This window comes from Drosophila erecta, unplaced genomic scaffold, assembly GCF_003286155.1.
Source record: "Drosophila erecta strain 14021-0224.00,06,07 unplaced genomic scaffold, DereRS2 tig00000975-arrow-arrow-pilon, whole genome shotgun sequence".
Taxonomy (NCBI): Eukaryota; Metazoa; Arthropoda; class Insecta; order Diptera; family Drosophilidae; genus Drosophila; species Drosophila erecta.
In genome coordinates, this window is record NW_020825285.1 from 173,608 (window position 1) to 234,555 (window position 60,948).

A 60,948-nucleotide genomic window follows, 5' to 3' on the forward strand; every position below is an offset into this window, starting at 1 on the left:
CCTTAATCGTCCGCCGGATTTGGTGTCCGACTTTTTGCACACACTGACCCTCCAGAACTTTGCAGCGATCCTTTATCCCGCCGAGACCGTGGGTCCCTCTTGTAGAGTTCCATATGTGAACTGCAGTGCCTGTGAGGATTTTATGAGAATTTTCGATACTCATGGGAACGTTAGGAGCCGCTTCAGCGAAGACTCCCTGCAGCTACTAATGCGCGCCGTGCAAACTGTTTTGAAGCAATCTGCACCCAGGGAGCTCAGTCCAATGGACGCAGGCTTCAGCAGCCCACGTGGGTCAATTAAAAGGGATTCCAGAGCGCGTAGAGCTGGCATCGATCGCGACTCCGTCGCTTTTCAAAACGGCAGGAGGCGATTGAGGAACTCGGAAGCGAAGGCCTCAGAGAAGAGAAGCCATCTTAACACCGGCCTGGAACGTCGCTCGACCGAAGATCCTGGATACGTTTTCGGGGCAAGTCTGGAATCCGCTGGCCTAGATGCCATGTACACGCCCGGAAATTGGGCGCTTGAGGATTCATTACCCTTAGAACGCACCAGGCGGCTCGCCAAAATGCTTTTCCAGGTAAATGATAAGACTTATCTGACGCGCGATACCGAGAAACTAATAACTGCCATCAAAGAGCTCAAATTGGATGGCACGGTCACCAATCCAAAACAGGCCCCAAGTCGTACCAGCATCGCCACCGAAATTGCCGATTCGTACTATGAAAGGGTGAAGGCTTCTGCATCGAAAGCCGTGCTCAAGAGCCGCTCGGCTCGCGGCTCGAGGAAGCGAAAGAAAGCAAGTGATGGTGAGGCAGTTCCTAGGCGGACCACGAAGCGAATGTACTATGGCGATCCGCTCCCGGTGCTCTTGCACGAACCGTTTAATCGGGAAAAGCCATGGACCTGGCTGCGCCGCCATCCCCAACAGATGCGCATGGATGGAAAGGGTCAGGTGACACAGGGAACTATCCGTCGCTACCGGCGCGACACCATAGAGCAGCTGATGCAGTCTGCCAAGGAGCGGTCATCGGTGATCACTGTGATTACCATGGGTGACGATAGCGCAGCTGCAAAGGCGCAGCCCATGTTTGGTCAGAAGGCATCCAGGAACTAGTCAGTGGCCCAGTGGCCCAGTGGCCATCCCCGACCGTGGATTCTTCAAATTGCTTGCTAACGAAAATAGTAGAACAAATTATGTGTGGATGTCAGCGGTCCATAAACTCTCATAGTCTATAAGTAATTAAATAATACAGATTTATAAAACTGCAATACTAAATAAGCATAAAACACATTTTTTCATTGCAACTTGGAAATGTCCATCAAGAATATCGAAATGATAATGATAATGGAGCATAGGTAATGAAATACGAACTAGGTGATGTTTAGATCGCAGTTCATCTTCAGTTAAGATCCCAAGTCTGACGTTAAAGCTTACCCATGCGATCGGTACGACCTTTACGATGGCGAACTTGAAAAGTTGTCGATAGTTTCTCTAGTTCATTTAATGCGCCATCAAATGGCACTGGAAATCTGCCTAAAGCTAATGCCACCGCAACTGTGCTGTTAAATCATTTTGATAATGTCACCCGAGGGGCAGAGGCCCCAAATAAAGAAGTCTCCTGCCTTTCGGGAGCTACGAGTATTATTTTTAGACCGCCCAGCCGTAGCGCTTCGTGGTATATTTTCGTGATTTGAGTTTTATGACGTGTAGTAATTTGTTGGCTCGTTAAGTTTCTTTAAAGGGCGGGGGCAGGGGAGAGAAGATTTGACGCGGAGCAAGCCGTTCGCTGCGTATCCAAATGATCTTGCATTGCGCCTGGCTCTCTGGCCAATAAAATTCCAAATTTTTACGACCAGCAAAGGGAAATCCAACCGAAATGCTTTTATTGCACCAGAAACACTCAATAAAAGCGAATTATTAGTGTTGGATTGCTGCTCTTTGTTTTTGTGTGCTGGCGCGCCTTCCCAATCTATTCCATATTTTTGGCTCGCTTTTTAAGCTTTTGTTGCTTCTTCGTTCCTTTTTTGGTTGAGGTGTAAATGCATTTTTATTACACTTTTAAAGCCGATAGCCGTTTTTAGTTGGGCTTTCTGTTCCCTCGTATTTGTCTGCATACTTACATACTCGTGCACATCTACTTGTGTGGTCCGTGTGGAGTCCTAAACTTGTGTTAAATGGTGGCGATCTGCTGTTTGTTTGCAGTTCTATTTACAATGGCACTTTTGTTGGGAGAATTAGTGCCTAGTTGGATTGTAATCACCAAAAAGTGGGGCCATCAAAAACATGCTTGAATGTTTGAAGAATAAATGTAGCAAATAAACTCTTGGGATGCTTTATTCAAATCAACTGGATACCCTATACGTACACACATACTGCTAAATACTTGGCGAGCTGCACCTATAAGTAACAAGTCTTTATTTGGGCGAAAACAAGGCCATGCTCGTACAATAAGCCATACTCCACTCCGCGGCCCAGAATGCGAACGAGTGTGTCGCCTGTCAGCCAGTGACATCATAATAGTATCATTGCCATCAACCGATTGCAGCGAGAAGCTGGCTCCACTCAAAAACTGTAGAAAAGGACGTCGAAAACAAGCCGAAAAGAGCGCCATAAATCAAAATGCGCCGCATGACGAGCGAGCAAGAAAAACAATTAGAAATAAGCGCAAAAACTAAACGGCCCCCACAGGCGGAGGATGGGGATGTGGGGCTGGATGTGCGCTATGAGCTCCATATGAGCCATATGCCGGGCATAAATAAACAATGCAGGACCAAACAAGGACAGCACCGACAACGACAACGACAACGACAACGACAACATTTCATCAACGCAAACGAGCGAAACGTTTATCAACTGCTCAAATGGCCATTAAACGTGTGTGTGTCCCGACATCAACGCCCCAAAACCGTAGGGCTGAGTGGGGGGAGCGGAGTAGCAGGACTATCTGCCAGGACATTCATCAAACGATAAATTGAGTGAATGACTTCATGATGGCGATGCAAAAGGGGCGCACTTCCTCACTTCCGGCCTCACGCACACCCCCAGCCCGGACAATTGGCCAGGACATGCTGCAGTTGCTGGCCCGGAGGCGGTGCGCTTGCCACGCCCCCTCGCACCATGGCGAAGGCCAGATGGGGCCCGGAGAAACTCCATTTTGAGCGACTGTCTGCTGTCTGCCGTCTGCCGTCTGCCTTAAATTGCCATCACATCCTGTTCGCTGGCCGGAGGACGACGGCTTGCCAATTGTTTCTCTGATTGGTATTCATCCAAGTACTATCCAGTAGCCGTCAGGACCTGTTATCCTTTCGGCTCCCGTTTTTGGACGTTTGGACGTTCTTGCTGCACTCTCGTCTTCGTCCTTGGGTCACATCCATCACTCGGCGCCTGACGTGACGTTAGTGTTTTAATGGACTCCACTTGTCTGCCTTGATCGCAGGACTCTGAAGTCCTCTGAAGTCCGCACTCCGCAGTCCAGTCACTCTCCCACATCCTTTGGCTGCATTGTTTGTCTACGTGTTGGCATTCGAGTCAGTCATTCGGTGTGAGGGTTTTTTATTGCAGTCCAGCTCGGATTCATTTGCATCTTTATTTGAGTCCGTTGCTTGCCTAGCATTCGTCTTTGAAGTTGATTTGATACACTTCGGAAATATTTTCTAGTATACTCGTACAAGTGCGAAGGCGTTCCTAAAAACTACGATAAATTAAATAAAAATTCAGAGACTCCCAGAATAGATCACAATAATAATACCGATCGACCCAGCTATATATGAAATAGATGCATATATTTTAGAGCGTAGAAATAGGTGACAAAAGTCCTGTAAATACTCTTCTAGTCAAATATTTCCTAATTAAAATTTTGGACTACAAAAAAACCATCTGTCAGGCGATATGAAATAAATAGATTTTCGGTTTGAGCTCCTTACCGGACAGGTCCTTACCCCACCTTCCAAACTTTGTTATATAACTATTTATAATTTATAATTTATATATTAAAATATTAAATATTAAAAATATTTATTGTATTTATACTTTAATATTTTTGTAGTGAAATAGGTGAAATATTAAATGCACACGTGATTATCCAGTGCTTACAAATTATGAATGTACGAACTTGCAAACCGGGATGTAGATTAAAATTCATTAATTCAAATTAATTATTTAAAATCACTAAGTAAAAATTAAAAACATTCAGAGCACTGATCTAATGCTTAGCTGGAGTGACTGTTCAAACAGATATCCCTCGTAAACACCTAATGACGAAATTCCTTGATAGAAACTAAATGAAATTTTGCAGTAAGGTACATATCCTAGTTTTTGCATCCACAGTTAGTCTACAAACTTAAAGATTCCAAATTTAATGATACGACAGTGGGACCATTCTGCGACTTAACTTTAAAATAATAAATCATAACGCAATGTACTTCGCTGCCGAAGCTGAGGATGACAAAGTGATTGATTCCGCTATAGAACTTGTTAAAATTCTCAAAGTTCCGTCCTCAAAATATAAAATGTTGTTCAGATAAAATTCTGTACGGGCTTGGTCCTTTTTAATAAATGTTTTTGTATTTATTTTCTTATTTTTATGTCTGATCCATTATTTTGTTGCTGACTGCTGGCTCAGCTATTTAATTTATTTAAGCCTTCAAATCATTTTACTTGTGAAAAAGCGAAAAAAATAATGTTTTTGTAATTATAGGTAGCCTAGTTTCACTGACAAGTGCTTAATTATCATTAAACTCCAATTTCACGATCTAAATGCCATACTTATCAAAAGTTTGTGAATTTCATGGACTTAGAGATTTTCAGACTAGAGCAGCGCTGTTTCTATATGATGTTAATGTATTAACACAAGAAAGTATTAATATCCATTAAAATATTTGCGAATCGAGGTACCATTAAGTAGTATTACTTCCAGCATTTGCTTTTTATACCCGTTACACGTAGAGTAAAAGGGTATACTGGATTCGTTGAAAAGTATGTAACAGGCAGAAGGAAATCTTTCCGACCACATAAAGTATATCTTTTTTTGCTTAGGAAGCATGCAGCTTCCAGAGAAATAGACGCAGCGGATGTTTTCTTCTAAATGTTGTCACTTCTACGCCCACAAAGTGCCAAAACTGTCACGCTCACAATTTTGAAAAATGTGATATTTTTTCGTTTTTGAATACATCTTGTAAATTTCTACAGATTTGCAAACTGTAACGCTCACTGTAACGCCCACAAACCGCACAAAACTCTCTTGCCCTCACTTTTATAAAAATTGTAATTTTATTATTTTTTCCCCAATTTCTACCGATATTCCAGACAATGCTGAAATTTCTCGTTCGCACTTCCACTAGCTGAGTAACGGGTATCTGATAGTCGGGGACCTCGACTATGGCATTCTCTTGTTTTAATTTGGGAATAGTATTAATGTCTTTACGCGTAAATGTAAATTCAATCTTTTCAATCTATTGTGGCTTTAATTGTTCTTCTTAGCATTTCTGTACAGGATAGTATCCTTTCCTAATTCGAGTTTATCCAAAATATTCCAATATGGCACTTATAATTTTTCTATAAACATACTAATGCACCAGGGTATGTCGTTCAATCCTCTTTGATTCTATCTTGTTTGGATTACGCTCCCAATTCTATGGACATTGCCGACAGAAGTTACCGTAGTAAGCGAGTGGACTAGGTGCTAGGAAGAAAACCCGATCGAGTGGCGGCTTGGAGCAGAACAAAAAGTCTTCCCAGCTTCATCAGCCGGAATCGCCTCTGAACGGCGCAGGAACGGAAGTACTGACAACAGTGTTGCACACTTAATGAGCTTACCAGCGATTGGAGGCGACTCCATCATCCAATATCGGCGACTTACGTCAGGCGACTTCCTGACATTAGCGAGACGAGGCGACGGGCTCCCAGCCGATTTTAATCGCTGCTAATATTAACTAATTGGCATACTTAGCCGCAGATAAGTGCGATGGGAGAGTGTGCGGCAGTGCGCCTGACAAGCTCTCCATCAAGATGCGACACGGCCTGAAATTATCTAATGAATTTTCTCATAATCCGAATCACAAGTGGCGATCGGGACGGGGCATCCGTTGCATCTGTTGGCATCGTCAGCCAAAAGAAAACTCTTGCTTGTGCTGTGTCGTTGGCTGTCATAATCCGATCATCAGGCAAATCCGTGGCCCAAGAGGCCCAAGGCCCAAGGCCCAGAGTATCGCAGAGTATCCCCAGAGGCAGGCGGTCCCGGAGAGAGGTTGGCACCCAAGATATGATCTGTGGGGTCGTCAGCACGATCTCCCCTCTTTTCCTCCATGCTGATCCGGTGATTCCGCGCGTTGATTTTCATTTCATTCTCGCTAATAATTCGCCTGACAGATATTCAGGCATAATTAGAGATTAATTGTTCTACTCATAATTGGTCTTGGCTTGATATTTTTGGACATTTGGCAGGAAGAAGACGAAAATTGCATCAACGTGGGGCTCTTGCCGTCACAAATACTAATGGATGGCAAAAGGGCTCAGAGTGACAGCGGCAGTTGTCCGTGCGGAATCGTTTTTGCATGTTTGCAAGTGGCAAGTGTTCTTTCTTGAAACACATTTATGAATATTGATTAATAGTGTCGTTTAGTCTGCAAAGAAAATCAATTTCACATGACAAAAGTAAAATTCTTTGCATTAAATTGAGCTTAACTTTAGTTAGTTTTATTTGCAAGCATTAATTGCATACTTTCAATTTCATGCAGGGACATTATCATATTGATTGTATTTGAACGTTTTCCTAAATTATTTAATTGCCTTACCAGCCTTAAAAAACAGGACATAACGCCATAGTCGACTTCCTCGACTATCAGATATTTCAAAATATTGTTGGCATGGCGATAGAAATTGTCAAGACCATTAATAAAACAAAACAAATCATAGCATTTTTTAAAGTTATGGGCGTTACGGTTTTAACCGGTTTGTGAAAATGTATCAAGACAAATAATTATACAACAAAATATACGCTAATTTTTTAAAAATGTGGGAATGGAAGTTTTAAGCGGTTTGTGGGCGTTACAATTTTTGAACGATAGAAATTTGCTTGACAAATGGTGAAACTGAAAAAAAAATTTCCAAAAGTGTTTTCGGCGGTATGTCGTTAAAATAGGGTTGTCAACGTTCTAAAAAAACTTTCACACCGCAGTCGTCACTAGAATCCGCATCTCATCTTTTATAGTCGCCGAGGAAATAATGGCTAATGAAGCTGGTGACCGGACAAAACCCGGACAAAAAAAACCTTAAAAAAGTGTTTAAAAAATCATCGACTTACATCTCATTTGTTTAAATCCAATGCTCCGTTCAAAGATATTCAAGATTTTGGTGATATTCTTTAATTAACATTTTTGAAGGTTTATTTGTCTGTCTGCAAAACAACACTTCATTTTAAAGTCCTCACACTTTTGATCCTCCTTTTTTGGGAAAATCGCTCTAATTTCCCCAATTTGCTACGCACGTAACTTTTGAACACCTGAGGCTATAGATTTGTGCTCTATGTATTACATTGTGTATGACCTTCTCTTCGTGTGCTTTTCTTGTTTCGGCTATTATTTTCCATAAAGTTGATGGCTGCCTCGTTTGTTTGACATTTCGCAGGACATGACCAATACGCAGGTCCCGCCAAGTGAAAGTAGTAGCATATTTTATTCCCCCTAATGACAGCGCGTAAAATGTCTCGAAGGAGCAAGGGCCGGTCAAACAGAAGCTAGAGCCATGACAAAATGGCCAGGCCAGGCAAAAGAAGGAGCACATAAAAAGTGAAATTTATGTTCTGGCTTTTCTTTGTTTTTACTCAAGTCGTTCATAGATTATACGGAATTATGACGAGCGCGTGTCTATCCATCGAGCAGGACAATGGACGAATGTCGCCATCAGTTGGGTGGACCCAAGACGACTTTCTTGTCCTGCTGAAATAGTTTTCATAAATTAAGTTTATTTCATTTGCGGAGCTCAGAACAAAACTCCTGCATTCGATTCTAGACAGTTACATATTTCTTTCCTAATTGTGCGACAGTTTTCCTTTGCCTGCTCGGCGAAATTTACGTAGATTAGAGCACTTTGCGTCGATTTGTAACGATTTGGCGTACAAAATGGTATTGCGAATCCATAAATATTTATATTTATGGCTTGGCGAATATTATGAATGGCTGCAAAACTTTTCTATACGCGCAAAATTGGGAATGGCCGGTCTGCATAGCAATCACGTTACGTATATCTGGATCGTCAGCAATTTCCGGTTTACTTACACCAAATTGGTATGATTGCGGACTTCTAGTTGGACTCAAGCAAAATATCGATATGGAGTAAAGATAAATTGTATAGCCTGACTATCAAGATTATAAACAGTTCTTATACTCGTTCGTTCAGTAAAAGGGTATGTAACAGGTAGAAAGAAGCCCTTCCTACCCTATTAAGCACAGGGTATCTACAGGGAATCTATTCGAGTCTATAGTTAAAGCTACATTGTTCAGATCAAGAATGCCCACTCTAAAGAGCACAAGCCGCCAAAAACTGTTAATCCTAAAAATGTTTTGAGCCTTTTTCATTTTACTATTGGTCTGCCAATTTATATCGATATGCCAAAAAGATATGCCACACGTTTGGATTTTATCTTATTTCACTATCTTAGCCGATTTCCATCAATATGTTAAAAGAATTTTGAAATTTCCTCCTCGCACTCCCACTAGCTGGGTAAGGGGTATCTAATAGCCGGGGAACTCGACTATAGCATTCCCTCTTGTTTTTCTAATGCAATGTTCAAAACTGGACTTGAGTAAGATATTTATTCATATACTGTATTGTTGTAATGTTAGATGGTCGTGGACAGGTTAAAAACAAATTTTCACAAACACGTAGAATAACGAAAATCCGAATTTATTATTACTTTCATAATTTTTTCTTCCATAGCTAGTTGGATTAGGCGACAGTCAACATCCTTGCTTTGTTACCAATCCCGTTCGCTTTTTTTAATAAAAACTGTTTCGCTTAAATCCCAAGACTGAAATCGTAAAAATGAATTTTTAATGCCTGGCATGGTTGGGTGGACCGAGGCGATAGATAGGAAAAGAACAGATTCACTCGGAAATGTTCACACAGATAGTGGAAGGTCGAAGGAGACAGATATTTGGCTTGGACAGGCCAACCATCATTTCAAAATAACGTATCGTAAATTTTCAAGTTAACATCAAAATTGTGAAAATTATGTACAATTCCCAGAAAGAGAAACGGGTGCAGACCGAAAACATTCATAACCAAATTTATTGCAAATAAGAAAAATGTCCGCCGTCCGATAGACGGAGACGGAATGAGAGTGAGACTGGGAAAGCTGGGAAAACTGGGAAAACCAACAGATAGACAGGAATGTGAGAGAGTTGAGTGGAAAACTTCAGAGCCAGGAGGACATGGCAGTCGAGCTGTGAACGTAGTAAAAGTGGCCACAGGACAACAAAAACAACGGCTCCTGTGCTCTGTAGTTTTCCCACTGGGTCCCTCCCTCTGTGGTCAGCAGAAAATGTGGAAAAATAGATGAAAAGGAAGGCATAAAAAACATAAATTCACTAAAAAAAACAACAAGAGCAAGAATGAGGAAAGACAAACATGCGCCGCAAGGATAATGGACAGTGGCATCGAAGGGGGTATAATTTAGCGAGACTGGAGTCGGCGTTTCAGGACATCGGGGGCTTCCATCCAAGCAAACATGTGCCGACCGTCCGAAGTCCAAAAGATCCACTCCAGAGTAACCGGGTTGGAATGTTTCAGAATCAACGGCGGTGGCTAGCTGGAATTGGCAAAAGAAATCGGGCGGGATACAGGTATACTTTTTGCACAGAAAGTTAAGGTAAAATGCATACCGCTATTTAATGGATCTCTTGTTTTTACACATAGATTCGGTTTGATTATTATACTCACATCGATTCTTGGCACTTAGTGCTAGGTGGCTGAATAGCTTGGATCAACTGGTTTTCTTGGCTTTTATTGATAACAGTTTTCAGGGCTTTAGTAAGTTCGGGGAGACGCAGATTTACCATTAGGACAGCTTTTGTTTTCGAGATTACTTTCGAGCGCCAATATGTAGGCGTAAGGGAGGGCTTGACCAGAATGCTTTTCTTATATTGACATTTGAATATCAAACTAATATTTATTAATAATATTTTATAAATAATATATATTATATATATATATTAGTATATATGTTATATATTATATATATTTAAACACTCTAATATTTTATATAAAGACAGATTATCGGACGGACACAGCTGGATCGACTGTTGAAATTATTTATGCTTTATGGGGACAGAAAAGCTTTGAGCTGCCAGTTGGATGGTGAGCAACAAATATAACATACCCTTTTACTTTGCGAGTGGGAAATACAAAACCCAAAATGAAATGTCAAATTATAGACCGTCAAGTTAATGAGCGTAGTTGGCATGTAAGGGGTAAGTAATGAAGTGTCGTGAAAGGCTCTCGATGTGACAAACAACGAATTGTTTTAGAACGAAAAAAATATGTTTGCAGACTTTCCAGCTGCGTCAAAAATTGTCAGCACTAAATAAATGACAGGCCTAACTGTCCTTCCAAACACCACAGTCCCAGTCCCAAATTGAGTCGCACATACCCCCTTTCGAGCCTCAGGCTACACATTCGAATAAGTCGTGGTAAATATGAGTTACATTCTGCTGCAGAAATTTGACACATGATATTTTGAAAATTGTCTGCCAGCAAGCAAACAAAAAGAAGAATTACCCGAGTGGAAATGGCTTTTGAATTGTGGATTTCTCGATCCATTTCTAATTAGAGACAGCTTTTTGGTAGACTTTGTGGTCCGATTTCGATTGTTTTATGCTGCAGTTATTTGGCAGTTGTCATTTTGACAGATTTTGTGACAAACTCAAATGTCGATGTAGATGCATATGTCGCGTTTATAAAAATAATATTTTCATATGCACTGGGCATCTTACTTACGACTCATTCCCTTCCGATTTTTCTTCCTTAGCTGTATTTTCATCTTTTTGACGAGCCAATTTGAGAGGAGTGCCGAGAATCCCATTTAACATGTTGTACCCCATTAAGAGAATTCATTTAGCCAAATTAATTAGCTTGTTGTTCTTAGCGTCAGCAATTACGAATGAGAGAAAAGAACGCTTCCATCATCATAAAATATTTGCCGCTGAGGCGTGAAAATTTATAAAAATTATACAAATATATTTGCGAATTTCGTTTAGCTACTTACTGCGTTTTTTTCGTCCGCGCTGCTATTAAATCATAATAAAAAATGATAATTGCGATTCTCACCCGACAAGCCGTAAATTAATGAAACGCATGCGAGTGAGACAAGTGTAAGTCGTGATTCAAATTGACGCGCCAACAATTAACATAACTCTTGGCCGAGAAGAAATGCCCAAGGAGTACGCCCACGTCACCGAATTTCCGCATTTTGGTCCGGGTTCGGGTTCGAGTTCGAGTTCGGGACCCGGGATCCGGGATCCGGGACCAACGGCATTCGTCAATATCTCTGTCCGCGCCTTCATAAATTGCACCCCAGTCTCCCAGTCCCCCAGTCAGTGGCATCCAGCAGCTGCATCATCATCACATTCCGGCCAAACGGTTCGAAGACATTTTCCGTTGACACCGCGGATTTGCTGCGCCGCAGGCCCCTCGCCGACCTGCGTGCGGTGCGTGGGTTGGTTCTTCTCTGTTGTGAAAGATCTCCGCTAAGGAGGAAAATATTTGGAAGATAAATAAACTAATAAATCATTATGTTAAATTGGCATGATATTTATTTTAGTGCCTTGGTTTTCGGCGCGCTTTCCGAAATTCAAATAGAATGGTAACATGTGTTATGTGGGAAGTGCTCTTGGCGTGTTCGACTGTCAGTGCGTTTTAAGTTTACATGAGCTTCGTTGGATGGACAGCTGATGGATGTGTAGATAGCTGACTGTAGATCGCGAACAACGTGGTGTTAACTGTATAAATGTCGACTTTGAAGCGAACCCAAGTACTTAGGTATCGCTATTTGGAACTATATTCTAATCTGGAACTATTTAAAAATAAATATACAAATTAATCAACAATCTTGCGATAACTGCACTGAAAATTAGGTTCAGGGGCTCATGAGGATAACTACGAGTTCATTTGTGTAGGCATGAGGTCAAGTTTAATAGTAAAATGCCGTGTGGCTGGTTCCACAGGATTTTTCGTTTCTACTTCAGTGATTTTCCCAAACGAGGCACATTCAAATAGACCGGCCATCGTCTGAAAATTGCGGTTTTTATGTGCTGAATTCTGGAGTTCATGTGGAAATGCCAAATTTAATGTTATACTTCAATAAAAACTTCGTGAAGCAGACGCCACTCAGCTTACCCAGCGGCAACATGTTGCAGGCATCGCAGCATGTGTATGGGGGCGCTTATATTTGAGCAACGTCCGCATTCCTGCATCGAACATAAATTTACAAAATATTAACAACGTGCAACAGCAACGAGATGCAACAACAGGAGCCATTTTTTTAATAATTGCAGCCAAGCGGCAAAAAAGATTTGCTACAAATGAAGAAATGAGGAATTGAAGAAATGAAGCCCATGAAATGAGGCATCATCACCGAGCCGGAATAAGGGAGCCTATAATAATTCAACCTCAGCCAGAGACAAGTGCTTGTCTTCTGGAAAGATCGGGGGAAACCCGACAAGGAGGCTTCCACGTCGCCGCCGTGGACTGGACCAATAAATAACAAGTGAAAAACAAATGGAAAATATTGAAAAGTGATCGATGCCTCCTATGCCGATGGTCTGTGTCTGCAGTGGGGTGGTGGGGGGTGGGGCCATGGGCGGTGGGGGCTGGGGGCTGGCAAGGGCGAGGCGTGAACAAAAGCGAACGGCCAGGCCCAGAGAAAACAAACGAAAGCAAGCTGTGCACTGCGATGCAAGCACAGTGGTGCCGAAACATCCTATAACCCACCACAAAATTGTGCCCACTGTCGTAGAAGAGCGATAGATACTTTTATTTTATGAAAATTATCTGAACATACCCTACTAGCGTGCGTATTGGGGCATTTTACCACTTTATAAGCTAGATTATAAAATTTAAGACAGTTTGTAAATAAAAAAAAAAGGAAAGGAAAAAAAAAAAAACCTAGATATATATTATGTATTTCTGGAATTAGTGGATTAGAACCTTGACATTAGGAATAGTATATAGTATATATGCCATTTTTACCCAGAAATATTTATACATTTTTTAACAGAGCACAGGGTTTCTGATTGTCAAAACAATAGACTAGAACTTAGTTCTTAGTTAGTTAATCGAAATCAGGAAAATATCGCTAGAGCCTCTATGATAGCATAGAGATACCATACAGAGATAGAGCCTGGACGAAATGGGATATATAGCGGCGCATATATACTGGTGCATATTTGAATGCTGATGAGCCTGTGTCAACGGACAGTGAAAGGCATTTTACATAATAAAACGTACACGAACAGATCGTTTTGGTTCGACTACAGATTGGTCATATGTATATGCTGCGGAGAAAATTTGAATAAATATCCAAACTGCTGTAAATCACAATCAAGTCAATCGAATGGGTTGAGCAAGACACCCACTATTTATAAAGTATCTCTTGGCGACTTGCCGCCTCTATTTCCATCGGATTTCGGCATATGTCGTCTTTTTGGGGCTGAAACAAAACTAAATCTTATTATATTTATCGCCGCGAGTCCGTCATAAATTTGTTATGTAGGACGCACATTATCAAATTGACCGATAAACATTTCATTCAGACAGCACAAAGCAAACTAAAAAACCGGTCCAAACACTTTCTTTAAATGGATGGCTTTGACAATTAGTTATTCATAGTATTTATTGATAAATCGTTCAGACGGTGGAACATATAAACGATGTGGATTAGACGTGGGACAGGCAGTTGCAGGAAATCTTTTCTCCTCAGATCCATAAATAATCGTCAAAAATATGTAGAACGCCAAAAAAACTTATAAATCCCGCGACAGATCTTTGGATCTTTTTTGCTGTCATCCTGTGCTTCGACGAACTTATTTGAAACTGATAAAAACAATCGTGACTAATAATCATGGTTTTCCGCCATGCTGTCCTCTCAATTTTTAAGCTAATTAGCTTAGTCCATCTAAAAGTCACTCAAGTAGGAGCTCCGTACTGCAAATGCAACCTGAGCTTCCCAGCCAATGTGACGTCGATCAGGATGTGACGTGAAAAAAGTCGGTCGATATATTGGAGATTGGAGATGGGTGGTAGAGGGTAGAGGGTATGGTATAGTGTGGTATGGGAGCCAGCACTTCTGATCTCAATCACAAGTGTAATCAAACCGACTGCGCGTGGTGATCTCACAATTTATTATCACGCATCACGACCAGAACAGCAAAACCTGACAGCCTGAGCTGCTAATGAATGATTGATGTGTGTTGCAATTGCAAAGGCACTCAAAAAAATAGTAATAAAATCTGCCAATGAAACATAAACTATATTATTAAAGGAAATCAAGTAAAACCTAAACATTGCTGATGGCTATTTGTTTTATTGGACTGTAGGTATCAGCCGTTTTGTGATTTTTCCTATATACATATGTGTACTTTTTGTCAGATGAAAATGAATGAATGCAAAAAGAAATGCTTAAATTATCTGGTTTGATATTTTCTACTTCTTTAATTATTTTTAACTATTTATTTTTAACTATTTTCTTCAATGGATAATGTCAATCTTATATTAAACATGTTTGGGATTCAAAGAAGGGACATATATGCGTTCATATCGCTGCATATTGTTTATAACGATATAAGGCATGCTTTGTTGAAACTCAGATTATTTTTTAATACTTGGCTGTAGTTTTAAATGTCATGCAAATGACAAATTTTCAGAGCCGTAACGACTGCTCCAAGTTTATTACTTTGTACTGAGGTGGAAAGGCTGTTAAACTAGGTATCGCTGATGAAGACCAAATTGCATAACCCTTACAAGTTTATAATCGAATACAGATAATACTTTGTAATTTATTAAAAATAAGTTTCCGTGCATTAAAGCATGCATAACAGCCCACGACTGCGATTTGTGTGCCTTGCACTTGCATTAATCATCATTGATTGATCACTGAACGTGGCTAAATTCTGGCATCTAGACTGCGTCTCGGTTTTTGCGGTAGCAGTCGAGAAAGAATTCGATATCAGTTGACTGACTGGCTGACTGAATGGTCGGGAGACTAATTAGTGCGACGAAAGCGGAAAGAGGGGTCCAGCTTATATAGCGTATAAAGCCAGCATTGGATCCGTCTTGATTGATGGCACCGCGAAATTCAAGAACACAGCTGCTGTCAAGTCATCGCGAAAAGGATTAGTTCGGCGCGATGCGATGTGAGCGGATGTGACGGGATCGGATCGGGATGCAAAGCGATCAAATGGTGCCGACACATCAGCTTCCAGCAAAAGTTGACACTGGCAAAGTTTGCGCTGCGGGTTTGATGGGTCAGGGGTTTTTGGAGAGACAGGGACCCAACGCCAACTCGATGAATATTCCATCAGCTGTCACAAAATATGTCACTGTCAGCCCTGATGAGATTTGCTCAGAATTCTCCGCTCTCCAGCAGATTCTTCTTAGTTTTTGGAGTGAAATTTGCCTGACACCACTCATTTGCTCTTTCCTGCTTTTCAGGAAGATTGACAGGGGAACGCTGCTAATCCAATTTAATTTGTATGTCAGTTCGTCTGTAAGACAGGACTCAGCTCCAGTTGAGTTGATCCGACTCCCTAACTCTCGGAAAAGAACTACCTCGACCGGGGAAGAAGATTCATGGGTATTAAGGAACTTCTTCTTCTGATTTGCCTCTTACTCCTACTACTAATTTTATTGTTCTCGCTTTGCTTGCTGCTGCTGTGGAGGCATTTAAAATTTGTTTCCCAGACACATGTTCCACTTAATTTGGTCCAGTGGTTTTCTTGAAAAAAAAACATAAAGCCTTGACGAACATTTTAGGGCCCAAAAACAGAACGCAGACGACAGAAGCTAAAAAAAATTTAAAATGGTTAGAAACTCGATATGATTTGGATTATCACAGAAGTTTGCTTGGGTATTTAAATTAACAAAGCAGCGCGAAGTTCAATCAAAAGGAAACTTGTCTCTGTATACACATTTACCTTATAACCACAGTAGTCCTTTTCGATTTCGTGACGAAACCTTCATCAGGAGTGATGATATTGCAGAGGGAATCGAAATTATTCACTTTAACGATATCTCTTTCGTAAGCTGCCTAAAAATATGCTTCCTTCAAAAGATATTAAAATATAAACATTCTAACGCCATAATAAAAACATATCCCTTTGATTGTCTGTTTCGTTTATTGTGAAATCCTCGTTTAAGAGTACTGAAATCACCTTTTTTATTAAACAGCTCAAGCTAAATATCGTATTACCTATGATATTTTGGAAGTCCAGCGCCAATGATTTTTAAATTTTTACAGACATTTTTGTGATTAAAATAAAATTAATCATATTTAGTAACCTTTTATTTAATGGTTAAATGCAAAAAATTCAGTTATACCCAATAATTCATCGAAGATGTTAAAATGTTAACATATTCAAATAGCTACTTCTATAGAAAATACAAAACAAAGTATATACCTGGTTAACAGTACAAAACAGTTTTTTCATTTCAACTTTTGAAAACGATTCTTTTAAAAATATATTATTACGGCCAAATTTATGTTAAAATAAGATAGAATGCTACAGTCGAGTTCCCCGACTATCAGATACCCGTTAGTAAGCTAGTGAAAGTGCAAACGAAAAATTTCAAAAAAATCTTATATCTCTGTAAAAATTGGGAAAAAATAACAAAATGAAAAAAAACTTAAGCATCTTTTAAGAGTGTGGGCGTGAGAGTTTTGGACGGTTTGTGAGCATTGGAGAGGGCTTCGCAAAAAGTGTTTTGGCAAATCTATAGCAATTTACAAAACATATTAAAAAATGAAAAAATATCACATTTTTCAAAATTGTGGGCGTGACAGACTTTGGCGGCTTGTGGGCGTTGGAGTGGGCGTGGAAAAAAGTTGTTCGGCAAATCTATAGAAATTTACAAGATATATTCAAGAGTGAAAAAATATCAAAACATTTTTCAAAATTGTGAGCGTGACAGTTTTTGGCGGTTTGTGGGCGTTAGAGTGGGCGTGGCAACATTTGGAAATAGGCTTGAGCTGTGTCTATGTCTATGTTTAAAGCTGCACGCTTCAGCATTCTAGCTTTTGTAGTTCCTCAGATCGAGGCGTTCAAAAGGACAGACGGACGGACAGATCGACTCGGCTATTGATCCTGATCAGGAATATATATACTTTATATAGTCGGAAACGTTTCCTCCTGCCTGTTACATGCTTTTCAACGAATCTAGTATACCCTTTTACTCTACGAGTAAAAGTATCTTCTGAAAATAAAGTTGGGAAATCTAGTTACGCCCGTTACTCTTATTGAATCTTCTTGAATTATCTAGATATATTGAAAAGTGTGCAAGTGGTAGAAGCCGGCGTTTCCTATCTAATGATGAATATATTCTCGATCAGGATCACTCGCCGACTCGATATGGACCGTACGTCTGTTCGTATGAATTAATATTGATTGTTTAAGCATGCCGATTCTAGGAACTCTTTTATTATAAGCTTTTCAAATTTATTTTATTTTTATTAAATTGTTTTTTTATTATATATATTTTATATTAATAATATAATACATATATAATGTTTTATATAAGAAATAAAGTATATTTATATATATATATAAACGTTATGGATTGTCTTCATAAGCTGTTGCCCTCCGAGTTGCTATGATTTTCATATCCAAACGTCGGACTTATATTTTGACTTGCTATTGTGTCCTCTGCTTTTTCATGCTCCTGTATTGTTTCGTCTCTCATTTCAAGAGCCGCTTAGATTATCCATCCATAATATTGATACTCTTACTCCCCTACGGCATTGTTTTCGCTGTGACATTTTTGGCGAGCCATTCGCTTCAAGCCTTGACTGCTGGCCCCTGGAGTAGGTGCCTTTATTTATGTTTATGGCTCATGAGACACGACAACACTGCATTGCATTAGCTGAAGCCGGAGCCAAAACCTTGCTTCAGCCAGGTCCACCCAGCTCCAGATGCCTTGAAAACGAAAATAATGGCACACAATGTGATCTTTCCCATTGACATTTTGGAATTTGCTAAGCGCGCGCGTCCATGTCTCATCAGCTTGTTAGGGAGTTGAAAAATGCTCCAGCTTGTGACACAGGAGAAGAGTTGGACTTAGTGATGGGCTACCACACCAGGCGGGTTTTGTAAACGATTGAAATATTTTTCTATTTCTATTCTATTTATATTTTAAGGTATTTGTTATCCCTGTACCTTAAGTTTAAACATTCGGCTACAGTGTATAATAAATGAATAAGATTTTTTTTTTCTTCTCTTTTTACAATCTGTCTTAAGAAAGTATGACAATAAGTAAATATAAGATACAGGTAATATTCAGGCAAATCCAACTAGTTAATTTTGGCTCTAAATGCTTTCAATCGACAACGTATGCCGATGAATTGTACCCAATTATATTAGGATCACGAGGCCACCTCTAGAGTGAGCCAGACTGACCAGATCGATTAAGTTGAGACCAAAAAAGAGAGAACACTAGAGACGGTTTCCTCGACTCTTTGATACCCGTTGCTCCGCTAGTAGGAGAAATGTAAGTTCACTCGATCGAAAAAAACTGAACGTTTTTCCAAAATTGAGAATGGGGCGGACAGAAAGAAATAGCGAATCGGCTAGTTATCCTGATCAGGAATGTATATACTTCATATACTACTTTATATACTTTACAGGGTCGTCGACGGTTCATACTCCCTGTTACATACTCTTCAACGAATTCAGTATACCCTTCCTCCTTACGAGTAACGGGTATAAAAAATCTATAAGAAAGAGACATGAAGCGGCAGCAAGAGAGATGTCCATCGAAATTGCATGGCGGTAACTGAGTTAGTAGCTGCTCCTCTCGGCCCTATTACCGATCGCAGCTTGATCCTTGACAATGACAACAACATCGAGGAAGAGAAGGAGGACGCGACTTGGCTGACGATGTGGATGAGGATGGGAATCAGGAATCAGGAATCAGGAGGAGTCAGAGTCCCAGGCGCGTCTGTTGTTCTTCGCACGCGTGCGCATTTAACGAAATTTATTGGAGTCTTCGCTCTGGAATTTTGGGCTTGTGTTCTCTGTCTTTCCGTCACTCGCTGGCTACTTTAGCCTCAGCCTATTGGCCTGTTTGACCAGAAAGCCAGGCGGTGCACGAGCTGGCTTGGAGCTCCGAATCCATTGTTTTTGAGCTCGCTTGATTCGATCGATTCGCGAAGAAAATGCATTGCCAAAGGAGAACACAATGTGGCTAGTTTTTTGCTGCTTGGCCTTACTCTCGATCTTGGTGGCTGTCATCGGTTTACGCATCCCCGCAACAGAGTCAAGTTTTTTAAATATTTTATCAGTCGAGTCGGGTTTGGTGGAAAACGGCGATAAAGATCGCGCCATTTTTTCCGCAACATGGTCGTGTAATGAGTTAGTTTCACAGACTTAACAAAAGAGAGAGACCTGAAAAGAAAATACATAGGGAAGTTTCGGCAGAGTCATCTGGGAATTTTAAACTTAAAAAAAGCCTAATGGAATTCGAAAATCGTGTTTTTGCATAAATCGTTGTTAAATAAGTTTTAATAGGTATAATAATTAGATCGACACATGCAAGTACTTGTAGAGTTAACAAATCTAATATACTCCTACTTTTACTTCTCGATTAGACTTAAAATTATAAAATAATAAAAATTAATTTAAAAAAGAGAGAATGCTATAGGCGTGTTCCTCGATTACCAGATACCCATTAGTCAGCTAGTGGAAAAGAAATTTCAATTTTAGTGTTGGCAAATCAGAGACTTTTATATAAAAAATCAAGAGAGAATGCTATAGTCGAGTTCCCCAACTATCAGATACCCTGTTTCTCAGCTAGTAGAAGTGCGAACGAGAAATTTAAACATTTTCTGGAATATCGGTAGAAATTAGGAAAAAAAAATAATAAAATTAAAAAAATTAAAATTTTTGTATGTGTGTGTCGGCGTGACAGTTTTTGGTTGTTTGTGGGCGTAGGAGTGGGCGTGGCTGCGTGCTTAATCTCAACATTCTAGCTTTTGTAGTTCCTGAGATCGAGGCGTTCATACGGACAGACGGACGGACAGACGGACATGACCAGATCGACTCGGCTATTGATCCTGATCAAAAATATATATACTGTGTATAGTCGGAAAGGTTACCTTCTGCCTGTTACATACTTTGCAACGAACTAGTATACCCCTTTACTCTACGATTAACGGGTATAAAACAAAACAATTTTCAAAAGAGACTTTCCATGATTTGATTTGCTTGCACTTCTGAAAGTATGATATCGGCACCCAACATCTACCTGAGTGGCATTTAAAGGATAGAGGATCGATTTAGCTTAGAACTCTATATAGGGCGAAATAGGTTATATGGATCGCTGTCTTCTTCGTTGTCTGTCAAGCTGAACGCAAAACAAATTTATTTATTTAATGGTATTCAAATTGTAGTGGCCGAGATGGCTGGGCTTGTCTGCTTCTGACACACTGTATTCCAATTCAACTTCACATGGTATCTCAGCGTAGATCTCTGCATTCAGCGATTGCTGCACAATGCACAAAGCGCAAGAAAAAGTGTCGTTATCCGTTTTCGACTTTTAAAAGTAGCTCGATCCCTTGCAACAAGAATTCCCACTTGGTCGCCATACCCAGTTCGTTCCTGGATGGTCAAAACGAACTGAAAGCCGGCACAAGTTCGCAGTCGTCTGCGCAACAGTTCAAAGTTTTGAGGGCCGCTGCCGGTGCCGCTGCCGCTGCCAATCGGTATCTAGAAGCCGGGGAAACAGCCAGCACAAAGCCCGATGGGAAGACTGCTCTTCCTCGATAGTCATGTCCAGCTCTCGAGCTGTCCGCAACAACGGCGACACAAGCAAATCTCTGATCTCTTAAAAAAACTGCAAGTTTTCGCTGCCGTCCTACTGCTTTGCCTACACTTCGGGACCATCAGCATCGCAATAAAAAGCGTTGGGCACAGGTCAAATTAAAATTACATTCCGATATCGACAAAGGGTAGTTTCGGCAGTTATGCCTATGAAAATCCACAGCTTTTGGGACTATTATTAATAAGCTATTTTAAAAATAAAAACACCCTCTTAACATAGCCATCCTAATATAAAACATATACATTTCGGGCGCAGTAGGCGCCTCAGGTGTCTGTATATTACAAAATGATAATATACAACGTTATTATTTATTTATTTGTATGGTAATTTTTGTATAATAAAAGATACACGTGACCTTAATATATAAAAAGCGGAAAAAGAGTATCCCCAGATCCAATCGTGATTTTCGCCTTCACTTCAGGCTGAGGCATCCACTGTTCCCGACATTGGGGATCGATCGCATTTGATATATTTGCTTCTCGAGCTCCGCGACTGCTTGGATGTGGTGTGGTGGCAATGGCGTCGTTGTTGCAGCCTCTTGACTCCTGCCTTATGTACTCCTTGCCATCCGCGGCGATCGTTGTTTTTGGGACAGCATAAGCTGTTGATTTTGCTGGTAGCAGTCGCAACTGCAACAGTTGCAGAAATTGCCGCTGCCTTGCTCCTACACCTCCGCAAAACACGGAGGATTGCAGAATGGAGGTTGGAGGATGGCGAACGAGGCTGGTCGTCGAATGCACCCGATCTCCTCGCAGTGTTTATGTCGTTTTGGTGAAATATCAGCTGCTCATGTATAGAAGGCTTTTGCTACCTTGTTGCTTCTGCCACATTTGGTGCCTGCTCCATGCTGGTGATGCTCGGCAGCGTTTTGTTTATGCCATTGGCGGCCATTGGTCAGCGATTGGCTGCCGCTTGAGTTTCAAATCATTGCACTCCGCTTGCCAAGAGGCTGTAAGGCAAATTATACAGACAAAGGCGGAGAATTATTTGGCGGAGAGTTTAAAAATTGTCGTTGCCTTTCACGACAAACTTTTACATGGCAAATCATTTTAATTGTGCTCTTGATGGTGCCAAAGTCTCAATAAAATATATCCAATTCGATTAAACCGAGGGCCCTATAGATATAATAGCTGTAATAGATTCGTAGAAAGATAGGCACAGACAAGAAAAATGCGATTTCGAGCCAATAATGTGTATACGCTTTTAATCTGAATCACTACCGGATTCCATATAGTAATGACCGTCTGTCTGCGTGAACGTCGATTTCTCAAAATCCGTAAAGTCGGAGATTCAAGAATAAGATAACATTATTTTATTTAGTTTGTTAATTTATGTATCTTTAAACCTAGAGTTATCATTCAAGTCCAGGTCATGTAGTAATACAGTTTAAACTAGCTAGAATCTTTGTTAGGTGTATATAAGGTAGAAGAAACCGATTCCGATTCTTAATTAGGATCACTAGTCATGACTGTCCGTCCGTATAAACATCGAAACCTTGGAAACTATAAAAGCTTTACATTTTAGATTCGGCATTTAGATGCTGTAGAAGTTTGTTTTTAGAATTATACTGTAGTGTGCTTCTGGTAGGAAGTAATATATATTTGGTGACTAATTTGGTAACTACAAAACAATTTGATAACAGAACTTTTGCATTTCCTAGGTGCAGTCGTCATATTTATACCCGTTATTCGTAGAGTAAAAGGGTACACTAGATTCGTTGAAAAGTATGTAACAGGTAGGAGGAAACGTTTCCGACAATATAAAGTATATATATTCCTGATCAGGATCAATAGCCGAGTCTAACTCAACTACAGTTGAGATTATGTTGCCACGTCTACACTTTTGAAAAATGAGAAATTTTTTAATTTTTTATATATCTTGTTAAATTGATAAGTTTGCCAAAATCTGTTTGCCACGCCAACTCCAACGTCCACAAACCGCCCAAAACTGTCACGCCCACACTTTTAAAACAATGCTAAATTTCTATTCATTTTATTATTTTTTTCCCCAATTTCTACCTACACATGTATATGCCAGAAATTTTTGAAATTTCTCGTCTGAACTTCCGCTAGCTGAGTAACGGGTATCTGATAGTCGGGGAACTCGACTATATCATTCACCCTTTTTTTAATTATAATAATATACCTTATAATTTACCTTAAATTGGTTTAAGTGTATTTTAAGTGACCATCGCTTAAGTTGGATCAACTTAATAAAAATAAGTGATTTTTTTTAAGAATTTAAGGGTTCTTAGGAATCCGCTTGCTAGAACTATCAAACAAAAATTTGTTTATATTTTACCTGTCAAAGTGCCCCTAAATTATCATGAGCAGCCCGCCCTCTGCAACACAAATCCTTGGAAAAAAAGTCAAAAATAATTAGGGGCACACGATAGGGTCGTGTAAACTATTTATCTACCTGCTGCAACTTTCACCATGTTATCGAGGCGGACCGCCTCTTGCTCGAAGCGCAGTAATCCGTACTAATCCTTCAGAAAGGATCGCAATGTTGCCGAATCGATTTTCCGGCAACTGCATCAGTTTCAAAACATTTCCCGCAGATTTCCCGCGGAGAAACGTGTGTTGGCATAACATTTGCACATTGGCAGCCTGCATCCGATGGACAACAAAAGGGCAAAGTCAGGACGCTGGTCTGATTTATTGTCCGCAGAACTTCACTTTCGATGCAGTTGCTGTTTAGGGCCTATTCTATAGTTTCTTTTATTTGTAATCCGTTGCTTTCCCTTGTAAATCACTCAAGCGCTAAGTCCTCTGCTTGACGTCTTCCGTCGAGGACAATAAAGCAGTCGGAATTTCGTCAGTCTAGAGTGCTACCGAAGTGAAAGTGAGCTGAACTGTCACTAGGCGAGTTTCGGAAAATTTCGTTCTTTCGACCTACAGGGTAATTAGAATTTATTGGAATGTGTGGCTAAAGAATTTGTGGAACATGGTAGAGAGTTGTAAATGGTCAGGCATACGTAACAGTGCAAAATAAAGCAAAAATATTTTAAAATATATCCACCTGGAAAGCTGAAATAAACTTTCATGTCTACATTTGTGATACTCCCTGATCTGAAAGCATTTCCATGCATTTTCATCACCTCCGTGCACCTGCTTTTTGTTTTCGGATTTTGTTTGTTTCCGACATTGTTTTAAGTCTTATATATTTTTGACAAATAATCGCCGGCGGTTAATTTTAATTGGATTCTGACAAAACCCAGGCAACAAAACCAGCAGCCGTCTGCAAACTCAGCAAAATCAACAAAACTGAACGGCAGCAGGAACAACAAAATCCTTTTAATAAAATTAAACATCAAACATTGCGTGGAATTTTTTGTCGTATTACGCTGACAGGCGCAGGATTTAAATTAAAAACACGCCAAGTCCACAACAATAGCCGAGGCCAAGATCAAAAGGCATCAAAAATTGTTATGTGCCAAGAGGCAGAGGTGAAGCCCCCTCAGTCCACCCACCAAAAACAGCAAGACGAAAAACCCCGCCGAAAAACTTTTGCCAGCGTCGACGGCGGCGAAACGGAAACGGAAATCGACGCGCAAAAGGTTGCAGGTGTCATGTGACAAGGTCGGGGTCCTGTGGGTGTGGTGGTGGCGGTGGTGGTCCTGCCACGCGCACAAGTTCGCGCATGTTAGTGGGTAGTAAAGGATGGGTTGAACGGGGGTCATCTCGGGCTTTCCACCAATTGATTAAGCGTGCGTTAAAATCGCGAACGCAGCTCGAAAAAGAAAACAAAATCAAATCGAAGTGTTGAAGCGCCTAAGAAGCTGAGCGATACCGGAATGGTTTAAGGGTTGCCTGCCGCCCTGTAAGTGAAGTGAAGCAGGTGAACGGGGTTAATTTGCGGCGTCTCCGGGCATATGGCGGTCTCTCACTCTCGCTTCCAAGAAATTAGTCCCCAAGGCTTACAACAAAAATCATTAAAAAAGTTCAGCGAGTGTCTGGCCTTAAATTAAGGCAAAGAAGTCGCTCGAGAGAAACAAAAACGCAAAAACAATTGTGTTCAGGCTGGGTGGTGGAGGTCCAGGCTGAGAGTCCCGCGTCGGGCGCCATTAAAGTGACAGCATTGCCATAATTTTAAATCGCGAGCTTTTCGAATCCGAAGAAAGACCGAAGAAATAAAGGTATTGGCAATCTTCACTCAGTGAAAACGTTGGTTTGTGTTAGTGTGTTTCTGGTGCTGAGGCAGTCGTGGGGGTGGCATAAGAGAACTATTAAAGTGTTTTATGGTGGCCAAGACAAGACGAACGTTGCAAAAAAGGCTGCGGGAAAATAAATGGCAACAGGGCCGGCTCTTGGACGAACCTTACCAACACGATTTAGTGGTTTTCCCTAGCACATTTTCTTTTCTTTTTTGATTTTTATTTGTGGCCTTCCTTATCTGTTTGGTGGCCTCAGACAGACTAAAGGCTGACGAGTGGATGAGCAGCATATTGCAATGTGATATTCTTCCACTTTTTGTTACTCTTGTAAAATTCTATCGATATGCCGAAAAACTTTTTACCACGCCCACTCCACCGCCCAAAACTGTCACACTTTTGAAAAAATTGTTCTTAATTTCAATTTTATTCGCAGCTTTTAGCGATATTCCAGAAAACTATGAAATTTTTCGTTCGCACTTCCACTAGCAGAGTAACTAGCAGAGGGGTATCTGATAGTCGGGGAACTCGACTAGAGCATTCTCTCTTGTGTAATCTAAATAACAAAAATTAACACATAACATTTTTTGTCTGGCTGTGATCACCATTTACATCTTTAAGAAAATGTGTTATTTTCCAATGGTCTAATTCACGCGATGCTTTCTCTTGGGCTTATTTATTTCAGAGCATCATTTCCGAAACATTTAACAATAGAACCTGAGCGACTTGGAATTGCAATACCCAACAAGAATAAAGAATACCCGAGCTAGGAGCAAGAACGACAAAAGTGTCGCTGCTCATTTAACCCCAAACTCTGCGGCTCAGTCTGGAAAGTAATCGAGTAACCCGGGCTAGCGAACCGCATTGAAAAGTACCTTCAGTACAATAATTTAACGGATTTTGGCCAGAGGCAAGGAGTCTAATGGGTGGTGGTGAGGTGATGGGGAGGGGGGTGACGGGTAGCGGAGAACCCTCCTCGGCACAATGAGAACATTTTTGGGAAAACATTAACATTAGCCTAAAATATTGTCCCATAATTTGCCGCAAGCACTGTGGATGGTGACAATACCGGGTCCAAGCTCTGAGGTGGTGGGTGTAGGATGTTGGGGTAGGAGGACGCTCGGTGGGGCGGTGAAATATTTCAGCGCCAGCAAATGAAGCCACTTGCCAGTCGGAGAGGATGTGAGGACTCGGTGGATGTTTTTGGCGACAATTTTAAAATGCCAAAAGGCGGCCAGCGGGCGTTTATCAAGCTGAACGACAACATTTGAGCAACGAAAACAGGAGCAGTAGCATCAACCCTCGCAGCGTTTAGTGGGCCCATCAGTCAAGTCGCAAAATTAGGCAATTAAAAATATGCCGAAGGCGCGCTCAAGCAAATAAATGATTTTACAGGGCTACAAGGAGCAGGGCAGGACGTAGGCCCACAACATCCATTGACATCGAAGATATCTTAGCAGGCAACCGAGCTGCCATGACGTATGAATCATCAGTTCTACAATCTCGCAAAAGATTGCGCCTGTGATGCCTTTAAGCCGAGTTAAAAACTGGAAAGGAAGAAACAATTAGAATGAATGTTATATGTAATGCTGGTTTACATAGCAAATGTTATTGAACTAGGCTAATTAAGTAAAGAGTGAGAAAGTTACAATTATAGCCCGCCACGTATCCATCTTATTGCCAATAATCTTCTTTCGTACAATCTGATTATAGATAATAAACTGTAATTAAAAACAAGATAGAATGCTATAGTCGAGTGTCTCGACTATCGGATACCCGTTACTCAGGTAGTGGAAGTGCAAACGAGAATTTCATAATTTTCTAAATTATCGGTAAAAATTGCGAATAAAATTAACAAATGAAGAAAAAATTGATCAAATGTTGCCACTGCCGTGGCAGTTTTGTGCGGTTTGTGGGCGTTAGAGCGGGCGTGGCAACAGTTGGAAAAAAACTTGCGCTGAGTCAATGTCACTGGAAGCTGCATGCTTAATCTCGATATTCTAGCTTTTGTAGTTGCTGAGATCCAGGCGTTCATACGGACAAACAGACGGACAGACGGACGGACATGGCCAGATCCTGATCAGGAAGGAAACCTTTCCCTGTTACATATTTTATAAGGAATTTAGTATACCCTTTCACTCTACGAGTAACGTCTATAGCAACACAGCTGTAATTTTGTGTCTAACTTTTATAGTTCTTGAGATCTCGACGTTTATACGGACGGACATGGTCCGTTCGACTCGGCTATTGATCCTGATCAAGAACATATATACTTTATATGGTCGGAAACGCTTTCTTCTGCCTGTTACATACTTTTTGTATACCCTTTAACTCTACGAGTAACGTGTATAACAACACAGCTATAACTTTGTTTTGAGCTATATGAAATAGACTCCTGATCTAGACTGATCCGACTTAGGTTCTGCGAACGTACGTTTTGATTATCGGACATGAAGAGTACATTAGAGTGATAGCGGACGTTTGCCACTCTAATCAATACTGTGTCCTCCTCCATCCCATTTAAGCCAAGGTCCGCTATCTAATATGCAATTTTCTCAGAGCAAAGCACCAAACTTTGATGCTGAGGCATTTCGCCTGATTCAACAAACCTCAAGGAGTCGTCAACGACGCCAACGACATCTTGCGTTGACTGCCTGCCAAGCCAAGTCAGGGGAATGGGTCATAGAAAGTAATGGGGCTTAGTTTGGTGGCCGAGTTGGCAACCTAGCCACACCCAAGACGGCCACCCCCGGCAATCCTTTTTGCGCCGTCCTGCCAAGAAGACTATTCTAAATTTTCGGCTGCTCTGTCAGCTCGGGTGTGTTCTGTTCTGTTCTGTTCTGTCCTGTTGGTTAGGTTTGGGCTGCTTTGCTTCGGTCTGCTCGTCAATAAATCGTAGAGTGCCTGTAATGATGCCAGCTTGGCAGAGCTCTGGGCATAGCTCCACTCTGCGATAGCAGCCGTTAATGTCAGGCGAAGGAAAATATATGGGGCCGATGTTAGTGGTATGGCTATGGCCGTGCTCCTTCCCCCGTCCTCCTTCTGCGTCTATAAAACCCTTGCGACTGTCTTCGGGCTTGGCCAAAAAGACTTTTCGTCTCGGCCACGATGACTGCCACTGATGATAATGATGACGAGCCAGCCGGCGAAGCCGTATTCACCCTCCTCCATCAAGGCAGGTCCGTCAACTCAGCGCAAGGCAGACCTTGGGGATTGGGGTCTTGTGCTCCTTGGATTTGTTTTATGCGTCATTCGGCCAAATATTTCCTGCCCCGCCTTGCCTAGAACTCGAATTCGTTCCCGGACTCTGCTCGGACTTTTGGACTCATCATTTATATAAGCAGTGAGCGGCCATTCCCGTTGTCAGTTGTGGAAGGATTTACGCTAGCCAAGGCAAGACGTCCTGTCTGTCTGTTGGAGAGAGTGTGTGTGCCTGTGCCTGTGTCTGTGTGTGAGTGAGTTATGGCCTCGGCTGATTTCTTTTTCGCCCTTTTTCGTCCGAGAGCCTCAGCTCTGGCACAGTGGCAAATTTATTGACAGATATAATTCCTTATGCGTATAATTAGAAATTCGGCAATCATTAGGCGGTCGATGCTCGTATATCAAGTTAATGGCCTTTCCGCACAGACTCTAGATTGGATGGATCGATTGTCAGGGAATGGCAGAGATATGTCCGCGCGATTTGTATGCACTACAGACATCCGATACTGGCATGGAATGGAGCCAACATTGCTTATTTACTTACGGCAAGGACACTTTTTAGAATTACAAATCGAACGACTGCTACACCTAACTGCTAGGTTGTTCCTTCTAAAACAAAGTAATGGGTTTATTTACGGTTTAAGTCCCGTTTGCCATAAAATAAAATCTTTCACTCAAATAAATAAACCAAAAATTCCCAAAAAGGGAGTGAGATAGCGACAGACACAATTACCAAATTTGCATGAAATGCAAAATAAACATATAAATTCCAACAGCAAAATGAAACATAAATAAAAAAAAATTATTTACGACTTGGGCGTAAAACGAATGACATCCAAACGGAATCAAATACTTTTATTTAATTTATAAATTGTCAGAAATTATAAAATTAAGATGGGATAAGGTTGCAATGAGAGCTGAAAAAGAAAACTATTTAAAATTTTGTAGTTATTATTTATTGTTGCCTATTAACACTTACCTTGATTTTGCAAAATTCAAATGCCAATTTTTCCAATTTTCAACTATTAATCCCCGTGTTTGGTTGTTGCTGCAGATTCAGTCGCCTCAATATATTTAACCGGATCTGCGTGTTTTTCGCGGCTCCCTCGAGCGGGTCCAATCCACACGTGCACACTCCTCCCAGCTCTCCTCCTCACTTTATGGCGGTAGAGCTCGATGATGATCAAGCTGAAAAGCGGTAGATGTGGGGTAGAACGTGGAAAGAAGATGTTGCACAGAATGGTGCGCATATATTCTACATGCGAGTATTCATAAATAATATTTATTAATGTATTTTTATGTGCGCAAAGAGTACACAGTGTAATAATTTATACAGTTGCCGTCAACGATTTTCGTACTGCTGCGTTGCTACTGTTGTCGGTGCTGCTCGCCCTCAACATTATGACGTCTACAATTTACAGTCCATGTTCAGTTGTTTACTTAGATGCTGATTATGATGATGGCTGACTGGCTGACTGGCTAGGTGGATGCCCGGATGGCTGGGTGGCTGGGCGGCTGGGTGCCCGGCAATGTGACAAACTTGCTGGATTTTTGCCGTTGACGAGGGTGGCCACGCCGCCCGCCCATTAACAGCCCTCTCCGCCTCCAATTCCAGTGGCCCAACTGCGGCGGCGTGCAAATAAAAATGATTAATGATGACGCCCGTTGCCATAGTCAGCTGAGGCGGATTCACGAGCAGCAATGACCGCCGAGCAGGCGACAGTTCCTCCTTTGACCCCATCTCTGATCGCCGGCATGTTTGTCGCTCAGAAGCAGAGAGGAAAAGGCATTTGAAATAGAATCTAATTTTAATAATTAGAAAAAAAAGTGTTTATTAATTAGTAGTTACTATCCGAGATGATACCTGTAATTCTAATACTATAATACCTATAATAATAATACCTTTCTAACTTATCAGGAGGAGGAGGAGGAGAGGAGGAGGGAGGAGGAGGAGGGAGGAGGAGGAGGAGGAGGAGGAGGAGGAGGAGGAGGAGGGGAGGAGGAGAGGAGGAGGAGGAGGAGGAGGAGGAGGATAGGAGGAGGAGGAGGAGTATGAGAGGAGTGAGGAGGAGGAGGATAGGAGGAGGATGAGGAGAGGAGGAGGAGGAGGAGATAGGATTACGAGGAGACAGGATGAGAGGAGGAGAGTATTATTAGTATTATATGATTATTATGATAGAGTATATTATTAGGAGTAGGATTATTATTAGGATTATAGTATAGTATTATTATATATTATTATTATATTATTATTATTATTATTATTATTATTATTATTATATTATTATTAGTATTATATTATTATTATTATATTATTATTATTATATTATTGTTATTATTATTATTATTATTGTTATTATTATTTTTATTATTATCTTCCGTCTATGTACCACTTTTCTTAGTTGGCTCTGGCAAGCAGATCGATTTTTTGTCACCTTTGAGCAATGGGTACTTGCTATTTTAGCCCCAGTGTAAAAACAGGAACTGTAGCTGGAAGTTTGTCTAATTTCTGCAATTGCTACCACGGCAAGCTCCTAAATCAGCCGGATGGAAGCGGGGGGACAGGAGGATCAGAGCAGCGAAGATGTAGCGCGGGATGTAAGATGGAGGGCGGGGCAGGACAAAGGTTAATAACTGCCATAAGATGATGCATAGCATGACGCGGGCCCAGAACAGTTGACAGTTGACTGGCAGCCGGGTGAGAACGAGGAATGGTGAACGAGAAACGGGGAAGCCATGTTCTCTCTTGGCAGCCATTTTAATGCCTCTGGGCGGCCAACGTGAAATTTGGCCAAGTTTAGTGAGGCCCCATCCTCCGCTCTGCCGCCAAACAGTCGCGATAATCGCACCTTTGCACCTTTCTGCTAGCCTGTCTGAGCGACTCAGGTGTGCTACGAGCACAGACACAGCCGCACCGGGGCACGGACGCAGGTATAGATACAGGCACAGGCACATGCACAGATACAGATACAGTGGCGACTGGATCTACGGGGCAGCCAACCAGCGAGTGAACTCAACTCTTGCCAGCGGGGTGCATTTTCATTAAGAATGAAAAATGATGAGCAATCAATCATTTACCCGGGAGGGTGTTTCTTATATACGAGTATACGAGCTGCCTTTCGTTCCCCGCCACTCAGCTCCATTCCATCCCTTTCAACATGGTATAGTGCCGCCTCTCTCGCACTGCTGTGCATCTGTTAGATACAGCTTGTAGATTGATAGCATTACCTGCCTCTGGTGTTCGGAATGGCTCGGCGTCTTCCAGTCCTCCATGTTATGGCTGCTCTTTGGTTGGCCAATGCCTCACATTTCGTATAATTTACATCTTCATTTTCATGTATATAGACTCCTCGATTTTTATCGCTCGCCGAATATATTTCACCCTTGATTTGTGGGCTGTGCCGAACGCAACCAAGTGCAAGGAAGCTCGGTTGTGGAATGTGCACTCCAAGCCAGGGTCTCCAATAATAAGTCGTTCGCCTCCGTTGTTGTTAGACTGATGATCTCGAAAATTTGGTCAAATTAACACAGCATCGAAACCGACTGCGAGGGAAATGTGAATGTGAATGTGTGAGGTGGGAGGGTACAGGGAATAAATGGGAAAGCGATAATAATGGGTATCAAAATGATTTGCTGCAAAGGCTTTTTTATATAATTCTAGAAGCTTCTTTTAAGAAATATGGGGCTATAATATTTTAAGGGGGAAGGGTGCATAGTCGCTGCAGTCGAGTTCCTCGATTATCAGATACCCGTTGCTCAGTCCAATTGCGAACGAGAAACTAAAAATTTTTTTGGTATATCTATAAAAATTCGCAAGACAAAAAAAAATTGGAAATAAATTAAGAGTGTGGGCGTGGCAGTTTTGGGCGGCTTGTGGGCGTTAAAAGGTAAAAGGAAACGCACTTGCGCTGCAACTACATATTAATGTATCTGGAATCTGCATGCTTCATCTAAACATGGCCAGATCGAATCGGCTTGTGATCCTTATCATGAATGTATATATGCTTTATAGGGTCGGAAATGCATCCAAGTTTACGTGTTACCTCCTTTTTAAGGAATCTAGTATATCCTTTTACTCTACGAGTAACGGTGACCAGTTTTTGTCTGTAACACGAAGTGATCGTGTTATGTCAATTTTACTGAAATAGGACAGTACTTTCTGTATATTTGGTAGAGAAAATAACGTTGGGAAACTAAATTAACAAAAATGCTCTCCAGATGGGACCCGCAGACATAAAACAAAAATCCTCCGGACAGCCACAATAAATACACAATTCGTCGGGGTGCGCGGCTCAAGACGAAACCTGACTCTCCCAGATCGACTTCCTACTACAGATTCAAAGGGCGCGATTTACATAAATTCAACGTTCCATCCGTCGGTTTACTACCAAGATGAAACGGTCCCGGTCCGGGCTGACCAATAATAATAAGCAAATGTCAGCTGGACTCGACCAAGGGAATGAAAGATAATAAAAAACCACCGAGAAACGATAATCGACGATGAACGCCATCAAGCAACGGAATCAATTCGAAAAAGCTATTGAAAAACAGACGCAGCAACTGTCATCGGACAAATGATTTGTATTTTGGTTTTAGTTATTTATGTTTCATAAATTATCGGATGTATTTTTTACGATATTAATTTTGCTCCGTCTGCCCCTCAGCATGGTCTCTATGTGCCTCAATACGGATGCCGCGACTTGGTCTGCCTGCCGATCAAGATTTTATTTAAATGGAACTCATCAACGCTCATTTGGTGGCTCTGTGACTTCATCTCCGTCCGCGATGGCGATGCTGGAGCTTCCATTCCCGCCTTTTGTTTTCTTTCCATACTCTCTACTGACAAGGGGATATACATGTGTGCATTAAGTGGTCAGTGAGTACTGAACTAACTAACAGTCGGAGGGTTTGAGAATATAAAACATCAGCGAAATCATCCTTGATTTCTTCACTTGCTCTAACTTAAAAAAAGGCTGGAAAACGTTTGCTACCTAGGCAGTTCTTAAACGATTTACTACTGGGTATACCATAGTCGTATTCCGATTCATTGATACAGTTTTATCCAGTTGTTCTTCTCCACATTTCGCTGCTCTTGGGCTCTCTCCCGGGTTCAGCCTTAATTATAGAGGTCGACTTGGCTGATGATGCCTTAATGTCAACGTCGTCTTGGTAGTTAATTAATGGACCTCGTCGTATTAGACTCATTAGTTCGCTTTCTGGGCATAATTTGAATTAATCACTCAAAAATCCACGCACACGCAACCGCAGAGGAGACTGCGATACAGAGTCGAGTAGAACGACAAACACGTTTGGATCGCCTTATCAGAAAGTCTTTGCATATTAAACGATCTACTGACTACCTAAAAACACAAATCGAAGTCGGATCGCGAATCCGAAAGCGAATCCAAATCGGAACCGAAATCCATATTTGGACGAAAATTAAAATTCGCTGAACAGCGAACAGAGCGACAGATTGTTCGTTACTCAATCGATTTTTAATTTTAAAATGAAATAAATCAAAATTAAGAAAAAAGAACGCAGAAAACGAGCGCTCAAAAGATACTCGCGCAAAAATACGAATCGAATTAACATTCGCTTGCCCGCCATTCGGTTTGATATATTAAACTCAAAATGTATATTTCATCATTAAAAACGAAGAAAAAGGCAAAATAAGAGCCGAGCGCTAAGGCGAAGAACGAAATGCTGGAAAAGATCGAAACTAGTTTTACAGGTAAGCCCAGAGATGGAGCTGAGATCGGATCGGATCAGATGCTACGAGATTCGTCCATCGCCATTGGGTCTCGCGCCCCTCTCTCTCGCTCCCACTCGGTCGCCGCTGCAGCCATCTCGCTCGCCCCGACGCGACGCGACGCTCGTATGATAAATAACAAATCAAACGCTGAAATGTCGGTAATGTATGTGGCATGTCAGGGTTCTCCTAATTTATGGCCTGGATCAATAAGAATAACGCCCCAATCAGTGACTATAAATTAACGCAAAGACAAATACGAAAACGTACATTTACGTATACAACTTCAAAAATGTCGAAGGCTGAGAATGTTTGCTGCTGTTATGCATTTCATTTACTCCCTGATGCTGATGCTGATGCTGATGCTCAGCCCAGAGTTATTTAAGACTGAGCCCCGAAAAGCTTTGATCCGGAATGTCGTTGACTCAGGCGGGACCTGAAAGCCGAGCCCGATATCAAACCAATTCGCAGGAAATACATACATTTGGCATTCGAACACTTTTGGGAAATGGGCATAAACAGGATGTCTTACTAGGGACCTTCTATTCAGATTTTGAAATAATCAACTGGTTGTGTAGAGGTACATGAAACTACTTAGAGAATATATCCATCTTCTTGATTGTTGAAAAGTTTGTATTGATCGCTTTGAGAGCGGCAGAGAGTCAGGATAATTGGACAAGGTCCTTTCTAGTCAGAAAACAATACTCTGTAGGGAACTGATTAAGTTTTAAGCTGGCTCCATTGCCTGTCTCTAAGTCTTGGGAAACAAATAATATTTAATACAATCGCATTATTGCGGCATGAGTTATGGAAAAGTGCACCAAGCACCTCTACTGAATGCACATGGGCCAGTGGGACAAAATGAAATTATCAACGCGCAACTGACAACTGCCAGGGAAACCGAAGTGGAAGAGGATACCGTTAAATACAAGCCTATACAAATGTCGCCGACGCAGCACACGCACTTTGACACACGCAGTTTTCCGGAGAGGTGGAAAACCAGGTTTCACCAGTGATGAGGTCTGCTGGAAGCCTTCCAAAGCTACCTTCCTAGTTGAAAGCACATATCTTGTTTTCGGAAAGCATTCTGCTGAATTATTGTTCTTTCTGTTCTTGTTGTTCAAATATTTTAACCGCTTGACTGTTGTTTCGTAAAGGCTTTTCTAGCGAGCTTTAAATTAACTTTAGCTAAATTAATCGAATTAGTTGGAGTGGTAGTATAGATTTTACTTAGCCACAATGTTATCCTAATCGAGAATGGTAAAAAACTAAAAAGTTATATTATTATACCCAGGACTCAGGTAATCGGGTGCTCAGCTTAAAAATATCGGGTAGAGTAATTGTACCGTCTCTGGGGAGAAACCACCACTATAAGTATGACGTATGAATTGCTTTGAATTTAGTTGTCAAAGCTATGTTCCGCTGAATGGCGAGCGCTATCAAAGCGCTTCATAAATTGTTAAAATGTGTCAGAATTGTGCAAAACGCGGCATAGCATGTAAAATAGGACCAGCGAAAAATAGCATAGTACCCAGCTGACAGCAGAGTTGGCAACAAAAGTGAGAACAACTGACAGCATGGAGAAAAGCCTACAACTGCTGTACAAATCAAAACAATTCCCTGAAAAGTGAAAGAGGATTGTGTGAAATTAGCAGACGTAGGGTAAGTCAACGTATAATTTTTAGGAAATTTACTCAAATCCTCTTACCATGACAATGCTTTAAGTTTCAGATTCTTTTCACGGAGTTTTCATTGCACCTTTATAAAAGTAACATAGACAGTATTCCAGTTGGTAAATAATAATTTTGTAGCATTTCCTAAGCCTTTCCTACCACAGTACCACAGCACAGGCACTCACACGGTGGTTCCCCCGAAGTTGCATGCTGCACCCGCCTTTAAGATCGCAGCGATTTGTTTCCCAGCCGGAAAATGCATATTCAACAAATGACACCTTCACGTGCATTGGCAGCAATCTTCGCCTGTTAGCCACCGCACCTTTCCACACTCCACGCTCCACGCAAGCACGGAACTTGGCCGAAGAAGTTGGCCCAAACGCCTCGCAAATTTGGATGCCCGGCAATCGAATACGTAGCCGCATTGTCTGTGCCGACATTTCAATGCTTCGCCTTGCGCGAAGTTGCATGTTTTCAAACCACTCCAAATCGAACTACTGGGAAAATAACATACTTCGCTGCTTGCCTTTTAGGCCGAATTTTGCTTATTTTGGCATAAGGAGCGGGAATTAACCTGTTGCATTTCGGCTGAATGCGCGAAATGGCCAAAAGGAAACGAGGCAGCTGCTCGCGTTGGCGTCGCCAATTGGCAGTTGACGTTTTGTCCGCACATATAGAGCACACACGTTGCCAAAACAGAAACCCTGCCTCGAAAACTCTCACTGGAGAAGGCGTTCATTGAATGAGTAAGTAAGTAAGCATTTGCTGGACGAACCACAGATTACTGGGTATTTATATGTTACTTCGTACTATAACTGATAATTTTGAATCTTATTCCAAAACCCCATGCTCCCCTAAGAAGTCAAGGCAAGTTAGTCTATATAACTACCTGTCTATAATAGATAATATATGAATGATCTTTTTGTTTCTGATCATTTCGGCTTTAATTTGATAAAAAAGTATTCTTTTCAGAACTCCGAATTGAGATTTATAAGTTGTATTGCAATTGCATTTAGAATTTTCAGCTGCCGACGATGAAAATAGTTTTTCTGCATGTGCCATATGCATGATCTTGGTACGAAATTGGTATGGAAAGTAAGTTAAATAATTTAAATATTTCCACAGCCCAATGAATTTGTTTACATGATCACTCAGTGCAATCTTTCATTTTAGTGGAAAATCCAGTAAATCCACTCAAACGCTTTGCGCTGCACGAGGAAAGAAAAAACCATTTGAATCACACGGGAGGGAAAACCAGTTTGCTCACAATCGTGCGAGAGCGAGCGGGACGCCAGACGAGATGGCGCGCGAAACAAATGTCAGAGGCACTGAACATCAATCTCCAGCGGTGTTGGCCGACTAAGCTATAGCTGCATATAGCCGCCAAGCCACCGATCCCAGTATATCCTATCCGATCCGATGCGATCCGATCCGATCCGATCCCATCCGAGCCACATGGCAACCATTCGGTCTGGCCAACAAGTTCTTTGGTCTCCGCAAAAGGAGGCGAGCGATGGAAAACCGGCTGGGAGGTGGCCAAATGCGTTTCGGTCACCGCCGCTGGTGTTGTTGCTGTTCTGGCCGGTTGGGAAACTTCAGTTGGGTTCATAACCTTATTTCAAATTGGCCAACAGGTGCGACACAAATCGTGTCCACGTAAAGTATGTGAAAGACGAAAAATTCTATTTGAACAGGTCAATACAAGTGGTTTCAAAAACATTGTATGATGGTCTAATAATCTTTAAAAAATATAAGATCGAGGTAAATTTTTTCTTTTACGTATGCAATTCTAACCAAAGTTGCACAAAATAGTATGTGCAAAACTAGGCCGTTGTCCGAAAATGTTTGCCTTGATTGGGACATCATAGAAAATGAAAAAAATAAGTTGCATTTGCATCCAATTCTCCTTGACGTCGACGTCAATGTCCAATTTTAATAAGCTAGTATATAACGTCTACAAATGAGTTTGAAAAAAGCACAAGTAATTTGCAATAAAAAATGTGGCATGTTTAAATAGAACGGCCAATTCAACATCAGCAGCGGCCAAGAAATAGCCACAAAAGCTGCATAAAAGCGTATATCAAGTGGGGAAAAATAATGAAAAATATAAGTCGGAAAAGCTGAACTCAAATCGAATGAAAAACGATAAAAATCACACAACTGTCCAGAGACCGCCTGAGGCCGAATGCAAAATGCTTCGATTTGAAATGTTGCAACAATAATTGTCACAAATTGAACTCATGTCATGATTTGCGACGACGACTGTACACCTGATCAATTCCTAGACTAGAGGGAACGAGTGGAGATTGGAGGGGAACCAGACGTGAGTCGGGAAAAATTCGATTGTCTGGCAGGTGCAATTAAAAAAAAGAGCAAATGCAACCCTGATTGCCTTTCAGTTGATGAGAGAAACTTAATGGATTCGTATAACAATTGCGATTACAATTGCGGTAACGAAATTGTCTAATCGTTTTTTAATTGCAACTTAGTTAATATGGTAGATTTTCAAAAAATTTTTGTATTGGAAATATAAATCTTCGTCCCAGATCCTTAAAATATATATGATATTATTATTTCATTTAATTGCGATTTAAAGCAATTTAGCTTTAAGAATGCACTTAATAGTTATTGCCCTCGTAATTTTGTAAATATCAATTAATGGAAATGTTTTGAAAAGGAGAATTAAAAAGCATTTAATGACTATTGGAAGTGATCTTTATGTATTTGTATATCCATTACTCCACAAGTGAAAGCTTATACTAGATTCATTGAAAAGTATGTAACATGTAGAAGGAAGGAAAATCTGTCCGTTGGTATAAACGTCGAGATTTCGGAAACTATAGAAGCTAGAAAGTAACGAGTATCAGATAGTCGGGAAACGCGACTATAACGTCCTCTCTTTATGTTACCGGGAAATTAAAGGAAATTCAGTCTTCGAAAAGTATAAGCTATATATCTATGCTGAGCTGCATGATAAATCCCACCATTAGATTCTGATCTAACAAGAAACTAGATCAAATATTGTTCATGGGATCGCGATCGGCCAACTGGCCTTTTGAAATTTAATAAGGTTTATCTCGGAACGCCTTTGATAGAATTGCATAGTTTACTAGGTTGGTAAATGCTCGGCAAACACATGCCGGGCTAAAATAGGCCATAATAGGTGCTTTATGACTTTTTAAACTCTGTGTAAATATTGCAACCGGAAGGCGGCTATAAAGCTCAGGCAACAGCTGCCGTGTGTAAACACATACGCCCCACCCGATTTTCAGTTAATTAAAAAGACCAGGCGTTGCAGAACCGCCGCGAAAGTGGTCCATTTGGGCTTCAGCCCTCCCAGATTTGATCGGCAAACACTGCGGCTGGCTAATTGGCTTCCCCAAAAGCGATCCACATTCCGCCGCCACCTTCACGGCGATGGTGATAGTTCATTTCTTAATTGTTCTGCCGCCACCGCCACCGCCGCAGTCACGGACCACAATCTCGGGCTGGAGATAAAAACGTATCCGGTGGATAATCGTTAGGAGGAGACCAGCGCCATCGTCGAAATTGTGTTTGCTTCCCGCCGCGATGTTTTCAAAAACAAATATGAGAACTTATTAACTCTGTACTTCAAAGGAAACTGATGCGCGCGGTTCCCCAATTCGGCATGACAATCAATATGTGGCACAAATGGGTGTTCGAAACCCAACGCGTTTCCCTCGCATAGCTGCAAGATCCAAAACGGCGACAATAAGGCTTCATTGAAGTGTTCCTTGCTCGGAGCTCCGGGCACTTGAGATCCCCAATTTAGGTTCAGATTTGGCACTGTCGGGCCCTCTAAGTACTTATTGCCTACTGATTGCGCTGGCATTGCGTAGGGAATCTTACACAGCCCCGGGAAAACCCACTTAATTACTAGTAACACAATTTGGGTTTGGCTTGTTCGGCAGTAAAATTTGCATAACGCCAGATTCCGTCGATTTCCTTCGATTTTTTCCTATAAACAATAAGCCATATTGCCCAACCACTCCCCTACACTTGCCGAGCCGACTCCTCGCCCCAAGCCGTTCTCTGTCTCGAATGTTGTGGCAAAATTATGTAGCACGTCCAGTGCTGAATATGTTTAAAAATTATTATGCACGACAAGTTACATGCATCACCCTGCGCCTGCTGAATTTCTGCGGCCACACCGCTGCTTTCCGCAACTCGACCAGCGAATGCCATAAAATCAAGGCACAACCAAGAAGGCGGTAGGTCCATAGAAGGGTGATGGTCTCTCGCCATGAGGAGGGGATTTTCGGCTTGGCCTGCCAGTTGTGGCCAACACACACGGGCACACACGGACACTCACGGACACTCACGAATGCAACGCTCCAGCGGCCATCGAAGCCAGGCAACCTGTTGCACGTCCGACGCACTCTCTTCTGCACATACATACGTCTTTCGTAATGCATTTCATTAGGGGCGCAGGCGACCAACAAATTGTCGCTTCCCGATAATCGAGGAGTTGATGCCGACCTGAAATAAGAACGAACTGCAGAATGTGTCTGGATACCAGAACAAGGCAAGCTTAAGAGTTTCGGGTGAGCATTACAATATGAAATGTTTAGAGCCCTGGCGCGAGGTCCGTACCTAAATTACATCGTGAAAAATGCGTCCATACGGATAGAACTCAGTTCTCAATTCAATTATTTGAATTCGAATTTTTTTTTTTTTTTTTTTTTTTTTTACAATCTGTCTTAAGCAAGTAAGACAATAAGTAAATTTTATAGAATTCGAATTATGACTTCTTTTCTATTACTTCAATTGATTTTCCTATGGTAGCTATAGAGCACTGTTAGAAAACTGGTGAGTAACGAATGTCTCCCACTGTTTCTATGGCAACTATTTGATATAGTAATCCCATTTCGCATTACCTAAAACAGAATTCATATATGGTCAAAAAATTAGTGGACGAGCTAAACTCAACACTGCTAAACTGGTCCCATTTTTAATCGAATATTCCTGTGACACCTATACAACCAGTGTACCTGCAATATAAAGAAGACTTTTGGGAAAGTTTCTTGCGAAAAGCTTTTACGCCAAACGGTCCGCTTGCGTTGCAAAAAATTGCGGACAGACGGATATCGCCATATCGATTCGGCTGTTAATAAAAGATATAACACAAAGTATATAATATACGAGTATATTTGTATTTGGTCGCCTATATCCATTACTGCCTTGCAAGCTTCTGATTGAAATCAAAATACCCCCTGCAAGGGTATTAAAGGAGCTTCGCAGATGTGAAAGCACAGAAGAAACCATGATGAACGTAATCACGGCATAATTCCACAAACCGATTTCGACCACTCAGCGGGGTGGTCTGCTCCTCATCCCTCGGCCCAGAATTTGCACTTTAGCCTGCCGCCTCAGTCCGATAATGCCGAAAGCCAAGGTGACGATTCGGAGAATGGAAAACTGGGCCCTGTCCGTCGCATTGTTTCGCTGGCTTTGTTCGAGTCAAGTGTGGACAGGGGTATCTACATATGTACAGACGGGAGATGGGAGACGGGAGACGGGGTGCTCTAGTGGCCGGGTGGGTGGCGTGGCGGTCGCACGACGTTTGTCGCTGTCAATTAAAGCTGCAACACAGCAGGAACTGGAACTTGTTGCACAAGCAGCACTCTCTACTGCAGTTGCCTTTACAATTGCAGTTGCAGTTGCAGTTGCGGTTGGCGATGACTGTGCCACTTTTCTATGGCACGGTGGCACTTTCTGATACTCTCCGCCGCTGCAGCGTCTGCTCCTGCTGCTCCTGCTGCTCCTGCTGCTCCTCCTGTCTCTCCAGTCCACCACTCCCGGGAAATCGAAAACCTTCGTCCTCCAGTGCGAGGAACCATTCCGCTTCGCGCCTTGGATCACGGCAGCTGCATTGTCTGCTGTTGACCAACTTTGGTGACAGTCCAACTGGGCTCGTTTCCCTTTCTGATATCGGTTTTCTGTCAATGATACGTTGACAGCCTCTGCACCAACTGAACGCAGCTTTTAATGCCTGAAAGGAGAAGCATGACTTTGGGACGGGCTTTCAAACAGACAATATGCCATTCGGATAATGTGGGCAAATTTGAAATTTCGAATTCCTGGGTAGGGTATTTATTTTTGTAACTAGAAGAGCACAGTTTATATATTTTTCTCTTGGATCGCTAATTCTGGCTTGCAGCTTGAGCTACTCCTCTCCTCGTCGTGCCACACGCACTTATTGCAGCACCCGACATTGGGAGAGGGTATCTGCTCGATGCAGCAAACCAGACGAGATCACCATCATCCTCCACATGATATAGAGGCAGCTGGCGATCCGAGGCCTGCCAATGGTGATATCCCAAGGGCCCGGAATGCTCCATGCCAACTGTGTGGGCCATGGGGGCAAGTGGTGGCTACGATGGCAGCATTTGCTCAGCCACGTCAAGTTCCTCTGGTTACCAGCCTTCTTCACTCGGTTCGGTGCGTTGATTCGTTGTAATTCACGCGGTCCTGGTGCCTCTCCCCCGCAGGAAAACGTTCGAAGTGCGATTCGTTCGAAGGTATGTATCTGTATCTGGCCACGGTACAGCTCCCATTTTATTGCTGCCACTGACAGCGACCTAAGGATGACGATAATGATGTTTGTCCCAGTTGATCTAAGCCGTCCCTCTCCTTAGTTTCATCGCATGCTCGCACAGAGCAAACAAAGTCTTTACCTGGGCAGCAATCTTCCATAAATTAGCATTTAGTAAATTGATTAAATTCCTTATTTAGAATTAGGCCCAATGAGTGGTCCACACTCATTTTGGGTGTCATGTGTGCCAGAGCCTTCCGGTCATCCGAAAGTTCCAAGTCCCCCAATCAAGTACCAAGCCAATAGTATGTTTTGCATTTTTTCGCGCATTTTACGATTAATTTTATTTTATTGATTGATTCATTATTACTACACACTGGTAAATGCGAGATTGCAGCGATTAGTGAGTGCTTAAAATATTCATATGGTAGAACTTATGCCTATAAACTAGATAGCAGACTGAAAAAATACTTTTCCCGAGAAACAACATTTTAAATCAGAGACGATTTCAAGATACCAGGATTTGATTATATTTTAGATTATATTTAGAAAAAAAACTTTTCCCGACAACACTTTTTCCGAAACAACATTTTAAATCAGAGATGATTTCAAGAAACCAGGATTAGATTAATAAGTTAATCGCCTCTTCAGCCTCGACTTTTAGATACCTGTTACTCAGCTAGTGGGATTGCGAACGAGATGTTTCACCCTTAGATGGGTTGAAAATATATGGCCCAGTGGACCAAAACTCGATTAGAAAGCCATAGGGACAATGGGACAAAGGCAAAATAAAAAGGCCCGACTCATCGCACACCAAAAATAATATTTTCTTCCCATTATATGGAACTTTACGTTCATTAAGATGGTTCACCCCTAATCATTAATATTAGTACTTCATTCAAATAATTTTATATTAAGTAAACTTTGGTTTTAACTTAGAAATATGTCCCCTTCTGTAGAGGGTGTAGTATATAGCGCACTTCACCAATCTAATCAAATGACTCCCTAGACCGGTGGAGCAGCTCGAATCACCTCTCCTCGACGCAGCTTCGTCCGAGCGTCTGTTTATACCACAAATCAAATGGGAAGAAGGATGAGAAATGGAATCACGACTGTCTCCGTTTCTGTGCGTGCCAGTGCTCCATCTCTTTCTCAGACGAGGCCTCATCTCCCGACTCTCTCCCACTCGAAAGGTGGACCGGCAGATCCATCCGCTGCAGGGCGTCGAGCAGCAGCGTCATAATCACACGCCTGCATTTGGTGTGTGGAGGGGCGCTTGAGTGGTGGGGAGGGTCCTCGGAGGTTCCTCGGAGGTTCCTGGGGGCTTGGAGCTTTGGAGCCCTCCTCCAACTCCTCAATAATTATTAAGAGAAATAAATTGTGTATGATTGCTTGATTGGCGATTTATTGACTCACATTATTGGAAGCTGCCGCGCTATCATCCTGTGCCCAAGCGCATCTATAGAGCCGGGGTCCGGCATCTGAGCGCGACTGCATCCATGAGTATTCCTAAGCGATGCGGGCCTGACAGAGTATTTATTACCAAATGCGTATAATAATTCTCCTTTTCCTTTGACAATGCAAAAAACGGGCAGGATGGAATGGGATAATGATTGAAATGGCAAATGTTTTTTAAGACCGGAAGCTTTTAGAACGCTGAGATTGAGGGGAGTGCCCTTTAGTTTTGATAATAAGAGACGATTATAATATCAGCTTTGGTAAATTTTTTTATTTTGAATACCCAAAATGTTTCTACTATATTCATTTAAAATCTTATTCTAATTAAAATTTGTTTATTTGTAATTACAAAATAAATGTAATTCGCTGGAGTTCGCCCAGTTCCATGATAGCCCAAAGCAATTTATTGCGATTGTTGGCAATTTTTCCAGTCTACTTATTCTTGCTCTATCCTATGGATAACCATATCCCGAGTCCATTGCAATAATTCGAAATGCCTTTACAAACAATTCTTCTCAAACAGTGCATTTCATCTAATTTTTAAAATTCAATCCTTTTCCAAGTTTATTTGAATTCTGGTGTTCCTCAAGGGAGTCATCTGGACCACGGATGATGTAAAACTGTGCCATTAACAAACTGTGATTCCCATGTGAGATTAACACAGCACTAAGTGACTTATGTTGGCAAAAATGAGCTAGTTTTGGAAATAAATAAATTTAAAAACTATTATCTAGCTAGGCTAAAAGAAAAAAAGCGAATTCGATTTTAATGAAAATCAATTGTTCTGATAAAGTTGAGACAACACACAACAACATTTTATTTTACTGGTCTTGGGGGCGAACTGAACCTCAAATGGAGAAAAACACGAAAAAGAAATGGGAGATATCCGTAGAAACAAGGCATTAACACGTACATAATTCAATGGGTAAAAACAAAAGCACATCCAACTTTTTTACTGACGCCAAGGATGGAATATTCTTTTGTGCGAGTGTATGTGTTGCTTCATAGCCACATTTTCCATCAACCCCTACTTTCACCCAGGAATATAATTTTGATGTGTTCTGTTATCTAGTCAGCAGAAGAAATGACCCGGGAGATGCATCTAAGGGTAATAAATTAACCCCGATATTGAAGAAAGGTTCTGAAAAGGAAGAAGGCGCAGAGAACTGTCAACAAATAAAGTGTGTGGTTCCAAATTCAAAGGCTGTAACTCTGAGAGACAACAAGAGATACACGATGTACGTTCCTGTATCTCGCGCTTGACTTTATGTGCGTGTGTGTGGGAAACGCAATTTCAACTTTCCAATGATGCGGCGATAAATCAAGGATAATCTACTTTTCAGGATCATAATTTTTGTGTGAATTGACAGTCAGGCAGTGACAAAAAGAAAGCCAATTGACAGATTTATGTGTACGCACTAACACACGCGTACGCGTTGCACAGTACGATACGAAGGAATATAGAACAGGCTGAAAGGACATCGTCGATAACAGCGATATCAATTTCACATAAAACTCACGCCGGATCTGGATGACAATGACGAGTTCCCCCGTTTTTGGATTCAATTTCTGCTTTCATTGCTTTGAATGGCTTGTGGGCATTAGAGTAGACGTACATTTTTGTACATTTTTGATATTGCATTTTCTTAGTTAAATAAAATTAATTTTTTGTCACAAAAGTTAATATCAGAACTTTTGTAAGTTGCAGGTGTGTTCGTCACAAGTTTTTAACTCGTTAAGAGGCGTTTTTGTCCACGTAGTGACAGACTGCCATCCACAGGCATATTTGTACATATACCCCGATCGAATTTCTAACTTGGGTGCTTTCATAACATTAAAGAAAAGCCTCCTGGTACATATTTAGCTGGGATGGTGGATGCCTTATTTCCACATTAAATGTCAGCTGGGCAAGCAATGTTGCGGCCATCTTTAGTTTTCTGGATTAGCCATGAGGGTTGCCCAGCACTTCGAGTGTGTCCCACGTCTCCGCTCGCTTGTCTGTCCATTTATGGGCGTCATTAAATCATTCTATCAATCCCAAAACCCACAAGCACCCACTGGGAAGACCACCCCTCCCGACCACCATTTGTCATTAATCGTTGCAATGCCTTAATGGCATTAAAAAGTCGCAATTATATTTTAATGCGATCCCATAGACCAGAAGAAAAACGGATGTTATTCGTTTTCAGGGTGACTGTAAGTCGTTTCCCAATGGCGTCCACCAGTTAGGATTTAGTTAATTGCTTTCAAACTTTCAGAAAGTTTAATGAAAGAATTGTCTTACTTTGTTCTGGTAATTAGTTTAAATACAATGACAATTAAAAATCATCAAATTATGTCATCGTAACTGTATTCCTTTTCTCTTGTCCTTAATTTAACAATAAAACAATAAAAAATAAAAATAATTAATGTTCAAGTTTAATACATTTGTTTAAACTCTACTCCGCAAGTAATATTGTGATGGACACCATAGTAAGACCCCTAGTATTTGTTTATAATAAATAAAGTTTTTTTTAATGGAATATTTGTTCATTAATAATAAAATAATAATAATAATAATAATAACAATAACAATAATAATAATAATAAGAAGAATAAGAATAAGAAGAATAAGAAGAAGAATAATAAGAAGAATAATAATAAGAATAAGAATAATAAGAATAATAATAAGAAGAATAATAATAATAAGAATAATAAGAATAATAAGAATAATAATAATAATAATAATAATAATAAGAATAATAATAATAATAATAATAATAATAATAATAATAATAATAATAATAATAATAATAATAATAATAATAATAATAATAATAATAATAATAATAATAATAATAATAATAATAATAATAATAATAATAATAATAATAATAATAATAATAATAATAATAATAATAATAATAATAACAATAATAATAATAATAATAATAATAATAATAATAATAATAATTTTATTTGAATAAGATTTTCTCTACTAACTGATTCCCGTTACTCAGCTATTAGGATTCCAAACGAGAAATATCGATAGAATTTCGCATAACAAGTAAAAATGGAAAATATTATATTAACAAAATATTAACAAAAGTTTTCAAAATTGGGGGCGTGGCAGTTTTGACCTTTTTTCGGAGTTAGAGTGGGCTTGCCCAAAATGTTTTTTTGTATACCGCTACAAATTGGACAAACAAATAATAAAACTAAAAACATTTAAGACTTTTGCGACCTAAACTTAATGTGATGGCGTAACGACTTTCAGTGGTTTGTGGGCGTTAGAGTATGCGCCGAAAATATGTTTTGGCATACCGATAGAAATGAACAAGACAAACAATAACATGAAAAAAATCAAAAGAATTTCAAAGATGTGGACGTGGCAGTTTTGTGCTGCCACTATATTTCCGAAATCAACATGCATGTTCTTAACTTTTTAGGTTTTATAGTTCCTGAGATATCGACGTGCATACAGACGGACAGACAAACGGACATGGCCAGATCGACTTAGCTAGTGATCCTGATTAGGAATATATGTACATATATGCTCTATAGGGTCGGAAATTCTTGTTTCTACCTGTCACATACTTTTACTCTACGAGTAATGATATATATTTTTTCGCCTATGCATAGATTGTTTCTAAAATTACGCACTCTTAATCGTTCCTAAAAAAATATTGTTATACCTTTAAAGTTTTTATGTCGGCGAAATGTTTTCCTAGTTTTTTAAAACTATTATGACTTGCCTGCTTTCTGGCGGAGTTATGCCACAGAATGGCATTCAATAGTGTCTTATTTATATAATATTATTATATATATATATATATTATTATATATTATTCTCATCTCGCCGTTAAACTGCCATAGAAGTCCCATGGCTGTGTTCACGAAAGTTACAGAATATAAATATATAGTTAAGGCCCATGCCAGAGACTATCTTACGAAATGTAACCCCTTTTAGTTAGATTTATGATGGGCGGAATTGAAATCGCTTTAGGGAATGACAGCAGGAAGAAGGAGAAAACAGAGCAAGGGAGGCAGACGGAATCGAAAGCAACTAATCAAGTTTTGACAGTGGAAATCCACCTCGGGAGCCAGCTGAGTTCTGTTTTATGGGCGACCACATTAGTTGAGGATGGCGGTGCCACGGCTTCATCTTAATAAAGTGCCTCCGTATCCAAAAATTAACATACACTCGCTTATCCCGCATCCCTCCATAAAACAATGTCCCGCCATTCAAAGTAAAAAGAAGAAAAAATGTCAAAATTTGAATGATTTACGCGAGGGCGAACTGAGCGAGCTCAATCGAAAATAGAGCACCAAATGAGTACTGAGTTAACCTCGAAAATATGTGCGTTCGTGATGGAGGACTGAAAGATAAGAAAGTTGAAAGTAGCCGTGAAAGTAGACGAATGAGACCCTTGGTGGTGACAAAGACGTAGCTGACCCGGCTTCGAGCACATGCTGCGCTTTCCTTTGCGCTCTCTGTACACAGGACACCCCGCAGGAGCGCTGATGCAACGCTCGAGTCACGGGGTCTGGCTAAAAGGACCAAACGGCCAAGGGCCAGGAGGACGACATAAATCACGGGGCCCGGCTAATTTGCCAGAACGAAATCGAATGCGCCGCATCCGTCAAACACTTTAGCGCAGGCGCGCAGCTGCCGAGCCAGGAAGAAATATGAAAATTGAAAATTATGAAATTACGAGAGCTACACGAGAGGGCAGCAAGGAGTGCCCCTTTTCTAGATTTACGGCCTTGACAGCCCATCGGGGTACCATTTTAAACGCGATCTCTAATGCACTGGAACGACGGCCAACCGGCAGCGACTTTTATCTTTCCAAGAATGTCTAAAAAGACAATATTAAGAGAATGGAGGAGAGTTTTTAATATTTTTATGATGTACATTTCCGTTTTGCAGTTGTCTTTTTAAGGTGACTGACTGGATTTTCTGAATCCCCCGCTGAAGATTTATGTGTTTCATCGATTGTTCAAGAAATAGAAATTTTTCCGTTCCTTCGGTTTTTCCCTTTGGTGGAAAGTCAATTATCAAATTTATGGTTTTCAGTCCATGAGATTTCCTCAGCGGCTCTTTCTTTTTCAATTCGAGATTCGTTCGTTCCCACAACTAGTGTATGATTTGCTGCATGTGTATGAGCTTTGTTCAACGGCATCTGTTCTCTTGTAGTTTGTGTGTAATTATCATTAGTTATTAGCCATATATTTTGATTATTCAGCGTGGCCACTAATAGCTCTGAGACATTCGAACTCATGGTTTTAAATGAAGTTTTTTGGGATTTTGGGAATTAAGTGTTCCTTCGTGGGTTCTTGCAATAGAGATGAATAATTACGTTTTTGATACTATCAATTTAATAATTTTTATAATACTTTATAATTTTAATAATGTTTAAATGTGTACATGTTCATTTTTGTACATGCTGTTATCTCTAAGCGAGATTTTCTTAGGACTATTAGTAACCACTATTAGTTACAAACATGTATTTCAAATAATTTGCCAAGTTTATGTTGTGGTCTAATACCTCACTGTGCTTTGCTTATTCCAATAATTTATTTGAAAGTCCTCCGTAAAGCGAATTTTCACTGGCTTTTTTTAAATGGCTATGGATATCTCAAGGACTACGGAGACTGAGTTAACTCTCAAAGTCATTTGAACCGTTTTAAACAAAAAAAGCTTAGTTCAACTATAATTTTTTAATATGTAATTCCTCAACTTTCTAATTGTATAAATAAGTGTCGAAAGCCCGTGATGATTATTTTTAAAGTTAATACTTACACTTTTACCCTTGTTTTACCGATATAATTTGTTCAAACTATGTAACCTCTTGACCTTCTGCGTTAACATTCGATTGGTGCATCACTAAAAAAAATCGGACAACTACAGCAGACTTTCATTTCTTAGTGTATACATAGTGGACATCTTCGCACACTCCCCTGGTGGGCTTCGTCACTATGTGGACTACCGTCAACACTGTGCACAGCGATTAAAGTGTTTTTGCAATCAGGCTCTCTCAGCCTTAACGAGATCAATATTTGTACAAAAACTTTCCCAATTTTCTAGAATTCAAAACTCTTTCAATGTATCAATAACCTAGAAATACCCACACTTTGCAAATGGCTGCGGAATATTTCATTTACTGTTGCTTTCGTCAAAATGAAAAGCAGAAAACTTTTTAATGAAAACCCGCATCGGAGAGAGCACACAGACACACAAGCACACTCACACTTTGACGATTCCATCATGGCCGACAACGACTGTCTGAGTACGACGACGAAAATGACGATGAAGGAAGAAGCGACAGGCTGTCAGCCAGAATATCGAAGGACCCAAGAGGCAGAGCAATGGCCACGCAGCATGTTCGAACTCGTCTCGCTCTCTATCCCTGTCTCTCTTTCTGTCGCCGTCAGTCGCCCAATCTTTCCTCTCAGTCTTCTCCGTTTGCCTTGGCTGTGAATTTCATCCACCATTCAAACTCGAGTTTTTGGCAAACACTTCTTTCGGGGTTCGAGAAAACGACCCTTATTCCCCCGGTCGGGCGGGTAGTCATAATTCTTTTTTTACTTTCTGACACGTATAAATCACTCAATTGTATAAAATTAAACGCAAAAAGGACGTCGCCGACACTGCCAAAACCCAGAAAAAGGGCGGACGGCCAAAATGGCAGTCAGTTAAGTCAGGCTCTCAGTTATTTAGGGCTGTTCGCTTTGAATAAAATAATTCCGATTCGTGCGACCGAATAAATCAGTAGATTGGACACAGATATCTTAAAAATAATATCCTGTTCTCTCCTGCTCTTCTTTTTTTCCACAACGCCTGAGTGTCCTTCGATGTGGCTTTAGATATGGCTCTGGCCGTTTGTATCCACATATGTATGTACCTCGGCCGTTTGGCTTCAAATCGCCACCGTAATTTCGCCGGTTATTGTACACATGAGTACATGATGAGTACACATCAAAATAACAGTTTATTAGTTTTAGCTAAGTTTTAATCCACGACTACCAATTTTTTAATTACTATTATAAGGGGTATAAAACAAAATAATTTTTTATTTCTGAACAAATCTGCATATATCCCCAAATAATTGATATCAATTATTATGTTTTCTGAAACCACCAAGCTGCGGCAAAGCCCCATTAAGGATAATTCAATAACAATCAAGGAAGCTATATATTTCAAATAAAATTGGGTTATACCGAATAAGAACTTTTTATTATTTAAGACAGCGACGTCTTTCTAATAATTTCAATTAATTTTCCGACTCTTCCTGGGACAGCTCCATGTCCGATCTTGATCAATTTAAAACCTTAATTAGATATCGTCAAGAAACTGGTGCACCGAACTCTAAACAAAATTTTTTCACATTTGTTTTCCGAATATTTCTATGGAAACTGTAAGATCTAGTGGTCCAAACTTGCCCGTTGTGACATACATATGTACATGCAATAGAAAGAAGGCAGTTTTGGGCGTTAGAGTAGGCGTGGACAAAACGATTTTGGTACATCAATACAAATTAGCAAGACAATCAATAAAATTAAATTAAAATCAAAACCTATCAAAAGTGGGCGGCTTATGGGCGTGGCATGGTTCTGAATCTTACGCTGCTTAGTCATCACCAGAATCTGCTTACATGTTTGTATAGTTTGTTTTATAGTTTTATAGTTCCCGAGATCTCTACGTTTATACGGACAGACAGATAGACATGGCTGAAAGTCTGCGTTCTACCTGTTACATACTTGTCAAGGAATCAACATACTCTTTTACTCTATGAGTAACGGATATAATATTATGCTAAAAACAAATGGAGTATTTTATTTAGAATGCGACATTTTGATGTGCCTCACTCTGATTCCTATGATAAATAAGGCTATAATATAAGATCATTTTGATCTCCTCAAGTCTTCTTGGCCTGTTTGTAAGTCTTATAATTATGGCATACAATATTTACTGCCTTTTTAGTCATTTTGTGCACTTCCATCTTATGGGTGGTTGCTGCTTAGCAGCCATTCCATCCCAATCTGAAATTCTAAATAGCGCTATGCTGCGGCCATCACACGGTCTAATAATTTGATTTGTGATCTTTGATAGCGTGTATGAAATATGGAAACGGAGCATGTGTCCTGGGGAAGGGAATGTCCTTACTGCTGCGCTGGCGTCGTGTCATCGTCATCAGCATTAAAACGAGCGCTGCGTGTTTTCGTTCATTTCCAACTCCAATCTGCAACCACCTCCTGATGTCGCATTTACAACCCTTAGCGCGCATAAATTACTTTTATTACCTGTCAGGGGTATTTGTACTCTCCGCCACTTCGTTCCACCGCTCTCCTCTGACCCTTGTTTTTTCTCATTTGGTTTTTAGCCATATTTTAATTGCGTATCGTACCATAACTATTTTGCACTTTCTGACAGCAGATTGAAGATATTTATTAATATTAGATGCGACAGACACACACATATTTACCATTGGACCCTGTCCTGTCCCGATCCCATTCCAAATCTGTCTGCCTGTGAATGTTGCCCCACAACAGTCGCATAATTCCGGTTCCATTAATTCTATTTTATTGCGTCACAGATTTTTAGATGATTCTACCGCTATAAATGCGACTATCTTTCGGTTTCCCCTTTTTGCCGTTATTATTTTACTGGCCATTGTTTTTGCCCGTTTCGTTGCTGTTTTGTTTGCTGCACTTCCATATTTCATGTCATTTAAAGATGTGTAACCAAATTAAGCCATTTTTTCTGGCCCTTTTCAGAGCCATCATCACTTACAGTGTACGTATGTACATATGTACATGGCTTACGCATAACGGCTAGTCGAAGGGCGAATGGAACGGCAATGCTAGTCAACCTCTTTGTTATAATCGATAATAAAATATGAAAAAATCCTCTTCTTATCCGAAAAACTCGTATTCCTCTCGAAAAGCATTCGGCTGCCTAATCTGAGAAACTCTGCACGAAAACTCATCCTACAAAATAAAGTGGCCCAGGCCACTGCATTTAAACTGGCAGCGGTAATGAAGTGGTCTCCCCTTTATCGCTGATTTAATATAGCTATTAATAAGTCTTTTGTAGCATCCCCCACCAAAAAATTAACCTTGAGCGAATAGATGGGGACGTGCAAAGATGCCAGATACAAATAAAAATCCTTTATACATAAAAGGAACTGATTTACCTGCGATCACAGTGACAAGTTAATTTTATCTGGAACTCCCCACCATTGGCAGGCTGCAAGTCCCATTGGGATTTTCTGAATCTTCGGTGTTCCTTTCTCTGGCGCACCTCCATCATCAGCTTCATCTTCATCTTGTGGGCTCTCTGCATATGGCGCGGTCTGAAGGGACTTTGATAAATACCATGACAAATTCAAAACTGTCAGACGTCGTTTTTCAAATCGTAATTGCATTATTATCGAATATACCGACGAGGGAGAGGAGAAAGGAACGAAGGAGAGGATGAGTTGAAGGAGGGGAAATGGAAATGAAATGATGATGGGAACAATTGCCGCATTAATCTCACAAAATGTCGTCCAGAAGAACCTGGAAAGCAAGATGTCGATCCAACATGTGTTTGGCATAGGACTTTCCGAGCCTTCTTGGTTTTCTCTTTTGAATAATTGAAATGTCAGATGTCTGAATGGTGAAACTATGAGGGGAGCTAGGTGGAGTGAGGGAAAAAGTTGCTGAGTGTTCACTCAATAGAGGAGAAACAGGTAGAAGTATTCCCTCTACCGTTTATGCAGTAGAAAAATATATTTAAATATTTCCAAGGAATGGCTACAAAAGAAAACAACTAATTTTCATTTAACGACAGAATTTGATTTAATAAACATTTTGAGATACCACAAAGTCAGGAGTATTGGTCGAGTTACTAAAACTAAATAAACTTTAATATCTGGCACTAACAAGAAAAGTGGGAGTTGAGATATTTACATGCCCAATATGCGCTATCCGAAACCTAAAGAATAATCGTGGTTCATTTTCAAATGAACTCCTGCCCCGCATAAACGTAAGTCTTCATCATCTGCAGTGTTGCAACCGCGGCTTGGCTACTTTTAACGAAAGAGGCAAGATTAATTGCGCGTGGAAACTTCTAATTAAATAAAATCGTGCTCGGCACTCAAATTGTCAGAGACAACTTGTCACCCCCTCTTAAATATGTGTGGATGGGTTCGAGCCTTTAGGTTTTAACCATCTGAAAAAAGTTTCTTTATGTGACTCAATTATGGAGGTATAAGGGCAGATAAATTCCAAAAATACAGATACGCGAGTACAGATGCAAATATAGCTACAGCTTCGTACATATGTATAGGTATATACACGTTGCAAGTAGCCGAGCTAGATGGTTGCCATTTTGTGTGAGCGAGGTTGCAAGTGGAAATCCTTTTGGCCGAAAGGAGGCAGCAACCGACCTGATTGGTCTTTGCTCTGGCCAGATTCCGTCAGCAGCACAGCAACAGCGTCCAAGAGGCAACAACTTCGGGGCAAACGAAAACGAAAAGTTGCTGAGACATGAAGTTGACAGCTCAATGCGCTCCAAAAAAAACTCAACCTGAAGTCTGAGCCCGAACACAGCAGACGGAGAGGGACACCAGCACCCAGTGCGAAAGGGAGAGCAGGAGATGCACTAACACACATGCACACGAGCATTACTAAGCGCACTTCAAAAAGTGCGAGTATCGGAGTTGAAACAATTGAGGACAATTGTTTAGCTTCACCTGCTGGGTTCGAATGGCCTGCCATACTTTCAGGTGAAAGTTATACATACATAGATGTACATGTATGTATATGTGCGCATCGCTTGTTCCTCGCTGTATACTAAGAAACACTAGAGCTGGTTTCATAATGGGAAACAAAGTCCGAATTAGAATATTTAATTAATATTTACTAATTAAATTAATTATTCCGATTACAGGTGCCGAGTCACGGGATAGGAGACCCCAATAAACGAGAGTAACACTACCGAAGAACTGCCATTTTAGTCAAGGGAGGCAAAATTGCGAATATTCGGTGCTCTTATTCATTTAACGTCAGCTGTTTCAGCTCGCAAAGCTAAACGAATCGCAAAACGAGCTTTTTCCCCTCCCCCTCCAACCAACTACACCCATGCCCTTTGCCAAACAAATCGACCCCTTAATGCACAAACAGAACCACCCACTCCCCCATCCCCATCCCCCACTTCCCCTTCTCGCATCGTTGAAGAAGAATCCATCAATTTTTATGGTGTCCCTCGGTCGACATTTTTGTCAATTTCGTTTTGCTGCGTGTCTCTGCGTTACTCTGTCTCTCCCATCCCTCTTCTCACAAGCTCTCTTTAAATGCAAATCGAAGCCCGTGTCACGCACACACAGAGAGCGTGTGCTGGTGTGCGTTGGTTCAACGATTCCACCCCTTTTCCTTTTGTTCTGTCCATCAAAAAAGCAGGGCCAAGAAGAGCAAGAAGAATAAGATGCAGCAACAACAAAATTCCGTACACTTGAGATGATGGTGCTGTTTTGGATAGTTGCTGTTATTAGTGCTTCCTCTGTCTCCGATGCATTTGTTTCTATTGCTGCCGCTCTTCTGGTTGTATTTTCTGTTAGTGTTGTTGCTATTGTTTCTGGTTCGTTCACGCTTTGCTGTTGTTTTACTGAATGATGTTGCTTTTGCTTAACTGTGCTGCACGCAGAGAAACGTATTATGAATACCGTATTATACCGAATAAAATCTTTGTACGTTGTTCAGGTGGGCCCCATAAGAAACTAAACGCCCAAGCTTAAATCACATCACAGTCCCACATTTGTATGTATTTTGTTTATCCCATGTCTTTTGATAATAGATAGTAAGTCATTTTTTCCAGTGCAAGTATCGCTGTCTCCGCCTGGGTTTGGTGACATTTGCGTCTGCTGCTCCCTCTCATCATTGATCCCTCTTTGCTGCTGATTCGTTGCTGCTACTTCTCGAAAGCGTCGCTTCGCCTTCATTCCAATTGCTGCTGTTTCGCTCTTCGCGTCTCCGTTGCTCGTGCCATTGTTGGTTGCCTTCCCTTCACTGGCATTCAGTACCCTCCTCCACTCGTAGATGCCAACCCGCCCTTTTCGAGAGCCATGGCAGTCGGCAGAAGACCCTAGCTGAATGGCAGCCCCTACAGCTCCTGATCCCACGCCCACCACTTGCCGCCAACCACTCTGACCCAGAGCGACCCCTTTCCACCCAAGGCCAGTCTCGCGAGCTGTTCCTTCCAATTTTTGGTTTATGTTTCCTTGCGGCTGGCTGGAGACGAAGCGCCGCAATTGCTGTGCAAGATCGGGTTGGGGAGCACTAAGAATGAAGGCTAGTTTAAGAAATGGCAAATCTCCCTCATTTTTATATGAAGCCAGGACTTGCTGCAACTTAATAGAAATGCATCCCAGCGGTTGAACAGTTATTGATGAAAATACCAACAAAACTAGGCACTAGATTGGGCCGTAAATGGTGACCCCGAGCGTTATTATATTGTGGAGGGTCTGTTTCGGTGCTTTGGAAATTTCTGAGTGAAACTGTTGTACTCTCTGTAAGCTTATAAATTGCCGAAATTGTAGTTGGAGAATCCTATTGACTGTTAGAGTGATTATAAAAGCGTTCAATTATCGATTTGAATTGCCCAAATGCATTTTCGTCCCTTCATCACATAACTGGTTAAATAACTGGTTAAATGGAAATATGTGCCGCTAGTACATATGTACATATTTAACGTAGAACAAGCCATTCCGTGGCATTTAGCCACTAGTACAGTACTCGCAGCTGTGGAGCAGCATAGCTAATTGAGTTGCCGCATAAACCACGCCATGCGTTTGGCTAATTTTCAAACACAATTTTCACTTAACTACACTTAACATAAATTAACTGGAAATCATTTCCTTCAAAATAATTCCGAGTTGCATTCGCGCACGAGGGCATCCCAGCAGGACCAAGAGCACTGCAGCCGGGACATACATAAGTGGTAATTGCCATTAACGCGGAATAATTTTTCGAAAAGGCAATAACAGAGACAATTTCCAGCACGCACGCATCGCGTAGCGAAGTGGCCCCCGATTCCCACTCCCCCATCCGGCCAGCTCGATTCGGCCAGGACACAAATTGCAGGACAATCATCAGCGTCGGCGGCAGAGAGCGTTGCCCATTAGCTGGCGCAACGCATAAAATGCACTGCAAAGAGGACCAAAGGATTTGAGGTCGACGAACGGGGCAGCGTAGCGGGGGAGTCGCAGTTGAAATCCACTCAAATGAATTTGTATTTGTTTTAGGAATAATTTTCACGCCGCGCTCGCTCACACAGAAAAGCAATCAAAAATTGTTGACCCAGGCGAGTAGACGGAAGGAGTCAGGTCCTTCTGCTGGATTTTTATGTAGTAATCAACATCGGATTGTGTCGGATGTTCGGAGTGCTGATATGCGTGTGGTTTCGATGTGGAGAGCCGTGACTGAGGGGTGTTCATCTGCAACCCACAGCCAGGGCTCGCGACACAGCAGTTTATGTTCCGTCCTGAGGCTTATGCAATTTGGTCGAAATGTTTTTCAACGCCTGTTAATTGGCGGCATCAATTCCGATAGCCAGTCAGCCACTCGTTGTAGACTGGAAGTGGAGAAAGCCATTGGGGGTTATAGATGGATGGAAGGGTATTTATGGGCGTTGGAGCCACAAGGATTATGCAGTAAGCTGGATTATATGAGGGCGATAAGCGTGACAGCTTCAATAGTTTCATATACATACTCGTGTATAATTGACTTCTACCAAGAGTGGGCGCGACAAAAGATAATGCTATATTCGCACAAGTAATGAGTACTTATGAGTTGCAATGAGTAGGGTAGCTAATGTAAGCATCATTTTATTAAAATATGTTTTCATTTTAAAAATTAACCCCCAGACCAGTTGAATCAGCTTTATTTTTGGGCGTCAAAGCGAAGGTTGAAAAAATGTAACTCAGTTTATAAAGTTTTGGATTGAAAGGCCAAGCTTGGTCATTGCCAGTAAATACGTACACAAATAATGCCACATATGTTCTGAAGTGTGTATGTACATCTGATTGCTCATGTACAATTGATTTGCTGTGTAATGGGTATCTTACAATCGAGGCCTTCGACTAAAATGTTCCTTTTTCCATTGGAATATTACTATATTATATTTTTCTTCATCCATAATTGGTTATGGTGCTTCCCATGACTATGCAGTTTTCTTGTTTGAACGGCACCCCCAACACCTACAAACACCGAGAAAAAGCTTCCTTCATTTGTGCTTATATGCAGCCATATAAGCCAGTTTTATTATATTTTCGGGGTTCAGTGAGATCGGAAATGTTCGAATTTGCTGGAACTCATCATGAGGGCGAGCATTATTAATGCGCCGTACATAGGAAATAACCCAAAAGCGAGATCGGCAGCACAGTAAAACAAAATAGCTCCGAGGAATGAATTATGACAGTTCTAATTGACTGAAATATGGTGCGATGGCTGTTTTCCGTCATCTTGAACTGCTGGGGTCTGGGGAGCGGCGGAAGGGGTGGAGTTATTTGGATTGAAGTGAGCAAACGAGCATCTTACCAGATACTTTTGTGCACTTTCCGTTCAGTTGCGTTTCAGCTCGAGTTGATTGGATGGGTTTTCTTCTCGTCTTCGTATTTCGGAAAACTCGTTCTGGGTGGAGGGAAGGCTGCTGGTTCAAGTGGATCTTTTGAAAACAGAACCCAAAAGAGACGGCGACAGGCGGACACTATTTCATTTTCTTTTCCCTCTGCCCGTTTTTGAAGTGCCAGTTTGTGTATCTGAAAGATACGCTTAGCAAGCATGCGCTCACACAATCAAGGCAAGGAAACGCCAGGCGGTGCTGCTTTTGGGATGAAATGAAAGAAATGGATTTTTGACAGATTTATGACTATCGAGCCGTCTTCATATTTTGAATTATTGCCATCGAAATAGACGAAAAATTCGTTTTTCTTCCGCTTCACTTCGCTGCGGTGTGCCTTCCTTTGGCATGGCTTTCCATTTTGGAAAACAGTCTCCTGCCGTTCTGAAACAATTCACCGCACACACATTCGAATTGGGTTTTGGCAGCTCTCAGCCGTCGACTGTCCTCGAGAGCAAGGCAGGAAGAAAGGATGTTTTAGCCTTCCTTGCGGATATTTTTTTTGTCTTTTTCGTCGTTTTTTTCTCGGTAACATATCTGAGGAACTTGAAGGTTCCGACGATAGTTGAGTCCGTTGCAGCTGGTTTTTATGATTTCTGCCCAAAATGCGGTCGAAACATACCGATATTGCGGCGGATGAAATCTTGACCTTCAGAGAAAGTTCTTTGTTCCGATTATGTAGGACTGCGAGTTTTAAAATTCAACAAAGAAAATAATACAATTTATTGAAGGGAACAAATCCGTGATTGCCTTGTGATTGCACCTGTACACGGTTCTGTCAGATTTTGCGCTGCATTCCAGGAACAATTGCTTCCCAGTTTCTTTCACCAGTTTCCCAATTGTAATGAATTGTAATGAATGCCATTCTCTGGCCATTGCATTATCTTCCTGGTTGCGCTGACTATCGGCGATCGAGCGTATCGACAACTCCCTCGGATCGTGAAACTCTCAAAAAACAAGTTGCATTGCTTGTTCAGCCCCAGAAACACACAGGGAATTTCGTTACAACCGTAACATAAACATCTAATCAAAGACTCCAAATCAAAACGGGATTGATAAACTTTCGGCTGCGATTTGTAAGTACAAAGTCGCCGGCTGGCGATTGAGAACCGAAAATTAAGTAGCGCTAAGAAATTAACCCGCAGGTCCTTTAGCTTCCCGATAAAACAATACCATAAACAACGCCAATTTGGGGGCGGCCAGAGATCGAACAAAAACTGCAATCCACATAGAAGGGGGAAAACGCCAGCAGAAGCAGCTACTTTAAATGAACAATTTTATTTTTATCCCGCAAACAAATCTCGCCAGCGAATATTTTACAATTGCTGCTCCCAGCCAACCGAGTCCCACTGTACCACCACGGTACCACCTCGTCCCGTCGACAGTCCGCCCCCGATTCAAAGTTCGCAGACGGAGTTGCAGTTGCTGTACAAATAGTGAGCGCATTTAAGCAACGTTATTGGCAAATCGTGACTGTAGTTCCATGAAACTGATATCAAGCAGCAGCCTTGGAGGCAGTGGCAGTGGCTGCCACGCCCCCTGCGGTCAGTGCGCTTGATGTGGCGCCCCCACATCCCTTTTCCGCAGCCCCACAAAACCCCTTCTCCCCGCCACCGCCAAGTGAACACCCCGCTTCCCGCTCCCCACTTCCTGTATAGGCCCCAGTTCGATTGCCTTACAAATTAAATGAAGTTCAAAATGCTTCAACGAACACCAGTGGGAATCATAACGGTCTTACGTATGCATCACGCCCCAAAACCCCCGAATTGAATGCACTCTCCTTTCCAGCCAAGTGAATGCATCGATCGCGCGATCGTAAATTGCCCTCTACAATGCCAGTACTTATGGGGTGTCCTAGAAACTGTTTTCCAAACTTCGGAAAAGAACTGAACAATTGTTTATTTTCTAAATGTAGCACCTTTACTTTGATATATGTATATATTGCTAGTTCCAACTCAGATTAATTCGGTACAGAGTTATGCAAGGAGGCAGAACAAGTTGCATGTGCATGCATTTGGGGATGGATATCCCAGATGCATGTTGCCCATGCTCAAATATGGCGATGATTCATATTCGATTACTGATCCTCGGCTGAGCCCGAATGTCAGTGGTTGTAGTCGCGGCCGGATTGGCCTGTACCCGTACCCGGCAACGACTGTCCAAGATCGCTGCTCGGTTGACCTGTAGCTGCTTCGGTTGCAAATGTCCCTATCGTCACACACTTTGGTTGGCTGGTTTTGTTTTGACCACAGGACCCTGGTGCAGCAGGAATTTCGCATATTTCCTAGTCCTCGTTGTCTGCACGCCCCAAATGGCCCTGATCCGACCAACTCCCCCGCCCAACGACTGATTTACGAGCCGAACTCGTAACTGCCAACTACTGCTGCGATTCCAATGCCGATGCCTTGGTCATGATCGTTGGCCAGGTCAGTTCC

The 60,948-nt window shown here is 41.3% G+C and overlaps 2 protein-coding genes across 2 annotated transcripts in view; one reads left to right on the plus strand and one right to left on the minus strand.

The window, feature by feature from the left end:
* The window catches only part of LOC6548362, a 1,694-nt gene extending 488 nt beyond the window's left edge, over positions 1–1,206 (plus strand). Inside the window, exon 1 of the mRNA XM_001973929.2 lies at positions 1–1,206. This exon is cut by the window's left edge and continues 488 nt beyond it. Coding sequence (XP_001973965.1) covers positions 1–1,114 — 1,114 coding nt within the window. The 3' untranslated portion in view covers positions 1,115–1,206.
* A 42,314-nt stretch (positions 1,207–43,520) lies between these two features.
* On the minus strand, positions 43,521–53,179 carry LOC113564805. The gene is made up of 4 exons (XM_026983659.1): positions 53,049–53,179; positions 50,103–50,321; positions 43,831–43,938; positions 43,521–43,767 (listed from the first exon to the last, which is right to left on the minus strand). Exons 1-4 carry the CDS (start codon positions 53,177–53,179, stop codon positions 43,521–43,523), a joined length of 705 nt encoding a protein of 234 aa, XP_026839460.1.
* Positions 53,180–60,948: the final 7,769 nt, after the last annotated feature.

Bases quoted from the DNA above. Each gene is read 5' to 3' on its own strand.
- LOC113564805 (XM_026983659.1), bottom strand. From the start codon at position 53,179: ATGAAGATGAAGCTGATGATGGAGGTGCGCCAGAGAAAGGAACACCGA. The intron at 43,939-50,102 runs GTGAGTGTGCTT...ATACTCTGTCAG, and splicing joins CATGATGGAATCGTCAAAGT to GCCCGCATCGCTTAGGAATA. The intron at 43,768-43,830 runs GTGAGTCAATAA...ATAATTATTGAG, and splicing joins GCGCGGCAGCTTCCAATAAT to GAGTTGGAGGAGGGCTCCAA.